Source organism: Danio aesculapii, chromosome 14 (genome assembly GCF_903798145.1).
Source record: "Danio aesculapii chromosome 14, fDanAes4.1, whole genome shotgun sequence".
NCBI classification, from domain to species: Eukaryota; Metazoa; Chordata; class Actinopteri; order Cypriniformes; family Danionidae; genus Danio; species Danio aesculapii.
In genome coordinates, this window is record NC_079448.1 from 37,064,625 (window position 1) to 37,136,713 (window position 72,089).

The 72,089-nt window shown below is 34.8% G+C and overlaps 2 protein-coding genes across 2 annotated transcripts in view; both read left to right on the top strand.

Annotated features, from left to right (window-relative positions):
- il12ba (interleukin 12Ba) overlaps positions 1-4,828 on the top strand; it is a 13,764-nt gene extending 8,936 nt beyond the window's left edge. Inside the window, exons 4-8 of the mRNA XM_056472387.1 lie at positions 487-589; positions 703-881; positions 2,644-2,813; positions 3,887-3,996; positions 4,675-4,828. Coding sequence (XP_056328362.1) covers positions 487-589; positions 703-881; positions 2,644-2,813; positions 3,887-3,996; positions 4,675-4,723 — 611 coding nt within the window. The 3' untranslated portion in view covers positions 4,724-4,828. The remainder of the gene's footprint in view (positions 1-486; positions 590-702; positions 882-2,643; positions 2,814-3,886; positions 3,997-4,674) is intronic.
- Positions 4,829-10,394: 5,566 nt separating this feature from the next.
- Positions 10,395-52,869, top strand: rnf145a (ring finger protein 145a). The gene is made up of 11 exons (XM_056472276.1): positions 10,395-10,647; positions 15,656-15,906; positions 30,334-30,442; positions 34,651-34,742; positions 40,183-40,418; positions 42,845-43,020; positions 43,289-43,429; positions 45,562-45,744; positions 46,769-46,916; positions 48,525-48,881; positions 52,156-52,869. The coding sequence occupies exons 2-11, from the start codon at positions 15,723-15,725 to the stop codon at positions 52,477-52,479; spliced, it is 1,950 nt and encodes a 649-aa protein (XP_056328251.1). The 5' UTR covers positions 10,395-10,647; positions 15,656-15,722; the 3' UTR covers positions 52,480-52,869.
- The last annotated feature ends 19,220 nt before the right edge of the window (positions 52,870-72,089 follow it).

The window sequence follows — 72,089 nt, forward strand, 5'->3', positions numbered from 1 at the left end:
ATTGAATATACTGGGGTAAAATAAATGCTCATATTATAAAGACATGGCGAAGAAAAATGTAATTTAATGCGGAGCTGCTTGTACAATCTGAGACCCACTTTTTATCGGATATCACTCAGCCAGTGGAGATCGCTGATTTTTAAAGAAAACAGACCTTAAACGCGCTGATTTCGCATTGGCATACAATTCACCGGAAACGATTAACCCAGGTTACTGGCAAATTAAAAGTCCTATTAGCATGCTTCGGCATATACCCCATTCATTACTGCATCAGTGTCACATAATCCTTAAGAAATCATATTAATTTGCTGAGGTTATGTTGATTATTTTTTTTACTATTATAAAGTACAATATTTTTATGAAATATTTTTAAACTTCAGCTAATTCTTGTTAGTTTCATTTGTTTTTCTTTACCTCAAATGTTTATATTGTAGTGTTAGAATTGTTTTTAATTTGTTAATTAATTTTTTAAAATTACCAACCAAGGTTACATCCACTGTGCAACAAATAATTATGGAGGATTGTTTCAATGTTCATGGTCGTGGGGTGAGAACAGACATGGCCATATTACTCACATTGAAGCTATACGGTACGTTTCCCAGACTTTCTCTGCAATCTTGCTCCTAATGGTGTGTAGAATTAAATACATAATAAATGAATGAATGAATGAATGAATGAATGAAAACTTGATTCTGTTTTTAGGCCTGATGGTGGAAGCAACATCAGCTGCAGTCTGGATCCTGGAGGAAAGAGCATCACCTGCTTAGACCAAGACTACTGTCCGTATGCAGAGGAGCTGGAGCGCATCAACCTCACTGTTTACTTCAGAAGCAGTTTTGTTGTAGAATCATATAATGCTAAGTTCTACATCATGGATATTGGTGAGCTCTTAAAAGCTTTAAAACACTAAAGTAGTACACTATAACCCGCATATTACTGTTGTAGTGTTTGAGACCGGTCTCAAGCAGTGGTGTAGTCCTAAACATCAATCAGCCTACATTTTTGATTGTCACATTCGTGCATGCTTGTTTTAAACCAAACTATTAGGAGTCTGTCTTCTGTTTTTGCTATTATATACTAGTAGTTACCCTTTCAAATAGCATATTGTTACGCGATTTATGAGTAGTCTTTGCCTCATCGTTTTTAGTGTTATTTATATAGTGTCGTTCTCTGTAGCGGTAGGCACGATTAAGACAAATGTGAAATACTGTTGTACAGGGGCGATTTTAGGATTTTCATTTTAGGGCGGATCAGGAACAGATCATTTTGGGGTAAACAAAAAAAAATGTATAGACATTTACACACATATACATTTTTAAGTAAGAATTTGAAATAATACACTGAAATTATGGAAGTTTATTCAGAAAAATAAGTGAGTATACCGAGGGTATATGCAATTATTGATCCTCAGAAGTGGTAATACCCAAACAGCTCATTGAAAAAAGTAAGCATACTGAGTATACTTGCGTATAGTAAGGACTACACCACTGGTCTCAAGACAAATTCTTTATGGTCTCGGTTTTGTGACAAACTCAACTCTAATTGGTGCCAGTTTTGTGTTGTCTTGAGTCTGCTTGGTCTCGGCAGTGTCTTGGTCTAGCATGGCTTGACTACAACACTATTAAAGTTCCTGTGAAATTAAAAGAATGTTTTTTTAGATGTTAGTATCAGAATGTTAGTCTTAATGATATCTATCTGCTAGTGTGCTACACAATAATGACAAAGTTTGCATTTATAAAATCCACCTACATGGATTAACGAATACCTCATACTTCAGTTTCTCATCAAATCTTGACCTATCAAATGCTCTCTAGTATCTGACATGTCCCACCTCTTCAAGATGCTTTTTATTTCATGCGCTTGAGCTCAACCACTCTCACTGGCAGAGCTGATGAAAACCAAATGTTGTTTTTTAAGTGGAGGAGCTGCTCCATGTCCCACCCCCTTTCATTTTTCAGTTGAGATTACATCTAATGATCATACATCTAATAAAAAATGTACATTTCAAAGCACTTCACAGGACCTTTAAGTAATCATATTCCTAGTTACTCCAGACCTCTTTTTCCATGTATAAGAGACTTAATCTTCCTTTTATATCCCATCTCTTTCCCTTGACGATCTCTGATAAACTAATCATAGTAGAGTACTGCTGAGAACATTATTTTCCTAATGTGGAATATATAGGTTCCCTAGTGATGGATTGCAGCTGGAAGGGTATCCTCTGCGTAAAACATATGCTGGATAAGTTGGCGGTTCATTCCGCTGTGGCGACCCCAGATTATTAAAAAGACTAAGCTGAAAAGAAAATGATTGAATGAATGAATGAATGAATGAATGAATGAAATATATAGTATAAGCTTAATGTGTAACTATGACAATTATGGGTGATTTTAAATAAAAGACGAATGGACAATATAATAGAAAAGATTACCCGAATTTGATTTAAGTAGTCATGAGACTTAACAGCAATTTCTTTTCTTTTACACTCGCTTTGAGCAATCATGTCATGTCGATTCTATGTCTATTTTCTGTCTTGGTTTTGGTCTTGTTCTTAATACTCACTGGTCTTAGCAGTGTCTTAATCTTAGTTGGTCTTGAATACAACACTAACTCATATGAATATGCATAAATGCTGTTTTTCAGTGAAACCTGACATGGTGGCTATTAGCAGGATCAATCATACATGCGTAGAAGTGGGATACCCAAACTCTTGGAACACACCATCATCTTACTTCCCTCTCATCTTCCAAGTGAAAGAGATTCGCTGTAGAAAACGCAAAAAATGTGACTGCTCCCAACCGAGCTCAATAGGGGTACTGTTAACTTAACGCATGTGCTTTATGTTCAGTTGAGGTTTACAATTGTATATGTTTTTGAAGAAGTCTCTTATTCTCACCATGGCTGCATTTATTTGACAAAAAAAAAATACTGTGAAAAATCATTTCTATTTAAAAAGAGCCTTTTTTATGCTACTTTTCCAGCATGTCAATTCTCAGACATTATATGACCCGACACATCAGTTCAGCGTGTTTATTGGTGAAAACTAGCTCTGACAGATGCCAACAGACACTGACAAGAATAACAAACTGATCTGACAAAACCCAATGAAGTGTTTGTGGGCATCTGTTGGTGCAGTGCAAACTGATCTCAAAACACACTGACAAGCAATTGAGACAGTAAAATCTGACTAATGTGTTCATATTATGATACAATCTTCACAGAAAAAAGCACATGCTCTTCACATGAGCATCACATGTTAAAATCACAAGTGAAAGATACATGAAATATGTTTTATGACCCCAAAACACAATTTTATTTTGGAAAAGAAGGTTAAGTTTTAACAACTTTATTAATCCCACCAGGTGAAATTAAATTAGGGCAGTGGCATCATGATACAATAAACACATGCAGAAACAAATTACTTACAGACAATATTTAAAAACACAATTGAGTCAATTGTTGGTCATTGGATCAACCACTAAAGCAATTTGCTCAAAACATTGATTCATTCAGGAACAAAATATGTCTTCGTCAATTCATTCAGTCATTTAATCACTGATTCATATTAAACAATTAATTTAGGAAACAAACATTTGACTGGCACACAAACCCAAACTGTGTACTTTTCTAGTAGGTACTTATTATGAATAATTACTTAATGACTACAAAAAAATGATGTTTTATATAGTATGAATATTTGTGGTGTGAATGTTATCTGGACATATTGTACTTTTGGACTCAACCATTCTCTTTATAAAATAGTTACTTAACTATCATTAAATAACAAAACATGACTATGTGATTACGTTGTTTAAATCACATCTAATTGAATATAATTTAATTGTGTGTGTGTGTGTGTCTGTGTTATATTGTTTTATTTTTTCAGACTTACCTCACACAAAGTCTCCAGCTGCCTGTGTCAAAAGGTAAAACAGTGTGTGTGAGAGTGAAGGATGAATTCTGCAATTCTTCTTGGAGCGAGTGGAGCCAGTACAAGTATGTATATTTAACAATTATTATATTTTAAGCAGCAAATTAATTTGCTTTGGCCTTGAATATACAGTTGAAGTCAGAATTATTAGCCCCCCTGTTTATTTTCTCCCCAGTTTTCTGTTTAATAGAGAGCAGATTTTTTCAATACATTTCTAAAACATAGTTTTAATAACTCATTTCTAATAACTGATTTATTTTGTCTTTGCCATGATGAAAGTAAATAATATTTAACTACATATTTTTTAAGAATATAATTTTTATATTTTTAAAGCTTCTATACAGCTTAAAGTGACATTTAAAGGCTTAACTAGGTTAATTAGGTTAACTAGGCAGTTTAGGGTAATTAGGCAAGTTATTGTCTAATGATAGTTTGTTCTCTAGACTATCGAAAAAAAATTAGCCTAAAGGGGCTAATAATTTTGTCCTTAAAATAATGTTTTAAAAAATTAAAACTGCTTTTATTCTAGCCGAAATAAAGCAAATAAGACTTTCTCCAGAAAAAAAAATATTATCAGACATACTGTGAAAATTTCTTTGCTCTGTTAAACATTATTTGGGAAATATTTAAAAAAAGAGAAAAAACTCAAAGTGGGGCTAATAATTCTGACTTCGACTGTACATATACATTGCTTTATTGATATTTTATCTCCACTAACAACTTTTTCTGTTTGTTCGTTTTAGATGCAAGAAAAATCGGAAGCAGAGGAAACCAAAGTTAAAAATGCTTTAATTTATCATGCAACATAATTGAAAACTGGATATAGTTTTTGGATAATTCTACCCATTAACACAGGCTTATTTTTACCACCCACTTTGTCATGCAGTATACTGTATAATAAAACACAAACACATATTATGTGTTTTTGTAACTTTAAATGGTTTTATCTATGCTTTGTTTAGTAGAATGAATAACACTATCATGCTCTTAAATTAATTATTTATTACAGTTGAATTGTTTTGCATGTATTTATTATGACTGCACTGTTTTCCGATGTCTGTACATGATTATATAACACATAAATCATTCAATTGCTCTTAATTCAGTATGTCTTGTTTGTACGTTTAGATTCAAGAAACGATTTCATGTCAAGTCTCATGCAGTGTGTGCTTTACTAAACAGGCATGGACATTGTTAGGGTCCTAATTATGTGCAAATGTCTTTTCTTTCATTGTAGATCACACGCAAGACTTATCAAGAGAGAAATTACTGTCACAGCTCAATGTGGAGCACAAGGAAGTGCTATTCCCTCCATTTCAACAGATTTCCAGGATCACAGCAAAATAACCACTTTAATCAATTGATCACTGATTGTGTGACAAACTAACCCTCTACCAAAGTCTGGAAAAAACACAAGTGTGAGTGAAACTTAACCACCATGAATTGCCTGACGTGAAAAACACAAGTGCTGGGTTTTTGGAAATGATACAATTTGTGATTCACGGCTAATTATTTGAGGAACTTACACAAACAGGCTTGCCATTCATTAGCTGATGTTGGTAATAAACAAAAAGAGTTTAACAAAATTAATAAATGAAAGGGAAATGCCATTAGATAGAGTCGTGAGTGCATCAATTGTGACTGGAAATAAACACCAAAATGGGTCTGAATGAGGAACAGAGCACAGATACTGTGACAATTAGTGCATTGTCGCTCTGTATTTGGATAAATATATTCTTCCCCTGTTTATCGACACTGTTAAACCCAATAAGTTAAGGTAACTTAAACCAATTGATGAAACTGATTGCAATAAACCATTTAAGTTAAAAAGCTAATCCTAATGAGTACTGTGAACTTAATCTATTTAAGTACATGACACAATTTGAGCAGTAAAACCCAGTAAATGAAGAGAACTCAAACCAACTGAGTACTGTAAAACTCAATAAAGGCAACTCAAACCCTTTGAGGAAACCGATTGCAACAAACCATTTGAGTTAAAAAAAAAACTAATCTATATGAGTACTGTGAACTTTCTCTATTTAAGTTGAAGTAATGAGATATTTAAGTTATTACGTAAGTCTTGATTGCACATTAATGATGAACAACTGCTGTTAACAAACAGAATTAATGAAAAGAAACAAAACTACAGCGACCTCAGTCACATCATTAAAAAATATATAATATATGTTTAATCTATTGAAATCTTAGCAGAGGACCATTAAACAACTCCACGAACAGTATCAACAGCTTCAAAACTCTTTTCAAGTGAGTAGAATTAATTTCCAGTAAATTTTGAGTTAACTACACACAATTCTTTAAAAAAATTTGATTGGGTTTTACAGTGCAGGGACATTTCTTAAAGGCACATTGAAACAATCCTATGGACATCCAATACGATTTTTTTTCCCATGTATGAAAAATATTAAAGACATTTTTAGCTGAAAATGGGGTCCTTGGTTATTTGTACAATACAAGTTAATGGCTAATGGCAAATGAGCAGGCAAAAATAAATAAATAAAAAACTCCAAGCAGGTATTATGCTTTTTCACTCTGGTTGTCATTGACTTACATGGTATGGATAATTAATATAATAATTCTGGACCACAATTCTAGCCAAAAATGTTCATTAAAGGAATCTATTTTACCCCTTTTTCAAGATTTTTTTGTCGCCTGTGCCTTTAATGCTAGTTCTCCCCGCCCACCTTTGTGGCTGATGTGATAAAATAAAGACGGCAAAATCACTGTAATTCAGTACAAACATGCATTGTTTTGAAAACGATTTAAATTTGTAAAACTCATTCTTGATCACATTTGATGATGATTGATGGTCACAGTGAGCTGAACAGGTCTTTTAATACCAGTTTCTTTGCACACGTCCTGTCTTGTCGGTATGATTATATGCAATACTATGGAGACAAGTTAATACGGAGCTGTTAATCAATTCGGTGGGCTGGTAAACCGCACTCCTATGTCACGTTGTGGTTAGCCTCAAAATGGGAAAGATTTGGATTTTAACTTTAGGAAGTTAAAACAAGAGACATGTTGTGTTTCTATCACTCCAATATGACTGTAGACACACTATGTCTACACACATTTCTGTCCAAACAGCTTACAAAAGATGATTTTCATCATAGGTGCCCTTTAAAGTCCTTCTGATATAATAAAAGTCAACCACTTGGATGGTCTGAGAGTCAGTAAATTAAAGTTAAATGTTAATTTTTGGTGAACTGTCCCTTTAAGGCCCATTTACACCAATAACTATAAAATAATCATAATAAAAAAAATGCACAAAGGCACGGGGGATCAATACAAATGGAATGCATTTTCATTTTTTCTCAGCAGATGAATGATAAAAAAATAACAGCCAACAATCAATTATTCTTGTATTTAAAGTGGCAGATGATAAAACATATAATAAACAGAATGTTATTATTTGCTCTCATGGATCTATCAATGTTCTTGATGTGCAATAGGCCTAGGTAGAACGTCTTTAGATGGCTAGGGTCCATGTTTTTTTTTTTTTTTTTCAGGGCAAGTGTGACATAAAAGTTTGATCCAAGAATCATTTCCTCAACATCATCATGAGAGACAGTGAAGAGGGTACAGATTGCTGACCTACTTCTGAAGTATAGAGACTAAAAGAGAATATTGGCTCACTCCCACTGGGACTTGTGCTCTCGCTGGCAGGCTGATAGAAACATCTACATACTCATAATTAAATGATCTACAGTCTATATGTAGGTAGCAGACACACTCCCTGAGCCTATAATTAAATATATTATCTTATAATGAAGTCACTGTCCACTAAAGTACATGGTAATTTTATGCAAATACACAGGTATGTCTGAAGAGAGATCGCTCCCTCAGAATATTAACAGTGTCTAGTGTTAAAATAATTTAAGGTATATGATTTATGTGATTATGGGTTTAATAGTCCAAGATGTTCTGGGTTAAATATTACCACAAAACAACTGCTCTGGGTTTTGTTTTTGGTTAACATGTGATCAGTTGTGTTTTATTACTGAATGGATATTTACTGTATTCATGGGAGATACATCATACTCCGTAAATGATGCTTGATCATATGTTTACACAGGAGGGAAGTTCAGCCCGGTGAAAAGCTGAGATGGCTGCGGCTTTACCACAAGAGGACTAGGGATTTGGAGATGATAATTCCCCACAAAGTGTGATTAAGGTCATCAGTTTTTAACCACATGCTTTTTTTTTTGCGACTGCATGTGAAAGCAGAAATAGAATTATGTCTCTTTAGATTGTGTCATTATGCACAAATTGGAAACACTCTTTCTTTAAATCCTTCACAACACACAAGTCAAACAAACAATCTTATGTTCAGATTGTTACAGAATTTTTTTTAATGGTATTCAATGTTTCTTTATTCTGTATAAAAAAGAAAAATGTTTCTAAAAGAAGTTTCTTTAAAAAAAAGTCAATTTAAGAATTCCTGAATATGTCAGTTGATCAAAATAAAATGTTATTTAACTCTTCTGAAGTTTTTATTTTATGAAAAATATATAAAAAATAAAAATAAATGCTATAAATGCTAAATAAATGTCAAAATGTTTGTTTTAAATCTGTAATTATAAATGTCTTTATAATATATATTCAATATATATATATTCAAAGAGACCCCCTTTGAAATTTAACCCCCCTTTATATATATATATATATATATATATATATATATATATATATATATATATATATATATATATATATATATATATATATATATATATATTTATATATTTATATGACAAAGGTCCAGAATTGGTCCCAAACATGAGCACATTTGTCCTATTTCGACTGCTATGCCATTATACACTAATAAATACTGATTATAACCCATCTGAGAAGGCTTTAAGACCAATAAAAAGGTTTGAAGCACCAAATGCAGCCCATATTAAAGTTACATTTTTAATACTAATTAGGCTATTGCTGTCATACATGAATTTTTCAATTTTACTTATTTAAAAGATAGGCTAGAAAAATCATGAAGCTATACATCATTATTATTTTCTTATTCAAATAGCCAAATTTTGAATCAGGGAGGTTGAATGTGCTGGCCAATTTGTTATTTGTCTAATAATTGACAATAGGCAACAGTTTCCTTTTTAAAACTTTAACAGATTCATATTTGGTTATTTATATTATAAATTTACCCATTAATTGATTTTATTAACATCTTCCCCTAAACCCCTGAATTGTACAGTGTCACAAAAATGATGCTATATTGATGTGCGTATCTGGAGCTGTATCCTGTCTAGACTTTAACCAAAAAAGGTGCTTAAAATATCGCTAAAATGTAGCATTTAAACTTCATATTTAATTAGAAATGAGGCTAATAACTGTAAAAATGTCTGCCTTTTGAGAAAAAAAGTAACCCCCCTTTCACCAGGCTGTCTACGTGCCTGATACATAAATCGATTTATAAATGGTAAACTGATAAATGATGACAAAACATGATTCATTTAAAGGGTTAATAAAAATGTAATTTTTTTTTGTTTATTACAATGTTTATTATATACAGTTAAAATCAGAATTATTAACCCCCTGAATTGTTAGCCCCCCTGTTTGTTTATTCCCCAATTTCTGTTTAACGGGAGAAGATTTTTTCAACACATTTCTAAACATAACAGTTTTAATAACTCATTTCTAATAAATAATTTATTTAATCTTTACCATGATGACAGTAAAAAATATTTTACTAGATATTTTTCAAGACACTTCTATACCGCTTAAAGTGACATTTAAAGGTTTAACTAGGTTAACTGGGTTAACTAGGCAGGATAACTGATTGCAACTATATATATAATTCTGATTGCAACTATATATATATATATATATATATATATATATATATATATATATATATATATATATATATATATATATATATATATATATATATATATATATATATATATATAGTTGCAATCAGAATTATTAAACCCCCTTTGAAATTTAACCCCCCTTTTTATATATATATATATATATATATATATATATATATATATATATATATATATATATATATATATATATATATATATATATATATATATATATATATATATATAACAATTTTGCATTATTATTAATTAAATTAATGAATCATAAAAATGTTAAATTATTTCATAAGATGCTTCTGGAAATTGTTATTACTTTTAATAATAAAGGTGTATTACAGTTTTAGCCCATAGAAATGTCAATGAAGCAAGAGTGGAAGAGAGATATTATCAAAGTGAAGAGCCACCATTACAGACACTAATAATTAAAATCCGTTATCGTTTCTCTATTATGCACAGCTCGTGATCTTCATTATAGCGCCCTTAATCTTTATCGCACAGTAGGCAACGTGAATGCTGAGTCGTCTGATGTGACTCTTATCATTTCACCTATATCCACCCCCTCTCCTCCTCTCTCGCTTTCAGTCTCTGTGCCCTCATGATGCCACGGCGCTCGCTAATCCGCTCTCCGCGGCGCACATGCTCAGTACCGATCACTGTGGCGATCTGTAATGGCTGCGGGATGATGTGATACGAGTCCCGGTGCCGCGCCGCGTCTCTTCGGTAGGAATGCCTTTTCCTTGAGACCGCCAACCACTCCGTTCATTCCTCCGTCAACATGGTTGGCATCCGACAGAAGAATAAACGTCGGACATCGTAGTCTCGAGCACGTGCGAGGGCGATATTCGTGTAAGTTGAATGTTTATTTTGTGTCTGTAAATTGCGGTTCATTGAGCGGGGGATCCGGACATGCGTGTGTCAGTGTTTGTTATCCGAGGTCACTACAGTTCAGAGCAGCATCTCTAGAGAGACAAGGCACGAATATAGACGCGTGCTGCATAGAGCTGCATTTATATATAACGTTAGCGTGTTTTGATTCCATTTCAGTGCATGTTGCGTTTTATTGCAAACGTTTAACACCGGTTATCACAACGTGCTAAACCAGCGTCACGTTGAGTATCATTAACGATAACCTTATACTTCTGTTTCTTACGTTGGTCGTTCCTATGTATATTAATATGAGTAAAACAGAAGTTATTCGTGTAGATGCGCTTATTTAGCACCGCAACAGGCTCACTGTGCGACCAGCCAGTCACACACAATGAATTTTCAATGAGCTCGGGGGTTACTACAGTTCATTTCGACAGTTCCTGCTGCCTCCAACACTAAAATGCATTATCAGATGTCGTGGTGTGGTGCGGGCGGTCAGAAATGCTTCCTAAAACGGTTAAACTTCTGTAAAAGGATACCTAAAACAGCAAGATGATAAAATGTAGATTTTAAAGCAACCGTTTTAATGGTTTTGAAATATGTCAGTATTCATAAAGTTATTAGACTGTCTGTGGTAACAGAAATGTGTTCTCCTTTACGAGGTAACCATAGCAACAGTAGGCCGCATGAGGGGTTTTCGTAAACTGTCTAAATAGTAAATGCTATATTTATGTCTTCATTGAATTCACAGTATTTATCACAGTATATTTGCATATAAAAAGTGTCAAAAAAATGTGTTTTGGCTGGTTTAAGCTGGAAGTTGCTTGTTTTAGCTGGTTTCCAAGCTTGGCTAAGCTGTTCAAACTGGTTTTCCATGCTTTCCATATTTTACACTTGGTAAAGCCAGCTAAGACCAGTTTAAGACCACATTTTAATTAATTTATTAATTTATTTACTTAAAATACATAAATACAGTGAATAAAATGTATTTCATTCCAAAAATTTCTAAAATGGACTGATGGTTGATTTCTGAAAATTGTTCTGTAAGGGAACGTGTCATTCATTTGGTTCTCAGATTTGTTTTCTTTATTAAAAACACAAATGTACAAACCCTGTTATTATCCTTGACTTCAGCCCAATGGGCTCTATGCACCGCTAGTGTTTTTTAGCCAACGGTAAACTTCCGGTGAAAGTTTGGAAAATGGAATTTAACGCAGTGCTTCTTGTCCAGTCTGAGACCCGCTTTATTTCAAATATCTATTAGGCAGTGCAGAATACTTATTTTTAAAGAAAACAGATCTTAAACATGCCGATTTTGTAATGAAAAGACAGTTTACCAGAAGCCGTCGGGCTGGCTGGCTGAAAATTAAAAGTCTGTGTGCATATACCCCTTTGAACCTACATCTTTAACAGTTTTATTATGCTAAAAACTGTTATTTGTCATTAAAAAAACTAACAGAAATAGCAAAGTTGTTATCATTCACATCAGTTGATTAAAAACATGAAATTATATATCAAGTCTACAAATATATAATACAAATAAATTTACAATTGTCCCCATGTTTCGGTCAGTCCTGTCATATTTGCATTAAATTGAACAAAATGCATGCAAAACACCTTTAACGCTATGAAAGGAAGTGACATCATCTGTCATTGAATTGTATGCTTTTATGCTTGTTTTAGTATGATTTTTTTGAGGAAGACAAGCTTAAAAGTCAGGCACTGTCACATTTTTTTTAGATTAGATTAGATTCAACTTTGTCATTCGACATGTACAAGTACAAGGCATTGAAACGCAGTAAGCGTTGTCTGGTATCCCGCTGTTTAGCCATGTTTCTGTGAAAATCATGACATTACAGTTCCATAATCTTTTGCTGTGGTTGATGCGCAGTCGAATCTCATCCATTTTGTTCACCAGTGACCGTACATTGGCGAGAAAGATGCTGGGTAAAGAGAGCCGGTGTGGTGTTAGCTTTAGCTTAGCTCTTAGCCCGCCGCGCTTCCCCCGTCTTTTATGTGCCTTATGAGAAAAAACTGTCATGAGGTTAAAAAAAAGTTCTTACTTTTTTCATAATTCTGAAAAAAGCTTAGAATTGCAACATTAAAAGGGATAGTTCACCCAAAAATGAAAATGTACTCACCTTTGAATGGTTCCAAACCTTTGAGAGATTGATGAGAATCTTTCATCTGTTGAACACAAAAGAAGATATTTTGAAGAAAACTAAAAACCTCATTCATTCATTCATTTTCTTTTCAGCTTAGTCCCTCTATTAATCAGGGGACGCCACAGCGGAATGAACTGCCAACTTATCCAGCACGTTTTACGCAGCGGATGCTCTTCCAGTTGGAACCCAACACAGGGAAACACCCATACACTCTAACATTCACACTCATACACTACGGCCAATTTAGCTTATTTAATTCATCCATAGCACATGTCTTTTTTGACTGTGAGGGAAACCGGAGCACCTGGAGGAAACCCATGCAAACACAGTGAAAACATGCAAACTCCACACAGAAATGCCAACTGACCCAGCCGAGGCTCGAACCAGCAACCTTCTTGCTGTGAGGCAATTGTGCTACCCACTGCGCCATCGTGACGCCCTCCAAAATCTGAAACTTCTGGTCAATAAAAGAAAGAAAGTCAACAAGCCAAATATGATGTCAGAATTTTCAGTTTTGGGTGAACTATCCCTTTAAACCCTTTTAAAGTATCTGAAAATATAAATTTAGAATTGAGAGAAACTCGCAGCATAAAAAGTCCTAATTGCGAGTTTCTCACATCTCCTGTGAAAATATCAGAATAGAGAGATTTATTATGAAAATTGTAAGACATTAACTCTAATTGTGAGGCTTGATCTCAAAATCGCAATTGCAGAAATGTATTTAGAACTGCAAGATGTGCATCTAATGCGAGACGTTCTTAAAATTGTAAGATACTGTGACGATCTTTTAACAAAATTATATGAAACAAATTAAAGGTGAAGAGCGCTTTCATTTTTTTCTTAAATGCTGCAAATCTATTGCAAAATAATATATTTCTGCCATAACCACTTTGCTATTTAAAAAACAAATAAATGAGCAATTCCAGCGTTATGGATGTGACATTTGCAGTAAAAACTCAAAACATAAATACACATAGAAAGTAAATGTTAGCATTATATTGAAGCATCTGTTTATATTTTCCAAAACAACTAACCACGGAGTTATGGGAGCAGAAAAATATCAATCTGTAAACATGTTTTGTACTTTAACTGAAGAAAATAAACATGCGTTATGTATGTGACCCAAAAGTCTGCGAGTTTACAGTATACAACATACTTTGTAGAAATTCTGTGAATTAAACTGCACAGCTTAAAATAAATCATGCTAATCAAAAGGATAAGAGTCCGCTCTCTATAGAACAAAAATGATTAATTTTATTTTATTTGACATTTTAGCATTTATGAGGGAAGATTGTTGTTATGGATGTGATGTCTCTCCGTTATGGTTGTGACAGATGTGAAATTGCCACTTGTGTGACTTTGGTAAATCAAGTACATAAGTTTGAATTTGAAAACATTGACAGAGACAATTTTGAGCATTTCTGAAGTACTGTAAAATACTTGTTTACACAAAAAAAACATAGAACGAGTTTCTGTGTTTTGGTAAAAACTATTTTTTTTTCATAGCAAGGTTGACATTTGCATGGAATTGCTCATATATATATATATGTATGTGTATATATATATATATATATATATATATATATATATATATATATATATATATATATATATATATATATATATATATATATATATATATATATATATATATATATATATATATATATTGAATAATACAAACTAAAGAAGACTCACTAATATAAACAAACTGAACTGTGACTGTGCTGGGATTTTACATTTAAAAAAATAAATATCAGCATATCTGTCTTCTGGCATAAGCTGAGGTCTTTGCACATTTTCAGTACAAAGTCCCCTGCTGATGAAGAAACTCTTTCACTCAGGACTGAGATGGCTGGTGTGCAGATGTAAGCCTTTCTTAAACCAGAGAGCAGTGTGTACTGAGGTGGTCAATAGGCCCTCTGATCCAGGGGACTGGCATACACTACTGATTATAAAATGACTAATTATAAAGTAGAATAAGGACAGGAGTTGAACATGATTATGAAGGTGAATAATTAATATTACTTGTTACTCCTGTGAAAATGTCAGAATGGAGAGATTTATTCTGAAAATTGTAAGACATTAACTCTAATTGTTGAGGCTTAATCTTAAAATCAATGGCAGAAATGTATTTAGAATTGCAAGGTGTGCATCTAATGCGAGACGTTCTTAGAATTGTGAGATACTTACTGTATAAGCTTGTAATTGTGAAAAAGACGTTATAATGGCAAGACATAAACTCAGAATTGTCGCAGTTACCCTTATTTATTTATTTAATTCTGTGGCAGAAGCAATCTTCCATACTGAAGTCCTGTAAAAGTTGCTGTACAAAAGAAGTTATAACAAGTGACTGCTTCTCCAGAAGTCTGTACACTGAGTGCAAAACAGATGCAATATATTTACTATTATGTAACCGTTTCCCTATATAGACAAGGCTGGTTCTTGCAGTTGTTATGGTAATTTTGACAATCAAGTTATTTGCAAAGCACATTACTTGCTGTGTTATGGTATATAATGATGTGTTTTAGATTGTTTTTAGCCTCTGTCTGTGCTTCATTGTGTGTGTGTGTTTGAAAAGCACGTTGCCCTGAGGAAACCAGTTATGTAATAACCTGTGTTTACTGTCTATATTAAACTTCACTGCACAATGTTGCCACATATTACATTTAGTCTGTCTAATTATAGCTTGTATACAAACTTTTTGTATTTGCTTCTGTTTTCGGTTGATTGAATACTTGCTTGTCTTGTGCTTAGAGCATCAGTTATTTTACTGATGGACAGTCATGAACCTGCCTCTATCTTTGTGTTTCTGATATCAGTGCAGTGCTGGTGTGAGATAGTGCCAGTGAATTGCCTGTGGTTGGCGGTAGTCAGGACTCAGGAGTGATGGCTGTGAAGGAGCGGGTGGAGGCGGTGCTGAATGTGGGCCTGCGGGTCCCCAGTATCATGTTGCTTGAGGTGCTGTACCGCTGGGATGTCAGCTCCTTTTTCCAGAAGATCCAGAGGAGCAGCCTCAACAACAACCCCCTCTTCCAGTACAAGTACCTGGCCCTCTACCTTCACTATGTGGGTAAGTGACAAATTGCTACTGTTATGTGATATTACAATAGTATATGAATGAGGAGTAGTTTTGCCATAAAATTACCATGTATTACCATCTCTGTCTGCACCATTTTTAAAAGAAATAAAAGGGTTTTTATCAGTGTTTATTTTTCGTTTGACATGATCATATGAGTGCAGAGTTTGGATTGTTTATGCACATTTTGCAATTTGTGTGAACACTTTTGTTATTATGATTGTAATATTCACTGGTCAGTTTGACCCACGATTGAACAGATTTCACTTAAAAGGATGTAATTTATAATCTAAGATTTTCAGCTATCTTCTGAATGATTTTTCATTTATGCAAAGCAGTGTGTCCTGCCTCAAGTGCAAACATTTTTGTCAGCAAGCATGGTAATTTTGCATTAAAAAAGTTAGAATTTTGTCTATATTAAGATATTTAGATTTTAAATATTAATTTTTTTGCAAAAGGTATAGGCCTGCACAACATATTGTTTCAGCATCAATATTGCAATGTGCAATTAGTCACATCACAGGACAAGCAATGTCATGTTGGGATTAATATAACATGACATTATCTAATTTAAACGGTGTCAAAGTAATTTTAATGTGTTTAAAGACATGTGACTTAGATTTTAGGCTAACTTTAAACCATTTGGGCACAATAAATTATAAAGTTTGCCATTTTAACAAAAAAAAGAATTGTGGTGAATTAATTATTCAATTAAATATGTATATGGTGTCAATTTACGTTTGATTATTGCATTTTGAACCTCAATGCTGTTAGATTTCCCCGAAAACCATGAAGCAATGTTTATTAAATTTTATATTAACCTTGGATAAAAATATCACAGTTTCATGGGATTGTGATTACTGCTCTAAAATATATTCTTTTTAAATGTCTGCGTAAAAAAGCAACAACTTTTCCCCCTTTAAACACAATATTTTTTATTTTAAGAAACATTTATAATATTTTGGAGCAGTAAACATGTCAGGCATGTCAGGTTTTCATTAGTTTCAAAAACACAAATTTCTTTTTTTCTGCTAGGGATACTGTTGTCCTAAAGCTGAAAAAAAAGTAAATAAAAAAAAAATCCTACACATACCTTAGGAAGGGTATAGCAGAAAATTTGGTGATTTTAAAACCTTGACTTTTCCAAACCACGGTATACCTTGAAAACGGTTATCATCTCATGCCTAATTGTTACTTTGTATATTTTTGTATAATTTAATGCACTCCAAATCCCAATTAATGTAAAACGATGAATTCTTTCTAAATGGAGAAATTCATAAAGATATTTCAAATCGACATATATATATATATATATATATATATATATATATCGAAGGAAAACAAAATATCACAATGTCAGTTTTTTTTTTCCAATATCGTGCAGCCCCATAAGGATATAGTAATGTTAAAGTTTACTGTTTTTTAATAAGATTTATTTATCCGATTTTTATGACAGTTAAACAAACAAGAGTAAAAAAAGAAAAGAAAAAAGGTTTACTGTTTTAAACCAATTAAAAAAATGTTTGTGTGTAAATTATTTTGAATTTGGGTTAATTTGGCCAGCAAACTTTAACTAAAACCCTGAATTCATACACAATGTAATGTTTAAAAATAAAGATTCTAGATTGCACAGCAAAGCAGTCAAATCTTAGTTTGCTTTAGTCTTTTGTGCAAGGAAATGATCTTAAATGCTATTAAATATATGGATGTTTTTCATAGATGCATTATTGTCAATAGAGAACCTCTGTTTTTGATAGTGTTCTAACTTGTTTCTTAACTTTTCTATACATCAAAATTTGCCACCTAGCAGAATGGTTAATCATAAAATGCGTAGTCCAGGGCTTTCAAGATTCTTATTAAGATTCTTAGCCATTAGAATAAGAATAAGTAGCAAGTTGTTCTAGAGGTCAGACAGGAGGCCTGTTTATAATATTACTCCAGATTGTCACTCATTTGAGTAATGGTGGCAGAGGCAGCGAGATGATTGAGTGGAGAATAGAAAAAAAGCTTAAAAGAGTTGGCAAAAAGCCTTGTATGCGAAAGAAAAATCCCCAGAAAATAAATAAATGCAACCTATATCTCAGTGTTTATTTAGCTGGTGGTCCTGCTGCCACAGGGCTCTCACAGCCCCTGTCCGAGTTTTAAAAAGACTCAGTGGAGCGCGGTTGGTCCTAACTAACATCCCAACAGACAGCACTCATAATATATTCACTGGCATCCGTCTATGTTGAAATTGTGAATTACTCCGCCACTTTCCATATTATCTGTGTTTGCTCTCCATTTGAATGCATTTATTTATTTATTTATTTGGCTTCAGCTCATTTGGCCTAGTTTGTAGAAGAATTTAGTACAATTCCAAGCCTCCCTCCATTTAACCCATGTTTAAGTGGTTTGTGAACTTTAATTAAAGCCACAGACTCCTGTAAAACTGGCTTTTGGAGCAGATGTTTGTGTTGTACCCGAAGGAACAAACCCTAATGACCCTGCATTTGTCTCATTGGTGTATGTGTGTGTGGTCATGCGCTTATGCCCATGCGGCTGTTATTTACCCTAGAGAGGATGCTTTTAAGGTTACATGGGGATGTTTGTATAAAAAGAAGGGCAGCATTGACTCTAGAATATAGAGCAGCACTCAATCAACTGATGAATACAAACAAAAAAACTGTGTGTCAATCTGTGTATTCAGTTTACTGGTAGAAAAATAATCAACATGGGCTCATTCTGAAAACGTAGCCCTATATACAATTCTGGAGATCACAAATTATGTAGCTAGAAGTACGTATGGCTGCATTTCATCTTTAAAATGAACGCTACATGGTGGTATGACTGCGGTGCTTTTTGCACTTACCAGCTGACGCTTCCCTTAGTATGGACTGCTTTCCCGCTGGCACTAGTTTGTCCAGTAGCTCACCATGTATGTCAGCAGACTTGAGACAAAGAGAGGAGTTGACCACGATGACAAGGTTCTAGTTTGTCGATGAATAGTTTCAGAAAGCGGGTAAGACAAAAACAGCAACAAAAATAAAAAAACAAGTAAATAACAAGGTGAGAATGTGGTAAAATCTAAAAAAGTGGTAAAAATCAGGCGAGGCCCTTTCTTTTCTCTGGATTGCTTTCTAAAACTCTCAGTTGGGTTTAGGGAAGTGGGTGGGCGGTGCAATCTGTGCTTTTTGAAAACACTATTGGTTGAGTTTAGGGGAGGAGGAGGGTGGGTCAGTCGATCAGTCAGTGAGTCAGTAAGTCAGTCGACAGTGGCCTCTGGTGTATTTACATGAGAAGAACAGGCGCAAATGGCACTCGTGAAAGAAATTTGAGATCTTGAAAAGTGTACACATCGGCCTCTGGTGGATTCGCGAAAGCAAAAACTGCAACAAAAAAAACGTAGCTCCTGGGATGTATTTGGCGCTCTCTAGAAATGTATATAGCGGTATGTTTTCAGAATGAGCCTGGGTTGAAACTAATTATTGCAATGAATACACAGTGAAATTGAAATGAATTGATATTTCACAGCTTATCCTTTTTATCACCGTCATACAGGTGGGCTGTTTTCAGTCCATATTTGATAAATGGTAACACTTTATTTTGTTACAATTCATAGTGTTAACACACCATTAACTAAGGCTATTAGCTCAATAAACTACTTATTAGCTGCTTATTAATAGTAAGTAAGGTGGAAGTAGAGTTTAGGTTTTGGGTAGGACTAGGGATGTAGAATAAAACTAAACTAAATAAAGGGCTAGTAATAAGCCAGTATTTAATAGCATGAATTGTGACATAACGTTTTACCAATAAAATAAACATTTATCTTGACAAACTATATATAATATCCCTAAATCATATTTAACTGTCAAGACTAAACTCAAAATGGTGTGACAATTAATTTATTCAAAATGCAATGCACTAAAACTAATTTGGTGTTTTCAGTTACTAGTAAATTTTGCAAACAAAAAAATGGCAAGTACTTGTTATTTGTAAAGATATTTGTGTGTGATATTGGTTTGCAACTTTTCTATTGCTTGTTGGTGTTAGAAATATTAAGTCCTTCAAGTTTTGGGATTTTTAAAACCATTCTGAAAATATACAGAGAAAAATATTGTGTTGTAAAACTATAAATATATTAGATATTGTTTTTAGAAACACTTTAGTCTAGGTCACAATTCGCAGTATTTACAAACCATTAATTAACACTTCTAGCTTAATAAACTACTAATTAGCTGTTTATTAGGGGTGTAACAGATCACAAATCTCACAGTTTGGATTGCATTATGGGTTTTTAATCAAGGATTGGACTATTTTTTTGAATCAGCCAAAAAGTAGAGGAGACAAAAGACAAATGTAATTTGCTTTCCATTTGTTACAAAAACAGTACTGCAAAACAATTTTGGTTTTAACAAACAGAACTTAGAACCTGTAATTTTATTAAATAAAATAAAGAAATAATAAGCTGAATAAAAATAAATTGTAAAATATTCAGTCCTGTGAAAATTTCACTGTTAGTACTACTGTTGCTGATAATGCTAAATGTAGAAATCTAACATTAGAATTTGTACAACCCATATTTATTTTTAGTGTCATTTTCAATTCAGTTATTCACTCATAAAACGTCATGTTGTACTGCTAGATGTATCATTTTTGAAGATTTATTTAGTGGCATATTTTTGATGGCTGGTTGTCGCCACCTATTCGTTAAATAATGCAACTGCTGCCTACAACTATCATTTTTGAGTGTCAAGTTAAATGCATATGATGGTGATTTTAATATTTACCATAAACATCAGTGGTTATATCTAAACTATAAACTGCTATCCCGCACTTCTGTGTTTTTTGACTGTTTGTAAACTGAAGATTGAATCTCTTTTTTTGATTTTTGCATTTTTCAAACACAGATTTGAATTCAGCGATTCAAAGGATAAATAGACATATGCAAATCACCATCATTTATAATTTATGTTGTGTGGTTATTGAGATCCTGATCTTTTAATGATCAATCATGCAGCTTACACTGAATGCATTAATGTAGGCTAAACATGTTGTGACAGAAAACACCTTTAATAACCTAAGAAACCCACCACATCCCGAATAACCTACCACAACTTCTTCCATCATCATTATATTTTACAGGAAAGCCTAAATGATTTTATACATCTGATTTGAATGATTGTTATAAATTTAGTAAAGTAAAAAAAAAAGTGTGTTCGAAACAGTGGGTTGTGATCCGTACGAAACACGCATCAACCGTGATCCGTTACACCCCTGTTTATTAATAGTTAGTAAAGTAGAAGTTGGCCTTAGGTTTTGAGTAGGATTAGGGATGCAGAATGAAATGAAATGAAATCATACTTTTATACCTACTAATGAACAGTTACTATCTTATAGGCAGGTAATAAGCTAAATTATGACCTAAACGAAAATGTTACCTTATTCATTCATGTAAAAAAGTTTTACTTTATTAAATATATTGAAACTAATTTAATTTTTCAAACTATTTTTACATTTTGAACCTTTTCTTTAACATTTTTACAAAACTTACTGGACACTAAGCACTACTGGACACTACAGCACTACTGGACAAAACTTAAAAACATTAAGATTTGCTACTTTTTTCTCACAAATGCAGCATTTTTTTTTTTAATTCAATAAACACAACACAACAAACCAATGTGATTCGTTTCCCATGTTAACGAAACAATAAGACTTTTATTTGTTTTCCTCTCAGTTGTTGCATTCACATAGAGCAGAAAACAATAGACTGAATTTTGCCATATCTGCAGTGCGGTATATTACTGCGTGGATGCTCTGACATTAGCTATTAGCTTGGAAGCAATGACTAGGTGTTGACATTTCAAATTTACCACTAGCAGAGCCCTTGCTGGTGTTCAGTTTAACAGTAGTTCAGCAGCTTCTGTTCTTGGCTGTAGCTTTGTTTTTTGCAGGTGTAGCTTGTCCAGTGTATATGGTGCGATGGTACCCTCAGGACCCCCTGCTGAATTGCGGGCTGAGTCCAAGAACAGCAGTTCCCACAGGTTGAAAAGTGCTGCTGTTAGGGGAAACTTTAATAGTCTTCTTTCATCTCAGGCTTGCTGGGTTCATAGCAGCGTTGAGCAAAAGCACCTGGCCCTGAGAAGCTCTGGTTTGCTTTTACTATAATGTAGCGGAAGGAATAGCTCTGCCTTGCCAGTGGAATAATGTGACACTGTAAGGCCATTAAAACTAATAGAGAGGACCATCTCAGACACTAGAAGTTGACATTTCTGCAGAACAGCTCTACTTTAACAGGCAATATCTATGTATTCTGGGGTTTAGCCCTTTATACTGAGGACATTTTGAGAGAATTGAGCCACCCAACCTTATATGTTTTACCCCTTGGTTTGAATGGTTTTCAGCACATTTGGGAGCACAATGGATCACTAGTCTCTCACACTGCTATACAGTGGTCTTGCTCCAGTCTTTTTCCAATCTCTTCCACAGTTCAGTGACTGTAATATAGGGATTGGAGATTAATCAAAATGAAATCACAAACGGAGTCATCTCACAGAAGGATTTATTTCAAACTTTTGAAAGAAGTTCTGAAGTCAGTTAGGAGTAAAAACATGTTATTGCAGTAATTTCAGGTGCAGAATTTAGCCGTTAAGTTACGCAAACTGCTGTCATTATCACAGAACGATTATCTTGATGTTATTATCATCCGATTCAATTGTTTTTGATTTTGAATGTGATTTTTGTGCAGCTTGTCCATGTACTGGCTGCTCCAACTAAGAACATGTGCTGGAGGTTTAATAAAACCGGCTTTACTGACCAAATGCTCATAGAGACATCACCTACGATTAATTAAAATGTTTACCTCCTCCCATCAGGAAAAGTCACCAACAATCAAGACTGCATGATTATTTGCTGTCATGGCTTTGCAATCAAAAAATGTCAGTTATATTGAAAGTCAAGGGGGCAAAAGCAGCAACTAATAATAATAATTAATAATAATTTCTTACAGTTATATAGCGATTTTTCTGGACACTCAAATCACTTTACACATATTTAGGGTGAATCTCCTCATCCACCAACATAACCGAAGGGTAGTACATTTGAACAATACACAAGGGGTGAACAAATATTGAATGAAAACAATCCCCAAACCATGTCACTTCCTCCTACACCTTTTACTGGCTTCTGTACACACTTTGGTTTCACAAGTTTCACAAGGATGTTTCACAAATAAACTTGTTTTCAACACAAAAATGACGCTTAGACAAGTAATCTGTCCATACAACAAGCTCCTCTGCAAAAAAATCTTTTGATTCTCTTAAACATAGAGTCTTGCTATGCTGAAAACGTTTGTTTATACTAAAATGGTCAGCAATTCCAACTGCAGTGTTGATTTGTCTTCCCGTTCATTTGTCTGGATTTTTGAGGGACTTTTATGCATTATTTCTGAAATCGCAGATCAAGAATGGCCAGCTAACTTTCCTATGGTAAAAGGCTCATCTTTTGGCTTTCACCTGGACAACTTGCTGTCAGTTGTTTTAGTCACTTTCTTGCAAAGTCAGTAAAAACAGGAAAGTTGGACTGCCAGTTATGGTTTATTCAATTAATAAACCGTCAGATATATTGTTTTTACGAGTTGAATGCACATGAAAGCCACCACAAAGTCATTATCACAATTGAGAAACTCAACATTTTTTTAACCCTAAGTTGAGTGCAGGTCAGTGAGAAACATGGTAGAATCCCTAGCTGTGTTTCCGTCAAAAGATGCAAATTAAACGAGAAAATGGAATATTGCATAAAACTTTTGCGATTATACAGGTAGCACCGTTTCCATTTAGTCAAAGAGAACAAATTCATCACTTCCTGATAAACTCAACCCAGGCTCATTCTGATTAAGTATTGCTATATACATTTCTGGAGAGAGCAAAATACGTCCCAGGAGCTACATTTTTTTGTAGTTTTTGTTTTCACAAATCCACCAGAGGCCACTGTGTATGCTTTTTTGGATCTCAAATTTCATTCACGCCTGCTGTTCTCACGTAAATCCACCAGAGGCAGCTGTTGACTGACTGAATGACTGACACACCCTCCTCCTTCCCTAAACCCAACCGATAGTCTTTTAAAAAGCACCGGTTGACCCGGCCACCCCCTTCCCTAAACCCAACCGCAGTGTTTAAAAAAGCAATCCAGAAAAAGAAAAGCCCTCGCCTGATTTTTACCACGGGAAAACCGGAGCAACTGAAGGAAACCCCCGCGAACGCAGGGAGAACATACAAACTGCACACAGAAACGCCAACTGACCCAGCCGAGGCTCGAACCAGCGACCGTCTTGCTGTGAGGCGACAACACTACCTACTGCCCCACTGCATCACCCACTCTACTATTTACTTGTTTATTTTATTTTATAGCTTTAGTTTTTGTCTTACCCGCTTTCTGGAACCATTCTTTGCCGAACTCCGCCATGTGTCTCAAGTCTGCTGACGTACACGTCGAACTACCAGACAAACAGGTAACAGGATGTTTTTCAGCAGCAGGAACTGGAAGACTAGTCAGAATAGAGGGAAAGATGAATGCAGCAATGTACAGAGACATCCTGAATGAAAACCTGCTTCAGAGCGCTCTTGACCTTAGACTGGGGCGACGGTTCATCTTCCAGCAGGACAATGACCCAAAGCACACCGCCAAAATATCAATGGAGTGGCTTTACAACAACTCAGTGAGTGTCCTTGAGTGGCCCAGCCACAGCCCAGACCTAAATCCTATTGAACATCTCTGGAGAGATCTGAAAATGGCTCTACACCGTCACTTCTCATCCTACCTGATAGAGCTTGAGAGGTACTGCAAAGAGGAATGGGCAAAAATTCCCAAAGACAGGTGTGCCAAGCTTGTGGCATCATATTCAAAAGACTTGAGGCTGTAATTGCTGCCAAAGGTGCATCAACAAAGTATTGAGCAAAGGCTGTGAATACTTATGTACATGTGATTTCTCAGGTTTTTTTATTTTTAATAAATTTGCAACAATTTCAAAAAATATTTTTTCACATTATCATTATGGGGGTATTGTGTGTAGAATTTGGAGGAAATAAATTAATTTAATCCATTTTGGAATAAGGCTGTAACATAAAAAATGAGTGAAGCACTACTTTCCAGATGTACTGTACCTCTTGCTACATAATACACAACCTTCAGAAATGTATATAGGGCTACGCTTTCAGAATGAGTCTATGTTGGATAAACTGGTGCCAAATGTCAAAAAGAAAAATGGAATTTGCTGGGCTAGGTTAAGTCACTGTGGAGCTTTTGTCCTTTTATAATAAATGAATTGCCCCTCAGAAGACAAAGACATGAATGTAAAAGTAATGAACTCTATTTTTATCCACATGTTGGAATTTATTCAGTAAATGGGTTTCCATTGTAGTTTATACAGTTTATTCTATTCTTGTTGCATAAAAAGTTGATCTTACTCAGTTTTTATGGGCATTTTCAAAGTTTTTGCGCATTTAGGCTTTTCCATTAAGCGTTTTTTATGCAATATTCCAAAATGTGCATGAAAAAGGTGGATGGAAACAAAGCTACTGATCTATAATAGAGAATATACCATATACAGTATTTTATATATAGATCAGTAGGTGGAATTCATGGATGGAAAGTCAACTCTTGTGGGTTGTCAGTTACAAAACACAACTGCAGCAAATTTTTGTTCTCAGTTTTCTAAAAGCAGAGTAAACAAACCCTGCCATATTTTCTTGTAATTTATCAAAAGTATGTACAACACACCACCTTGTGCTGACGAAAGTGACTTGAATGCAACTGACATCTTTATTACAACCTCTCAACTCGTAAAGTAGGAACAGCCCAGGATTACTTGAATGCAGAATTACATGTGTTTTGTCAGATAAAAATATTACCACCAGGTGCCAGATTAACACCAGTAACTGTCAGTTATCTGAACATATTCTGTGTTCTTTCTCTAATATTTCATTCTGTTCTTCAGAATATATTTAGCTTCTAAAATATGCTTAAAAATGTCTCTCTTAGTCCTGTCAGGATTACTTCAAATAGGACAAAGCAGGAAATTGTATTGTTCTCTCATTTTAGTCTTCTCTTATATATAACATAAATCAGAGTCAGTTTTGTCTGGCTGAATGCACTACAGAAGGTTAAATTGAGACACGGAGAACATCTACTGTCAGCAAGATCACAGGTACTTTCCGTCTTTACTGCCTGTAGATAATACAGGCTGTCTTTCAACATTTTATCCAGCCACAAACCTGGCCAAGTCCTCTGCTCTTTGACCTGGCAAGAGCTTCCTCATATTTCAGTACTAACTTTATTCCCAGGTAATTGCATTGGTTCAAGCTTTAGCGTGCCAGCAATACTACACATTAATCAATACTGGAATAAACTTTGTGCCTTCCAACTCTGCAGAATATTTCCACTGTGGCGTATTTCTACCACGTTCTAGACAGCAGCAGTGTGGCACATGGTTTGTTATTTGTGAATGGCAGAAGTCAACTGTGAAAGGATGAGTGCAGAACGTCAGATAAACAGTTATGCAACAGGAGGGATCAAGAGGGTTTGGCAATGCAGTAATGAGGGCTTAATCTGTGCATGGCAAAGGCTTTAATCTCCCGGTTCATCCTGTCTACTCACACACACTCCAGCTTGAGCCAGTCAATGTCTGTCCGAAAGCTAAATAATATACTACATTACTCTTGATCATTATAACGTATGATAGGGAATGGAATTACATGTAAATCTTTAAATATTGCACCATAAGAGGCTTTTTATTAGATAAATGTCTGATGGAAGGCTATTTTTTCCTCACACTGGATCCTCCACTTGAGGTTTCTTATTGATGGTCATACGATTAAAGCAAAATGGAGGTAAACTTGCGCTGTTTTATGCCATAAGTAGTAGGCATGGGACAAAACTGTTTTCAAGGTATACTGCAGTTTAAAAAAAAGTCAAGGTTTTAAAACCGTCAAAATTTTCTGCAATACCGTTCCTAAGGTATGTGTAAGATTTTTTTATTTAGTTTTATTTATTTCTTTCTTTTTTTAGAACAACAGTATCTCCAGCAAAAAAAAGATACCTAAAGATGCCGTTTTAAATTATAAAAAAATCTGTGTTTTTGAAACTAATGAAGACAGCAGATATCAGTCATTCATTTGAATAATTTAGCCTAGGGATGGGCGATATGGGCAAAAAATCATATCTCGGTATTTTAGGAGGAGTGACGGTATACGATATCTATCCGGTATTTTCCAATAAATGGTTACTTGAGAGTTAAAGCCTTTATTAAAACTTTATTAAAGTTTTTGAGCAAAATATAATTCAAACATTGGTTGCACAAAAAAAATAACAGATGTACAAAATCTTTGATAAATAAAACACAGTACAGGTTTTTCTCCTGCTTAACACTATACACGGCACTACTTTGCTGTTTTGTAAAAAACAAAGTAAACTGAACCATTGAAAACATAGCTACATTGTCTGAGCAAAAAAAATTATCACACTTAAATAGTAACACAACTACACTGAGTGTAAATGTGAAACACAGTATTTTGTCACAATTACAGTGTTGTCATAAGTAATCCTGTATACCACAGTTGTGTGATTTATAAACAACAATTAAATTAGCTGTATGTGTTTTTTTTTTAGTTACACATTTACATGTATGTATTGTGCAAAATTATTAAACAGTGCACATATCGAAGATATCTAAAGAGAAGTCTTTCACTCTATGTAAAACAATCCTACACTTTCTTTTTTGTTTTGTTTTGACTAAACTTGTTTTACTAAACTTTAAATAAGGAGATGAAAACGAGAAGAACGCAGAGATAAATGTGTTATAACGTAAATGTAAAGAAGAGACCGTCGTGTAATAAATACTGAATTTATAATCAGTGAATATGAGGTGGTTTCACTTTCGAAATGTGTGATAAATTCATCCCATTTTGACGTTTTTAATTCTTTTGAACACATTCAGGTGCTGCTGGTTTCTTTGACAAGGCTTCTATGTTCGTTCTTGCTGTCAATTGCGGAAAAAATTATTGATAAAAGGTTTCTGATAAACCGCTGTGACAGCTGCAGGCGCTGTGTGACATGCGTGTATGCGAGGAGGAATCGGATTTGTCCGGGGAGTCAGATTCCGATACAACACTGGCACTGCATGTTCCTCCATGTCGCGTCAGTGTTGGGTCGTTCTTGAACAATTCATTCATTTTGAAGAAATCTTTTGTATGACTCATTGAGTGAATCATTCATTTGCGCATGCACACACTTGTGCAAGTGGAGCTCACGTGCTACCTTGGAGTGGTCTGTTTCACGCTGAATGCACACGTGTGGCGTCAAACCATATCGATATGAAAGATATTGGATAATCCCGCATCGTGTTGGGGAATCGTATCGAAAAATCCCCAGAACTTGATATAACAAAGCATAATTTTTAGAGCAGTAATCACAATACCGTGAAAACCGTGATATTTTTATCCAAGGTTATCATACCATCAGAATCATCACATATACTGGCCCATGCCTAATAAGTTGTCACACCAAGCCTTTTGAAGCCTGAACCTGAACTTCAGGTTCATATACAGAAAATGGGGGAATTATTCCAAGAGTTTGAAAGTAGTTGTTTAGTTAAAATGTAAATGTTTTTTAACTGTCTGCCTAAAACCAAAGCCCAAAAACTATCCAGATCACCTACTATAGGCATATACTTTGATCTTGACTTGAAGTGTGCATTTGATGGACACTTTACTATGAGGTTTCAGTAAACAGATCTATATATCAACATTACTTTGTTTCATAGGCTCAAAATTTGTGTTTAGAAGATATAAAACTGCTGTAAACATGAAAAGCTTGTAGTTTGTCACTTCTGCCTAAATGGATCAACGGTTTTATTCCCATCACCTCACACTAGTTTCTCATCACATCATAATGGATCAAAAGCTCTCTAGTATCTGACGAGCCCCGCCCTCTTCAAGATGCTTCGCATTTGCTTTTCATTTAAAGGACTTGAGCTCAACCACTGTCACTGGCAGAACGGTGATAAAACAAAATGCTATTGGCTGTTTTTAAAAAAGGGGTGGTGCTACACTATGTCCCACCCTCTCTTCATGTTTCGGTTGAGATTACGTCAAACATCGAATAAAAATACATATTTCAAAGCACTTCCCGGAACCTTTAACATTAAAAAAAAACATATTACAACTTGAAATATACAGGCTCACTCACACAAATTACACGCAAACAATCAAACATAAACGCTTCCTTAGTGTGTACATAATTGTTTAGATGGAAGGCACTTTTTGGATAGGCTTGAAAACATCTTAAAATTTGAACATGCAATTAATTCAGTTAGAAGTGTGTTCCACAGACTTGTGGCTCTTTAAGAAAAAGAAGATTGACCAAATGAAGTTTTACGTCTAGGAACACTACACTCCCCTCTTTCTATCAACCGTGTCATTTTAGAGGTTTTCTCTTATGTAAACGCTAAAAATGTTCTTAAAGGTGGAGCAGCAGAATTATGAATGACTTTAAATACAAGGCAAATGTTACAATTCATTCATTCATTTACTTTTCGGCTTAGTCTCTTTATTAATACACGGGGAGAACATGCAAACTCCACACATACCGGCACCTGCCTACTCAGAAATATTACTGTCTATGGTCAAAGAGCTCTCGGATTTCATCTAAAATATCTGAATTTGTGTTTAGAAGATGAATGTAGGCCTTTGGGAATCTGACTGATGATTACAAAAGCTCTGCTTGCTAAATTGAACTTAAAATGGTGCTGATCTGATTGTGAGTAATAATAATAACATATATATAACAAATATGAGGGTGTCAGGGTGGCGCAGTGGGTAGCACGATCGCCTCACAGCAAGAAGGTTGCTGGTTCAAGCCTCGGCTGGGTTGGAATTTCTGTGTAAAGTTTGCATGTTCTCCGGATTAATAAAGAGACTAAGCCAAAAAGAGAATGAATGGATGAATGAATGACAGATATGGGCTATAGATAGACATGAATGTAAATGTATTAAAATGAAAAATAACCCTGGTAATTTCTATGACTGATAACTGCATGCTATTTTTTTATGCAATGTAGTGTTAATGTGTATATGATATAATATACAACTATTTCACAATGCTATTAAAAATAACTGTGTGTGTGTGTATAGCGTATGTTAGTATTCAGTTGTGAGCATGGCCAGAGCCTTTATAAGCAGGTGTGACTATTAATGAACTGGATATCCGGATTCAGTTTGTGTGCTCTAGCTGTGTGACTCTCTTTGACAGTCTGAGTGAATGGACTCTCACTGCCGGTCTGGGAGATATTGAGAGAGATGTGCCCTCTGAGACCCTTCTGTGTGCTTGACAGCATCCTCACATAGCGCTCCAACAGCAGTCTCATTCTTTCATTCCTCTCTCTTTCAGGCTACATTCTGAGTCTGGTTCTGCTCACTCTGCCCCGACAGCACCTGGTGCAGCTCTACCTGTACGTGCTCACTGCCTTGCTGCTGTTTGCCGGACACCAGATCTCCAGGTGAGACTTTAGAAGTTTAATAGAAGATACTGATTGAACAGCAGACACCATAACATGCCTGCTTGCAAGAAATGCTGTGTGTTTGTAAGGTTGGGGATGTTATAATCCAATTTGGAGGGAAATTTGAGTGGTGATAAAGGTCTATTGTTCATTGCCACTAGTTTAACAATGACTTTTGGTCAACAGAGCAATGTCATGAGACCAACTTGAACATTGTACAATATCCTCATAGTTAAAGGGTCATGAAACCCCTTTCTTTCAGTTCAAGTCTACCTCAAATTTTTTTTCAAAAAACGCTACGTGACTCATCAGTTGGCTCGCCCACACACACTAAAATAAATCAAACCTAAATGTGAGGAGACGCATGATTTTATATTTTACAAAGTTAAAATGCAACGAAGGCGGTTAATTCTGCTGTGCCGACCCCAGATAAATAAAGGGACTAAGCCGAACAGAAAATGATGAAAATGCAACGAAATAAACAGGAAGCATTTCAATGCCTTGCTACATATATACACTATAATATTTACAGTATAAATGAGGAGGACTTCTCTCCTCCTGAATCCATGGGGCTAAATGCAGACACAGTGGTAGCAGTAAAACAGGTCCCTTGCCATACCTATTCAAACAATTAGCCCCTCCGGTAATCTGGAATATTTTAAACATGGGCGAATACAGCAGCAAGCATAGGCATGTGTCTGAATAGTAATGGACTCAACTGATAAAAGACAAAGTCCACCATTCTCATACAGCTTTCCTGACAAAAATGCTGCACAAAAACAGCTTGGCTGTATCTGTAGCTCTGACAGCATCGCGGAGAAAACCATGCAATAAACCCTGTGGACGATGGAAACACACACACGACCCTTCATGAATGGCGTGCATTGCCGTGGTGTCACAGATGGCAGGTCCATCATTAAGCAACTGCAGTAATGAATAATTAAGGACCAGGGTCTTGTCATAGGATAGGAAATCTCTGTCTGTGAATAAAACGTCGCAGATTTTGATTCCACGCCAATAATGAATTTTAAACCCGGAAGATGACAAAAAGCTGAATAAAGCTCAAAATTATCCAGTTTTCCTCACAATAAAAGCTAAAAATTTCAAGGGTTTTTTGAACCTTAGTATTTCACCCTTATGCAAAGTCCTTAATTTTATAAATTTTTATGATCAGTTTTTTTATCTGATAATTCACTGAACAGTGATTAATGTGATATATTATATTATATTATATTATATTATATTATATTATATTATATTCAGTCATTAGGCAATTTCTCTTATATTAAATCATATAAATGATAAATGTTTAAAGATTTGGGGTCTGTAATTTAAACAGAAAAGGTTCTTATAAGCTGCATTTAAATACAGTAAAAACACAGCAACATTTTTTATTGTAAAATATTACAATTTTATTTAAATACTATCACTGATATAATTTAATATTACAATTTATTATTACATTATTGTTATGTGATGGCAAAGCCGAATTTTCAGCACAAATTGTCTTTAGTGTCACAGCACATTTTCTTATATTTTGATTTGGTGCATTTCTTATTATTAATTTTAAAATAGTTGCGTTGCTAAATACTTTTGTAGAAACTGTACTGCCTTATTCAGGAGTGTTTGATGAATGAAAGGTTTAAAAGAACAGAATGTATTCTTAAACTTCTCTTGTTCATCAGTAGTGCTGAAGTGTTCTTCCTAAAAAAAGTTATGTTTTGTATTATGTTAAATCATGCTGCTTCTATACAAGCCCCTTCAAATCAAATATTATATATTTTATTATATCTTAACTTATATTATGTTTTAATGTATACCTTATATTATATTATATTATAATTTACCTTCCATTTTGTCATTCTAAACCTGTAATGCTGTTTCTTTTCCATGACAAACACAAGTAGTTTTGTTCATTTACTACAATTTCAACAACAACAGTAAATACATTCTTTTTCACTTTATTATTATATAATTAAATTGTACTTATTTCAGACTGATATTGAACATTTAAACTATTTCTCCACCAAGCGATTTCTTTAAATGCTTTGAAGTTAGAAAGACGACTTTAGATCCAAGCAGACAGGCGCGTTGCTTTACTGGAGGTTCTGTTGCCATGCTTATGGGTCCGCGATTATAGTGTGGTGCTTCACGCTTGACAGGTGGCTGTTTAGTGTCAGATTAAGAGAGAGCTTTTAGCACATTTCTCAGCATAATGTGTGTCTGTAGAAAAAGCAGCGGTTGCTCAAATTAAGATCACCCAAGTGTGGCAAAGCCATTACCGCCAGCTCGTAACTTACCTGCTTCACACCATTCCCTCTCTGCCTCTAGACTTTCAGCACAGACAAGCTCAGTAAAGAATTTAAGAAAGCATTATAAATGTTTATTCAGGCATGTGTGTGTGTGTGTTATAAACTGGGTGATATTTTACCCTGAAAAGGTTAAGTTATATTCAAAGCCATTCTAATATTTAAAATGTCCACATATTATAAGATGGTGTATTCACATTTTAGTTAGTTTGTCTTTGGTAAATACAGTTGAAGTCAGAATTATTAAACCCCCTGAATTATTTGCCCCCCTGTTTATTTTTCCCCCCTAGTTTCTGTTTAACAGAGAGAATATTTTACCAACACATTTCTAAACATAATAGTTTTAATAACTCATTTCTAATAACTGATTTATTTTATCTTTGCCATGATGACAGTAAATAATATTTGACTAGATATTTTTCAAGACACTTCTGTACAGCTTTAAGTGACATTTAAAATCTTAACTTGGTTAATTAAGTTAACTAGGCAGGTTAGGGTAATTAGGCAAGTTATTGTATAACAATGGTTTGTTCTGTAGACTATTGAAAAAAAAAAGCTTAAAGGGGATAATAATATTGATGTAAAATGGTGTTTAAAAAATTAAAAACTGATTTTATTCTAGCCGAAATAAAACAATTAAAACTTTCTCCCGAAGAAGAAATATTATCAGACATTTGTCAGATTTTATTTTAGAGAGCAGGCGTGAGCTGTGTGCTCTTCATTTTTGTCTGATTCAGACAACTAACGCTGCTAACAGCCGCTCTGACTAAACTGTTTACGCAGCCAAAAGCACGCGCTTGTAGGGGAGTGACGTAAAGCCAATTCTTGAATCACAGCACTTTATGTTAGCGGACCAATCAGAGCCTCTTGGGGGCGGGCATTTCAGAGGAAACTAGGAAATATGACAGTCGTTTTCATGTTAGCTGATTAGCTGTATATTATCAAAGTAGGATATGTGAAAAAATAACGTGATTTTCTACAAATGCATCTTATAAACACAACCTAGCCTTAAAAATACACTCTGGACTACCCCTTTAAATAAAATTGAAGTCATAACAGAGCAAGGATTTTTTTCACATTATTAATAATTTTTTTTCTGGAGAAAGTCTTGTTTGTTTTATTTCAGCTAGAATAAATTTTTTATTTAAATATTTTAAACCCATTTTAAGGTCAATATTTTAAGCCTCTGTAAGCAATATAGTTTTTCGATTGTCTACAGAACTACCCACTGTTATACAATGACTTGCCTAATTACCCAAACTTGCCTAATTAACCTAGTTAAGCCTTTAAATGTCACTTCAAGCTGAATACTAGTATCTTGAAAAATATCTAGAAAAATATTATGACCTGTCATGATGGCAAAGATAAAAGAAATGAGTTATTAGAAATTAGTTTTTAAAAATATTATGTTTAGAAATGTGTTGAAAAAAAAATTCTTTCTGTTAAACTGAAATTGGGTAAAATATACAGGGGGCTAATATAATTCAGGAGGGCTAATAATTCTGACTATGTTATTGCCAAAGTTAGAAATCTACAGAAAGTTAGTTTACTTTAAAAAAAATTAGCTGAATTATAATTGCCGAAGCCCCTGCAGTAGTGCGGAGCCCGTAGGGGTTGCACACCCTATTTTAAATCTCCTTAGCTAAGGGTAAAGCATTATTTTCAACTTTGTGATTGTCAGTGGTGGTTGTTTTTGTGCTCAGTGGGACTCAGCTGAATGTTATATAAGCGAATGTTCTCTCAGGAATTGCAGTCTGATAAAAGCAGACGGACTGATGGTTCCAGCGCTCTGCTCTGTCTGATTCAGGCAGCGAGTATGGATCCTCCACAGGCCGTGATGACTCAGGGGGAATGTCACACTGCAAGAGGTTAGAATAAGGTCTCTGTTTTCTGTTTCAGGGACTATGTGCGCAGTGAGCTGGAGTCTGGCTACGAGGGCCCGCTGTACCTGGAGCCTCTCTCTATCAACCGTTTCACTACTGCGCTCCTCTGTAAGTGCAGGACATCACACTTTGTACAGTCAGCCTGAAATGCTGTTTATGACTTATTATTAATTTTGTTATATGAATGATTTCTGTGTATTTGAATGAAAACTGTTTGACTGGATTGTGAAAAGTGTTCGTTCACACCAGGTAGGAACCGGAATAACAGGTTATCAATTTTGAATGATAGAGGTTAATTCATAATGTTTTTAAAAATCCTGTTAGTTGATGATTATAATATATTAACCTTGTCTAAAGCATCTTATTAACTTATATAGTTATGATAGCAAAATGTAAAAACATGTTATATATAGGTAAAACACGTTACAGACATGCTAATTTATGTTAGCATATGTAAAAAATGTTAACATACACAGGCCCGTAGCCAGGGGGCGTTCGGGTGGTTCAGAAAACCCACCACTCACTGACAAAGGTCCAGAATTTGTCCCATGCATGAGGTCCTATTTTGACTGCTATGCCATAATACATAGTAAAAATAACACATTGAAAAAGGCTTTAAGGCCAAGTGGAATCCTCTGTTGGCTGTCGCTTCGGCGTGACTTCAGCTCATCAGTTTTGGCCAGTAACAAATATTTTCCAACATCCAACATCCAGCTTTACAGGAAAACATACAATCTGACGTAAGAGAAATCATCTTTCGCTACTGTATTTTTAAATAGAGAAAACATTTTACATGTTACTTTTATTCTAAATCTTGGACCTTATTCTTGAAACAACAAAATGACTATTGAAAAGGTGTGAAGCACCAAAAGTATACCATATTGCAATTGATTTGAATACTTTTTTTTTTTTACAAGATAAGTAGAAAAATTGTAAAGCTCTACATTATTATTATTATTTTTATGTTTTAATTATGGGCAGCAGTGGGTAGCGCTGTTGCCTTACAGCAAGAAAGTCGCTGGTTCGAGCCTTGGCTGGGTCAGTAGGCATTTCTGTGTGGAGTTTGCATGTTCTCCCCATGTTGGCGTGGGTGTCCTCCTTGTGCTCTGATTTCCCCCACAGTCCAACATGCCTTATAGGTGAATTGGGTAAGCTAAATTGTCCATAGCGTATGTGTGTATGAGTGTATGGGTGTTTGCCAGTGTTGGGTTGCAGCGGCATCCGCTGCGTAAAACATATGCTGGATAAGTTGTTGGTTTATTCCACTGTGGCAATTCCTGATTAATAAAGGGACTAAGCAAAAAGAAAATGAAGGAATAAATGTTTTAATTATTATTTTATTCAAATGTCCAAATTCTGACTGACGAAAGCTGAATGTGCTGGCCAATAAAATTATTTGCCTAATAAATGATAATAAGCTACATTTTTTAATTTAAAACTTTAACAGATTCCTATTTTTTTTCTAATTATATATGATGTGATTAATTTGTATTTAAAAATAAGTAATTTTTTACATTTTTTTATTTTAAATCTTTAGAAAATATTTTTGGAACACCAAAAAGTGTGGTAATGATGACCATGCGACAAGCTAATCCATCTAAAAATACTGCTTAAAATGTCACTAAGATGCAGTATTTAAGTCTCATAATTAAATAAAATCAGGCGTATAACTGCAAAAAGGTCAACTTTTTGAGAAATAAAAGAACTACCTCTTTCACCAGGCTGGCTACGGGCCTGATACTCACTTAAGCATTTTATACAGTTGAAGCCAGAATTTTTTTAAATATTTCCCAAATGATGTTTAACAGAGCAAGAAAATTTTCACAGTATGTTTGATAATATTTTTTCTTTTGGAGAAAGTCTTATTTGTTTTCTATTGGCTAGAATAAAAGCAGTTTTTAATTTTTAAAAAAACATTTTAAGGTTAAAATTATTAGCCCCTTTAAGCAATTTTTTTTTGATAAAAACTACAGATCAAACCATAATAAGACAATAACTTACATAATTACCCTAACCTGCCTAATTAACCTAATTAACCTAGTTAAGCCTCTAAATGTCACTTTAAGATGTATAGAAGTGTCTTGAAAAATATCTAGTCAAATATTATGTTCTGTCATCATGGCAAAGATTAAATAAATCAGTTATCAGAAATGAGTTATTAAAACTATTATGTTTAGAAATGTGTTGATAAAATTTTCTCTCTGTTACACAGAAATTGGGGGAAAAAATAAACAGGGGGGCTAATAATTCTGACTTTAACTGAATATAAAGGGGCTAATAATTTTGACCTTAAAATGGGTTTTGAAAAATTAAAAAGTGCTTTTATTCTAGCCAAAATAAAACAAACAAGACTTTCTCCAGAAGAAAAAATATTATCAGACATACTGTGAAAATCTTGCTATCTATATATATATATATATATATATATATATATATATATATATATATATATATATATATATATATATATATATATATATATATATATATAGTATTTCATGCTAACACATAAAAAACATGTTATCAACATTTGTTATCATTTACTAAAACATATTAGAGACCTTTAATGCAAAATACTAATTCATGCTAACAACAAGAATGAGCTAGAAATATATTAGCAACATCATTTATGTTTCCAGTTGTTATTATTGTTATTCTTTTTAAACCATGTTAAAAGAAAGCTAGCAAGTTTTTTATCACTAATTATATATTCTATATACTAATTAAATATTCACATTATGACTATGATGTTAAGTAAACCAGGTTCACATTTATAAACATGGCGCACACACAAAACGGGAATAGAAATGTACATACGTCACTTCTCATGGAAAAAGAGTAATCTTTGAAAAAACTAACTTGATGGGAGAATGTGCGCAACTGTAAGTAAACTCTAAGTAAACATATTTAACTTAAATATTGACTTAATTGAACCACTTAAAATCATAATTCAAGCCAAAATCATTAATAAATAAATGAATAAATAAATAAAAATGTATTCTGGTATATGTATACTTTTAGGAAGGTTTCTTCGCAAAATTTTATAAATGAGATCCCAGGTCATTTCTTATATCATGTTGTTTTTTTCCAAGACATAAAATGTCAGATTTGTTTTTATAAGTTTATCACAAGTCAACCTCTGTATATTAGTAATCCTGTCAGTCTCACTGTGACTCATTGTGGCTCTTTATTCAGTCTTTGCTCACTTGATATAATCCCTAGAGTCCCTTGCAGCCTATTCTTTCTTGAATCTCTGCTCACGTGGTGTCATTCTGGGGAGAGTTGGGTAGTTTTGCAAGTCTTGGGATGTGATGTCAGAGGTCAAGGCATTTCCCTGTCTTGTTCCCCTCTCACAAGCTGCCTGTCCTCAAACACACACTGCACAGAGACAGCCAGAGATGCAACTTTCATATTTTCTCCCTCTCATCACTTTTGCTATAAGTACCATCCATTGCCAGCTTAATGTCAAAACCTCTCCCGCTCACTTCCTTTTATTTAATTTTTTCCCTCACTCACAAACACTGTCTGCCTTTCCCCTCGCTCGTAATGTGTCATAGTCTCCCTTTTTGTCACTTTCTCATTTTATAACTTCCTCTGGCTTACTTGATTTCTCATCAACTGGATTTCTGAAGTGTTTCTCCCGTTTTCTAGGTTGTTCTTGTTACATTTACACTGTTGTTCAGTATGTAAATCTCAATATCAATAGTATGTCATAGTCATAATAATAATTTCTTAAGGAGCCCCAATGGGTTTTTAAATCTGAAAATGCACCTTGTTTAAAAATATCAATATCAATATGAACTACCAGATCTGGTAATACGTGAACAATCCTTTCCCTTTAGACACTAGCGGAGTGTGAAGGATCATGGGATTGATCATGATGCGAAGATTACTATCACTGAGAGATGGCCAGGCAAGCTGCTGTGGGGAATAAAGGGTTAAAGTTAATTTTCACAACTAGGCTTGGGCGGTATCCAAATTTCCTCCCTATTTTACCTGGGTATACGGTATTACCGTGCATAATAAATAAATAAATGATGTAAGGCTCAGACAGTGTCACCAAACTGTTGGCTTGTGCCTAAACCATTCGGAAACTGAATAGCGTATATGCGACCTTAGGTTCATGGGCACCTGTTTGCACACTGCACCACGCTCGCTCTTATTCACACACATACACATACACACACGCACACACACACATAGACAGCACCAAGCCAGCAACGCACAGCATCACGCTCTCTCTCTCATTCACACACATACACACACATAGACAGCACCAAACAAGCGACACACACACACACACATAGACAGCACCAAGCCAGCGACACACAGCATCACGCTCTCTCTCATAGAAAAGAATAAAATCATTATTTATGGATAAATTAGTTATTAATTGTTTGTTTGTAAGTGTATATGATATTAAATAATATAATGCACATTTCAAAGTCACAAAAAATATTTCAAAGAGAAGGTTTGGTTTTTATATTCATAAATATATAAAGTTATATAAATAAGCTAACATTAGTTAGTTAGTTAGTTAGTTAGTTAGTTAGTTAGTTAGTTACCTTATTTGTCCCCTTGGGGAAATTTCATTTGCAGCGTATAGTCACAGAAGACATCTGACATTTCACATTTGGCATATAAATAAATAAATAATTTAAAAACGCAAAGTACAATCATGGTACCCCTACTCTGAATAAATATCCAGTCTACTGGTCATCAACTGCTATGGAGAGAGGAGGAATTTAAACCTTTAATTGCTTGAGGTATAAATGATAATTTTGTCCTATTTCTTACACATCTGGGAACACAATATCGACGACCTGGTGGTAACAATTTGAAGGTGCATGATAAAGGATGTCTCTCATTATTGACAATCATGATAGCCTTATTTAATACTCTTTCTTTTTTTATATACTATCAATTCAGTTTTATTCCAAACTTACTGGCTGTTGTTACTACCTTCCTCAGTGGGCATCAGAAGCATATCCATACCAACAGATCACACAAAATGTTGCAGTACTTTTCGACTATAAAATTGTGCTTTATTTGGCTTTATAATTTTTTATTTACTTATAATAGTTTTTATTTACCTTGCATGGATGTAAAATTGTGCATTTGAGAGAGAAATAGGTTTTTTTTTGATTAAATGATTTTAAAATAGATTTTTGTACATTGTGTACAGACGGACAGGAGGATTCTTTATAGTACTTAATATTGTTAAATTTCTTTATGCATAATTATCAGTTTTCATCTTTTCATTTTATAATGATTCACCCTTGGATGTAGTTCTTTCTCTTGCATTCTGCTGGATCCTTCAGCCATACCTCAGAATTCTGTAGGGCCTAATTAACTCCAGCAAGAACAGATGCATTCATTACTGTCAATGAGTAGAGTAGGAACACATGGCTCAGATTCAGGTCTAGTGCGTTTCTTTACCCCACCATATTGCGGTTTGGTATTAATAGTATTCGGATTACCAAAATGCCTTTTATATCTGCCATTCCATTATAAATATGATATCTCGTTTGTCTGTGTGTTTGAATAGGCCAGCTGGTGGTGTGTACCTTATGCTCCTGTGTGATGCAGACCAAACGCATTTGGCTCTTCTCTGCGCACTTGCTCCCTCTGGTGGCCCGGCTGTGCCTAGTCCCACTGGAGACCATTGTTTTCGTCAATCGCTTTGCCATGATTTTCACAGGCTTGGAAGTCATCTACTTTTTGGCCTCCAATCTGCTGGTGCCATTTAATCTGGCCAAGACTGCATACAGAGAGCTTGCACAGGTTATAAACTCTTGCTGTAGTAATGTGCACTAGAGACAAACACTGCCTACTCCAAACACTCAAGAGGTTAATAATACACATTTTTATTTGGGCATTGCATTTTATTTGGGCAAATCATCTTGCCCTTCACTTTTCTTGATATTAAATATCTTTTGCGAAATCTCTTAAAGTATTTATGTAATTTTTTTTTTGTACAGGTTCTTTTACATTTTATTTATATATAGACATTTATGCACAGTATGACGTTACCACTCTTCTTGAAAGTACTTGAATTTTAGACACATGAGTTCATGGCCTGAAAAGTACTTAAAAACAGACATAGATCCTTGAAAGTGCTTGAATTAAAATTTTATGGTGTTATTTTATCAATTGTACTGTGCTGCTTTCAAAGACTGAATGAAAAAATAAAAACATTGTTAATTTAAAAATTCTTACATTTAAATCTCATAATGAACTATGATAAATAATGCATTTATCTAATACTTAATACTTTAGACCGCATTTGAATGTTACCAGCATTGAATTCATCTAATTGTATTTAGGGATGCACCGATCCCGATACTTGGATTGGATATCAGTTCGATACCGCATATTTTTGTTAGATCTGGTATTGGCCAGCTGTTACCGATCCAAATCCGATCTTGCACATGCGCTCTATTCTGTGTAATTTATAAGCCAACAAAAGCCATGAGTAGGCTATTATAAGGCACTAGAAAGTTGTCATGTAGGCCTACTATAATGCAAATGTTCTGAAGCTGTTTTATAGTTTAATCTTAAGTACAGATGAATATTCAAGTGCTTAAATTCATGTTGACTTCAGCGCTTCCCGCTGCTACGCCTTTTAATCCTTTTCCATTCATTCACATTTCAAATTGCGCGTTGAATTCATTCATGACAACACGAAAAACTTTCTCCAAAACTATTTGTTCTTGTTAGTTTAAATAATCAGTGGAGAAAAACCCATTAAATGGGTTCATTTTGACCTGCAACAAGGAGTTCATTACTGTTTTTAAATTATGTTGCACTGTGTATGTTAGACCAGCAGATCGCATTCGCAACTCTGGAGTAGAGAGGGTTATTACCTGCTCTTCACACACAAAGTAGGCTTACCTGAAATTTTATTAGAAAAGGCTTAATAATACATTGGACAGATCCTCAAAGCACTCATTTTTTCCCTTTGTGCTGCTGTTTTGGAAGCTGTGTCTCAGTGATGCTTCAAGCGCATCATTCACTGCGCTAATCCGTAATATTATTCTCACATTATTCTCACAATTAGTTTCTGTTCTCGCATCCTTCCAACTGAGTTTATTCTTCCAAGGGGAATACTTTAAGTGCTGTGAATAGTTTGTAAAACCTGGCTCATTGTGGTCAAAATAGTTGATTAAATTACTAAAAGTGAAACTTACAAGCGCAATATGGATTGTCATTAACAGAAAATTTGCCTAATATAGGCTACTCTGAAACTGTGAATGTTTCACTGTAATTTTATTTATAATAATATTTTTTTTAACCGACTATTTTGTGTTTTGAGCCTGAAGCATATAAGCAGACCCTGTTTTGAACTTCCCCTCAAATCCTCTTCTTTATTCTGTAGTTAACTGACCAACAAAAAATACATTAAAATAACCAACAAGTTATACCAAATGAAATTCATACCAAAAAGATCATTTTTCAGACAAAAATAGATGATCAATGAACACAACTTTGCGGGTAGATGATTTGCTTTGCTCCATGGAAAATAAGTGAATCAATGTCATAACGAATGCTTAATGTAGCCTAGTTTACAGCAAGCATCATGCTTTTAGTTAGATTGTGTCGTCTTTCATGTACAGTAGGCCTATAGGTCTGTTATTTATTACTAAAGAAGATATATTATTTGAGTTTATCACTGGAACTGTAGAAACTGTATTATGTTAACAAAAATCGGCACAGTATCGGGATCAGATCTGTGTCGGTCGATATTCAGAATTTTGGTATCGGGACTGGATCGGTTCCAGATAAATGATATCGGTGCATCCTTAACTGTATTAAAGTTCTTTGAAAATGACACATTCAAAATCTTATCATTATGACATGTTACTTTAAACATTAAGCGTAAATGAAATGTTAAGTACAGGAAAGACTTTCATGGTGTTATATATGCTGGGGGTGTGAATTACGAAGGTGCTCGATTTAAAATTATTAGTGATTTATGAAGTCCCTGAAAAAAATGTGGTGTCCTTGAAAGAGTGGGAACCCTGACAGTATATGTAGAGTTGTATAGTTCTTAGCTATGAACAGGTTTAATATAATATTTTTTTTCCTCTTCTCGTGTTAATTGTTGTATTTAATGAGTATGTAGCATTGTGGTGTTGTGAAATAGACAACTTTTTTCCTCAATCCTCCTTATTGTAGGATTTTCTCACTTTTTTCTCTAATGCTGTTAGGTGGTGGAGGTTTATGGGCTGCTGGCTCTGGGTATGTCTCTCTGGAATCAGCTGGTTTTGCCGGTGTTGTTCATGTGTTTCTGGCTGGTTCTGTTTGCTCTGCAAATCTACACATACTTCAGCACTCGAGACCAGCCTACGTCTAGAGAGAGGCTGCTCTTCCTTTTCCTCACCAGGTGAGTGCAAGTTTACTGATGTTTACTGTAAATCCATAAATAAGAAGCACTACCAGTGTTGGGTAAAAAGTAATATATTACAATCTTAATCTTAATACAAAACTCATTACACATACTTTCACATTACTTTCCTTAGTTACTTGAAAAAAGTGACTTGAGATTGTAATATAATACTTTTAACCAACACTGCTAACAGAGTTAGATATATGAGGTAAATGTTTGGTGTTATGAAGGTGTGCATCAACTTAACTGTGTGTTTGTTGTGCAGTATTGCAGAGTGCTGCTGTACTCCATACTCTCTGCTGGGTCTGGTCTTCACAGTGTCTTTTGTTGCATTGGGAGTGCTCACTCTTTGCAAGTTCTACCTGCAGGGTTACAGAGCTTTCATGAATGACAACACCATGCACAGGTAACATAAACCCACCTGCAGTTCAACAAAAATGTGAAGGACTTATGTTTCAGCTGCCTTTTTTACCACTTTATGGCCCATTTCCACTGAGTGGTACAGTACGGTACGGGTCACCTTTATCAGGATTGTGTTTCACTACCAAAAGGGTACCAATGGTACTCTTTTGGTGGGCGTGGTGTAAGACAGAAAGTTTTAGACAACGTTATTCTCGCTTGAGTAAAGCAAAGCTGTATGGGTCGTTCACATATCATATGAGAAGCTCTTCTCACAAAACAGAGGCTTTATACACATAAATACTTGTGTATAAATGTTCATTACTAACCTTTCTATGAACATGATTTGATTATAACTGCAGATCAATGATAGTCGAAATACTGTAACGTTTGCAATTATATAAAATAAATAAATGCAACATATATGAACACATACAGACCCTTACAGTCTCTGATATGTTACCAATTACAGAAAAAGTACACGCAACATACATTTAGTCCTTATTTGTCTTCAAAAATAACACGCAACATAAAGCCCAGTCAGTGCAAACCGCTCATCTGTATCTTTAATCTTAACCAGCATGTGTAACCTTTGTTATAAAGTAATTCCATCATTCAGAGTTTATAATAGCCCAAAAGGTGATGATAATAGTTAAACATGGCAGTTTGTTCATCTTTTAGGTTGCTTAAAGAATCATTTTCTCCTTTGTTTTTTCTGGCTTCTCCTTTGTTTGTTTGCACGTCACTCTTGTGCTTCTGCATTCCATTTCTGAGAGGATCAGATGTCAGAATTGCTTTAATAATCACATGCACATTATTATCATCAGCTCAAGAAGTTCGTTATTCCAAATATAGACGTGCGCGTGCACGTGAGTTCTTTGGAGAAAGTGAAACCGCTCGCGCTTTTAGACAGCCTTGTAAATCAAAAACAGCACACAGCATATTTTGTTCTTTTTGGATTTGTGGCTGTTCAAGACGATGACAAAGTTTGTTTGCGCTCGGGTCGACCATGGCTTGTTATTATATGTATATATTATTACGATGTAATGTCTTGGCTGTGTATTTAAAAATGGTGCTTCCTTTGTTTTCATTCTTCTGCTTGTTGTACGCGTTTCTCTGTAACGTTTCTCTGTAAACCAGTAGCGTTCAACTGCATGTCTAGCTCCGACTTTTAGTGTCCTTTTGTTGTGCTAGGTATCCTTTGCAAAGGGTACCCAAAAAGTGGTACAGTACGGTTTGCTTTTTGGTACCTTTTGACAGTGGAAACGCCCATAAAAGCGTATTGAACCCTACCGTACCACTCAGTGGAAACAGGCCATTAATAAAAGCATAGTTCACCCAAAAATGAAAATGCTGTTATCATTTTCTCACTCTAAACTTTTTCCAAACCTGTTTGAGTTTCTTTCTTCTGTTGAACTGAAAAGAAGATATTTTTTAAAGAATGCTGAAATATTGTAGCCATTTACTTTCAAAGTGTTTTTTTTTTCCTTCTATGGAAGGCTACTGGTTTTCAGCATTCATCAAAATAACTTATTTTGAGTTCAACAGAAAAGAGATACTAGATATTTGAAAAAATGTTGGAAACCAAATAGTTGATTTCCATAGCAATTCGTTTCCCCACAAATGTGGTGAATGGCTAGCATTAACTGTTTGGTTACCAGCATTCATCAAAATATCTTCTTTTGCATTCAACAGATTTGGAACAAGTTAAAAGGTGAGTGAGTGGTAAGTAAATTTTCATTTTTGAGCAAACCATCTCTTCAAATAAATAAAAGTTATGCTAATTAACAATTTTATTTATTTAGTAATCTATTTACAAATGAAAAGAAATGTCAATGCAACGCTACATTTATTTAATCATGGTTACTAAAGCTTACTAAAAATCATAATATTACAGTTATGCATTTTAATTTTCTATTCATGTGATGGCAAAGCTAAAAGCTGCCACTCTGTCCTCCAATGCATCTTCCCTTAAGTGAATCATCTTTTACGATAGCCCTTTAAAACAGGCCATATGTGATTAATTAAGGCACCTTTTTATCACTTAATTGATCAGTGAAATCACAGATGTCCATCATCTCCCTCTCTCTCTCTCTCTCTCTCTCTCTCTCTCTCTCTCTCTCTCTCTCTCTCTCTCAGAGGCATGACGGAGGGAATCACTCTTTTGATTCTGGCTGTTCAGACGGGACTCATTGAGTTGCAGGTCATCCACAGAGCCTTCCTCCTCAGCATCATCCTCTTCATTGTGGTGGCCTCCATTCTGCAGTCCATGCTGGAGATTGCTGATCCCATAGTGCTGGCACTGGGAGCCTCCAGAGACAAGTACATTAGGATCAGTAGCGCATAGTGTTGTCAACAGTATCAATATTTAGATATGTATCAATACTGGAATCTCTGATCAAGATCATTTTCTACAGTATGGATTGCTGTGAAGATATCTTAAAAACGAAAGAAAAATTAAGCACAGTCTGAAGTGAAAGCAAAGTCGAGTCGAGGAAGAAGCTTCTTAAAGTTATAACAACAGATATTAATCAACACAATAGATAATACAATACAATTGATATTAATCAACAACAATAGACAAAATCATTTTAGACATGCAGAAAGACTGTAAAGAATTGTGGACTAAAATTTTATGCTGGGGTGACTTGGTGGGTCAGTGGTTAGCCTCACAGCAAGAAGGTTGCTGGTTCGAGTACCGGCTGTGTCAGTTGGCGTTTCTGTGTGGAATTCGCATGCTCTCCTCATGTTCTCGTGGGTTTCGGGACATGTGGTATATGTGAATTGAATAAACTAAATTGGCCATAGTGTATGTGTGTGAATGAGTGTGTATGGATGTTACCCAGTACCTGGTTGCAGCTGGAAGGGTATCCGCTGTGTAAAACATATGCTGGAAAAGTTGTTGGTTCATTCTACTGTGGCAACACCTGATGAATAAAAAAAATAAATATTAAGCTGAAGGAAAATGAATGAATATTAGAATGCCACATTTTTATTTTATGTTTATTAAAATGTAATGTTATTCAGAGAAGTTTGGCAGGACAAGTAAAAAATCTGGACATCTTGCCTGCCTGGACCAATAGTTAAAATCATTTTCATTCATTAAATCAGTTAAAACATTGAGCAATGCTTGATGTTTTAACTCTGCTAATGATTTTAAACCTCAAAATTTTGTAATATTAATTAATGCTGTGGTTAATATTTCCTTGTGGAATCGAAAATGTTATTAATTATCAATATTTTTTTAAGTTAGAAATTCCAGTATCATGACAACACTAATATTGAATATATAAGTGAACATTGTAGGTCAGTGTTTTGATTCTTTTATAATCCTTTTTGTCAACAGGAGTTTGTGGAAGCACTTCCGTGCGGTCAGCCTGTGCTTGTTCTTGCTGGTGTTTCCGGCCTACATGTCCTACATGATCTGTCAGTTCTTCCACATGGACTTCTGGCTGTTGATCATCATCTCGTCCAGCATTCTGACCTCTCTACAGGTAAAGATCACACACACACACACACACGCACACAGCTGTGTATTTAGAATTAATGGAAAAATCTGATTGACAAACTGGAGCTTTTATGGCAATATAAGCAGTTTCAACGGTTGGCAATACACCATAATGAATATTATTATATACTTTTTTTCTAATTATGTTTTCTAGTATTTATTACATAGGTTTTTTTATAAGAACTTTTCCATTACTCTTAGATAATATTTTGTTTCCAGCCAACCCTATGTTTAGAAAACATACCTTTTGGAAATGGAATCTGGTTTATTCTCAGTATTTTTTTTGTTGTTGTTTTTTTTAACAAATTCAGTTATGAAAAAGCTACTTTTATTATATTTTATTGTATATTTTTGTAAATACATTCTTATTCCTATCATCATCATTAGTGTAATGATTTCAAATTATTACAATTTAAAATAAAATACAGTAATAATTACTGTTTAAAATGATGATAGTAATCATTCAATGTGTATTACTCCGCCGACATAGTGACAGCAGATCAATAAACTCACTACAGTATGAGAAATATTGCAGTTGTTGGATAACAATGTACTTTTCAGACTTTTTTACTCAATAATGTAGCTGTTTAGATTGCAACTATGCAGTTTATTTATAAGGATAGTGCCCATTTTAAATATTTATAATTTCGCCGACGATTAGCCTGTCATTGAGCAGACCAAAGACGGTTGACATTGTCCATCCACAAGATGGAGACCACATAATAATTTCTTCCACATAATAAAACTACAGCTGATCAAACCATTATTAAACAGGTTAGTGACTTTTTAAGGCGATCTTTTAAAGCTGTATTTATACCATAGTAATTGTAGTGTATCGAGTGTGAGATGGGATTCGCATATCAGGAATGTATGTATTTTGTGTTGGCCACTCGTTGTATAACCCTGAGTTTTTGGTTGGCCATCTGTTTGTTTCTAACGAGTTTTCTGTTTTCATTACTGCAGACTAGTTCAGTAAAAAGAAAGAAAGAAGAAATGCCTGCATGTGTTTAGTGTTTTTTCTTATCGCAAACACAACAGTAATCTGGTAGTGTTGGCACTGCTTTGGCTTTTTTGGGGTTAATTATTATGATCTCTTAATTGTAGCCGAGAAACACTGGGAAATGTGTCTAGACTGATGGCATTTCATGGCGTTCAGCCTTATATTCTTAAAATGTGAGCCAAAATCACCGGTTTTGTCATTACTTTAGATATTACGCTAGAGAATCATTCACATACTAGCTCTAAAGTGACATTGGTGAATTAGTTATGGCCTCTGCTGTTCTGACGGTCAGCTACAGATGTGAGTGGATGGCAGAAGAAAGTAATTCCTCCTACAAAAGGGTTTTGAGACTCTCCGTGTTTGATTTTTAAAATTTGAATATACACGATTATGCAGTCAAACTGTTGTATAAACGCAATATCACCCTCATAGCAGTGCTTTATGGCTGTATATTGTCACTGGTGGGACACTAAGGCACGCCTCCCACCACACCTTTCAACAGTGTCGATATACAGCCATATATTGCTCATATATAATACAAGTCGGCATAATATGAGAATCAACAGTTTTGCTTTTGAACTCTTTGAACTGCAGGTTCTGGGCACGCTGCTGATCTACGTGCTCTTTATGGTGGAGGAGCTGCGCAAGGCTCCGGTGGAGAACATGGACGATGTGATCTACTGGGTAAATGGCACCTACAGACTGCTGGAGTTCCTGGTGGCTCTGTGCGTGGTGGCATACGGCGTATCCGAGACTGTGTTTGGCGAGTGGACCGTCATGGGCTCCACCATCGTCCTCATCCACTCGTACTATAACGTGTGGCTGAGGGCTCAGCTGGGCTGGCAGAGCTTCTTACTCCGCAGAGACGCTGTCAACAAGATCAAGAGCCTGCCTACAGCTTCTCTCCAACAGCTCCAGCAACACAATGACATCTGCTCCATCTGCTACCAGGTGTGTTTGTGATGGATGTCCAGGTTCAGTCTGGAGCACGAGGCTGCCTGTGTTTTTCAGTAGTAGATTGATGGTGCGTTCGTTTTTTGGGTGCGTCACTGTTGTTCTTGCGATCCTTGAGGTATTAAACTTATGCGCATAATTTGTGCCACACCATTTGTACTGTGGACATAAATGATTTCTAATTTTGTGTTGCGTGCTGATGAAAGGCTTTTTCATGTTGGTGTTAATTTTGACAGTGCATTTAGATTTTTTGACTGAAATTGTGCTATTTTAGTAATATTATTTACAGTTGAAGTCTGGATAATTTTTTCCCCAATTTTCTGTTTAACACATTTTTAAACATAATGGTTTTAATAACTAATTTCTTATAACAGTTTTTTTTTTATCGTTGCCATGATGACAGTACATAATATTTTACTAGATATTTTTCAAGATACTAGTATTCAGCTTAAAGTGACATTTAAGGACTTAACTGGGTTAATTAGGTTAAGGTAATTAGTCAAATCATTGTATAATAATGGTTTGTTCTGTAAACTATCTAAAAAAATATATTAATATTAATCTTAAAATAGTTCAAAAAATAAATTAAAACTGCTTTTTATTCTAGCCTAAATTTTTTTTCTTCTCCAGAAGAAAAAATATTTAAGGAAATACTGTGAAACTTTCAGTACTCTAGTAAACATAATTTGGGAAATATTTGAAAAAAATATATATATATGCTCTAGATTTAGTTGACTAAAATCTTACAGTTTTAGTTAAATCGTAATTTGTTACTTAAGCATACAGTATATCTATGATTTCTAAGCTCATTGTATGATCCTGGAGAAATCAGTTGGTTATAACATTTTACTACATCTACTGTATATTTACTTTCTTACTTACATCTAGGTTTATATCGAAGTTGATATTTAGCCGCACCATCTTGGTGTTTCGTAACGTCTAATTTTTTACAATGTTGGTTGTTAGCCCAACGGTCAACACCAGGACATACGCACATACAGTTGAAGTCATAATTATTAGCCCCACTTTGGAATTGTTTTTCTTTTTTAAATATTTCCCAAATGATATTTAACAGAGCAAGTACATTTTCACAGTATCTCTGATAATATTTTTCATCTGGAGAAAGTCTTATTTGTTTTATTTGGGCTAAAATAAAAGCAGTTTTTAAATTTTTAAACACCACTTTAAGGTCAAAATTATTAGCCCCCTTAAGCCACGTATATTTTTTTAACGATAGCCTAAAGAACAAACCATCATTATACAATAACTTGCCTAATTACCCTAACTTGCCTAGTTAAACTAATTAACCTGTTTAAGCCTTTCAAGTTCACTTTAAATTGTATAGAAGTGTCTTGAAAAATATCTAGTCAAATATTATTTACTGCTCTCATGGCAAAGATAAAATAAATCAGTTATTAGACATAAGTTATTAAAATTATTATGTTTAGGAATATGTTAAAAAATATATTTCTACTAAACATAAATTGGAGAAAAAAAATAAACAGGGAGGCTAATAATTCCGGGGGGCTAATAATTCTAAAAATACAAAAAATTATAATAATAAAAAAAGTAGAATTGGGATTGGGCCATAATCATTACCTTGGGTATTATATCATCCTTCCGTCAAATTGCAAAAAACTAATTACCGCTTATGTAAGGTGTTTTAAAAAACAGTGTCTATGGACAGGACTAAATTTGACGATTTTCTCTCGTGTCATTATCAGGCTCCGTTTAAATAAATACGATTTAGTTTTAACACAGCATTTTTGAATGAAAAACGATCCACGCCCATACTGGCATTTCACCTAGCGTTTCTGAACAGATTTTCATCCACACTACACCGCTGAAAGTGCATATCATGTGACCACACACACTCTGGCATGCACTGCTGCGTATGCGGACGTCTGAGCTCCAGGCCTTCAGCGGGTGCTTTGAGCACATCTACCCATATGAGAGCTGTGCACGTAAGACAGTACATTAAAGATCTACCGCTGGATCTAATCTCACTATATTTGTTAAACGTGATATTTAATTAATCTTGTCTATATCTAACGACATATTCCCTGACTTTGGTCTTTTGAATCTATTACTTGTTCTCAGGTAAAGTGTTTTAGCTGAGCACAAAGATTAATTAATATATTAACTTATGTCACCATGTACACTGATTCTGCACATTTGACTGATGGCTTGCCTTTATTTCCTGTCTTGTATAAACTTATTGTCCGTTATACTTTTATAATGGCCATTATTAATTATTAAAACTGATATTCAGCAAAAGAGAGAGTATGTTTCGTATTTTCAATAAAAATGAACGGAGGCAGTAATGTTATAGGCTCCGTTTTGTTATAAGTATGCGTACAGTAAAGATGACGGTCATATAAATATGCAGCAACACGATGCCTCAACATTTTTGGTGTCTGTTAAGTTGCTAATATCAAAATGAAAAGTTCCTTATATCATGTTTTCATTTTACTGTTAAGAAAGTGAAACAACGTAGACAGTGAGATGTGAATGAGGTTACAAAGTACACTGTTCCCTTTGAAGATTTACCCAACGTGTCCTCGGGAGTTTGTTTTCTATATCATACTTGCAAAGTCTGAACTTACAAGGAAAGGATGCAAGACTGGACTCTGTGTAGGCTACTTAATATTGAGAAAAAAACCCTATTATATAGGCGAATGTCTGCAGCCACACCTCCGTTTTCAGATGTCTCCATTTTCCCCAATCCACACTGGCACAGAGCAGCAGCATATTGAAATGAGATGAAAACTCTGGTTCAGTGTGAACAGATGGCGTAACCGTAGCAAAACTTATGCATTTTAAAACTAAAATGTATTAGTGTAAACAGGACATTAGTCTTACACAATTCTTTTCCTTTTTCTGAAGGGCTTGATAACACTATGGTTGACTTTTTCTTTTATTATTTGAGCAAATTGGATTGTAAAATAAAATATTTGTAGAATTCTTTCATTCACTGTGCTTTAAGTTTACCCAACTATGATGAAGGCTACTGAGTAACCCAGAAATGTGAAAAGGGTCCATAATAGTAAATTATCACTATCACAAATAGTTTTTTGCTGTTAAAAATCTGTAAAATATATATACATTTTTCATGTCACACATGATAATATTGTGATGACTAATTTACTTTGTGTTCTACTAAATGTTTCAATTTATTATTGCGAAACTGATATATTTTACAGTCGACTGTTTAATAACAATAACAGGAAATTAATTGTCAATATTTTTTTTCTCTTGTTCCTGAATATAGGACATGACGTCAGCAGTGATCACTCCTTGCAGCCACCTCTTCCACGCCGGCTGTTTGAAGAAGTGGTTATACGTCCAGGAAACCTGTCCTCTGTGCCATAACCAGCTGAAAGGCTCATCGCAGCTGGGCTCTTCATCACAGGACGTCCCACCGCAAGACACCCCAGCTCAACCAGAAGAGCACCAGGATCCTTCAGAGCCCGCAGACTCAGAGTCAAACCTCCAGGATCTCCAGCAAGACGACAGCAGCAGTCGAGCCCCAGCATCAGAGCTCAGGGCTAGGCTAAAACAACAAACCGATCCTCCTGCCTGCTCCTCCTCCTAAACCAGCCAAAAGACGGTGTCTGATGGGGTTACCATCGACTGTGAATGCTCCTCCTTACGAAATACAATCAAAACCCCTGTCTCATAGTGTTGTCAAGTGTATCGATCTTTCGATACGTATCAATACTAAAATATTTCGATACGATAAAATATCACTTTCCCATAGTATTGATACCTGTCTGTCCCACTGAAGCTTAATTTTGTTCATTTATCCAGAGTTTTCAACAGATCATTTCACAGTTGATGCACATTTCTGGGTCCTATCAGTTTCAAGCTTCAAAGTATGCAAAACACAACACACTGAAAAACATATTCATTGAATTTACCAATCTTTTTGAAGGTAAGTAATTGCAAACAATTTATATAGGCAAAATTTAAACAAACAAATTATATTTAGTAATGTTCAACTTTATTTGCGTTTAAATTTAGCCCATATAATTTATTAAATTGTAAAAAAAAACTTTAAAAAAATTTTGTAAATCCAATAAAAAAAAATTTCAGTCTTTCAGCGCACGAATGCTGATTTCATTTGACAATTTTGTGCTTCAACGAATGGCTAAATATGTCAAAATGCCCTTCTTTAAAATGTAGTCAGCATGTCAATACTGGCTTTACTGAAGTGAAAGAATGAGAAATTTCATAAAGTAACAGTAATCTGGTGCTGTCATTAAAATTCGTCAACTACAAAAGGCAAAAAATTGGTTATTTGTTAATTACTGATCGTTTAAAAGTCAAAAATAGTGTTTTAAATTGATAGTTAGACTAGTGTAATGCTGACATTGAAATTAAGAATTGTCTAGAATCCTAAATTGCTTAATTTATTAATTCAAAACAATCAACATTGGCTCATTCTGATAATGTAGCCCTAAATACATTTCTGGAGATCGCGAATTATGCAGCCAGAAGAACGTATGGCTGCATTTCATCTTTAAACGAACGCTATAGGTGGTATGATGCCATTCCTTTTCTTGCTTTCCAGCTGACTGCTTTCCTCGTATGGATGGCTTTTTCGCTGTTACCAATTTGTCCAGTAGCTCAACATGTACGTCGGCGGACTTGAGACGCAGAGCGGTGTTGACTGCCACAACAGGGTTTGAGTCTGATGAAGAACGGTTCCAGAAAGCGGATAAAATAATAACAAAATCTATAAAATAAAATAAACAAGTAAATAACAGGGTGAGAATGTGGTAAAATCTGAAAACATGGTAAAAATCAGGCAAGGGCTTTTCTTTTTCTGGATTGCTTTATAAAACACTGCGATTGGGTTTAGGAAAAGGGGTGGGCGGGTCAATCTGCTTTTGAAAACACTATTGGTTGGGTTTAGGGAAGGGGGAGGGTGGGGGAATCATTCGGTTGGTCGGTCGGTCGGTCAGTCAGTCAGTCAGTCGACAACAGCCTCTGGTGGATTTACACGAGAACAGCAGGCGTGAATAGCACTTGCGAGAGAAATTTGAGATCTGAAAAAGCGTACACAGCGGCCTCTGGTAGATTCGTGAAAACAAAACCTGCAAAAAACGTAGCTCCTGGGACATATTTTGCTCTTTCCAGAAATGTATATAGTGGTACGTAATCTGAATGAGCCTGGGTTGAAAACAAGGAACACTTGCCAGTTAAAATGTTGGCAGGGCAAGTGAAAATCTGAACAACTGGCCTAACCAGTCATAAAATCCTTAACATTGAGTTATGCTTGAACTATTAACTCAGTAAAGACATACATTAATAATGTTATTTAAATTAACAATGTGGCAATATTCCTCAGTAAATAGTATCAAGTATTGTATCAAGTAAAGTATCGTATTGAAGTTCGAAATTCCAGTATCATGACAACATTAGCTTCAACACTCCCCCTCATCTAAACATCACAGAATCCAGATTATCAATCAGTTCATCCCTTCCACATCTGGATTAACCCGAACACCAGCTATTCCCCTTCCTTTACTATGAAAACTACAATCTCCAGCGAACCTGAATGTGATCACGTGACCCTTGAATATAGTGCTGTGATGCTCTGTAGGCATTAGCACATATCCACACTAGCACGCTCTCAGTATCCGATAGCAGTAGCCCGTCTCTTTTCTGTTCTGTTTGTTTTCTTGAGAGAAAATATATAAATATATATATATAAATATATGCCACTGCATTTGCACTAATGTAACATAAAGCAATGCTCCAAAGTTTGTCTTGTCTTATACCAAATATTTTGGTGTGTATGCATTGATTCAAGTTATATACAGCGTCCTCCACTAATATTGGCACACTTGGTAAAATAGAGCAAAGAAGGCTGGGAAAATGTCTTTTTGTTTAACTTTTTTTTTTTTTTGCACAAAAACTCAAGATTATTGAGTTTGCTTTTGCATAAAAGTAAAGACTTTTTTTCTTAAAATATTATCAAACAACTTGTATTGATGTAAGTAACATCTGACTGAGATGTCACTTACAGATTTTCTGACCAAAACTCAACTAACTTATTATTATTGGGGTTTTATTTTTTATTATTGGAGACCAACACACACATGCTCTTCCAGACTGATTCAAAATGCTGCCTGGAATTTCATAATTATCCCCATGGTGGTGAAATTGGGCATTTTCAATTTTAGTTTTTGCAATTTTCTAATAGACAAAAGTCACAGCGGTGGTTTTTAGCATTTGTGTTTGCTCATAGGTTAAATAGGAGGTGATGGTTGAGTCAATTTTTTAAACTAATTTCGAGAGGAGCACATGATATGATTGATCGCGGCTGGTCTCTCATCCATAATTAGCAATAATCCAATCAAATTGATCCAAACCTACTATAAATGGACATATTTCACCCTATTGCCTTAACTTAGATTTGGAAGAAAACTCCCTCTTCCACCCCATTTCCTCCTTTACTAGGGGGAGTTCTCGAGACCTACCTGATCTCGGACCTCCTTACATGCTAAAAGACCTGGCGGGAGCCCAATGCTCAATGGACCCTTTTCACAAGACTGTTATGAGGTGTTTAATGCTCATCATAATTTTAAATCCTGAAAGTTTTTAATATTTTGATTAAAAAAAGTATGAACATTTATATGCATTTATGAATGTGTTATATCATCTTTGCACCAAATTACAAAAAAACGAATTAGCGCTTTTGTGAGGTGTTTCTAATGCAGCATCTATGGGGTGGGATAGTAAATTTGACAATATTCTCTCCTCTGGCTGCCATTATCAGTCTCACACAATGTTTTTTCATTTTTCTGAAAATCTTGATAACACCATCGTGGAGTTTTTTTTTTATTATTATTATTTCAGCAAATAGGATTGTAAAAAAATAATTTGTTGTATTCTCCCATTCACTGCACTCTAAGTTTACCCAACTATGAAGCCTTCCGCTACTGAGAAACCCAGAAATGGGAAAAGGGTCTATTATCTCTGAGCTCAGTGTTCCCTCCTAGGACAGCATGCTAATAGCGTCAAACAATGTCTAAGTGTGAACTCTTGAAACTATATTCTTTTTCTAGTCACTGAGGCATATTAAAAAAAGTAAGATATCAATGTGAGTATACAGTGCTCAGCATATATAAGTACACCCCTCACAAATCTATCTTTTAAATTCATATTTTTAATAGGAAACTATGCAATATTATATTTGTGCATATACATTAGATTAGTCAGTACTGAAGCCAAATCTGGAGCTCATCTAACAAAATAACTTACAATAACGGTCCAAAAACCCAAATTTATATGTTATAAAAAAATATTAAATACAAATTTTAAAAAAAAGAGGAAAAATGTGGTTGAAATTTTGTAAGTTGTAATTTTTTTTTGCAATATTTTGCTTGAATTTAAATGTATTATCTGTTTTAGTTTGGTGACTAAAATATTATTTTAATAAATATATCTTTAATAAATCTGTTTTGTTTAAATGCACCAAAATACATTGCCTACATTCACTGAGAAATGGATAAAAATATTCATTTTCAAAGTGTGGTCGACTCAATTATGCTGAGCACTGTACACTTTAAAAAGCTATTGGTTTACTTGCAAAAAAATGAGTAAACCATTTGCTTTTAAAGCAATTACTGGACTTTACTTTTAAAAAGTGAGTAAACCCAATGCCTTAAAGTAAATGAACTGTGCTTAATTCTAAAAATTAAGTCAACTTAACAATTACTTCACTTACTATTTTTAAGTACTTGTCACTTTTAAGGCAATGGGTTTACTGACTTCTCATGACTACGCTGTCAAAAATATCCGTAAATTAGCAGTTTTCTATTATTTGTTATTAATGTTTTATTTTTATCTGTTTATTTATGCGTTTGAATTGCATTATGAGACCTTGAACGTTCTTCCAACAACTTTTAACCTTGAAAAGTTCGAAAAAGTGAACATTTTTAATAGTTTAAAGTGATATTTGGGGAGTTGGTTGGTACAAAAACCTTGTAATAAACTGCCTCTACATTTTTTATTATATTTACAGACATCTCTATATTATTTAATATCTATTATATTATTTCAAATCACTAATATGTCAATAAAAGTCACGTTGTTAAACGGTAGAGTTGAATTTTCAACATGAAAGGTTGACAGAGCAAAGATCAAGGTCTTATAATGCAATTCACAACCATAAATAAATAGAAAATCCAGAAACTGTTCATTTACAGATATTTTTTACAGTGTAATCGCCTTTAGGTTTACTATAGTATTAGTGTACTGTGTACTTTTAAAATATTCTGCTAAAATAAATCCAATAACTGACACACATAAATTTAACAATAAAAACGTTATAAACGTGCTGTTTATTAAGTCTAAACAAAAAACTAAAGGTTAAACAAAGACACTAAAGGTTAAAAAAGACACAGCTGCCTTTGCTCGTATTTCCAGAGGGTGTGGATATTAGTGAAGGGCTCTGAATGAACTATATACCCATGTACAATATACCTGTAAAGGAGTTTTGATATGCAGAAGTCCAGTGTTAAGCAGCACCGGCTGTAATGAAGTGGCCTCAGGCTCAAATGATCGCTGCGCCTCTTGTGGTGACAGAGGGAAGAGTCTCTGGCTGTGGATAAACACCGGTGTGGGGTTTACGAGAGTCTGTTTCATTATCAGTGTTTGGCATTTAGCGCATCTGTGAGCATGAATACATTCCAGGATGTAGGAGCACACTTTGCGAATGCCTTTTTTTATGTTAATGTTTAAGTTAATTTGTTAAATTTTGAACGGTGTTTGGGATATTTTTTTTTTAATCTGGAGAATTTTACTTTTATCTGAACTGGATTTTTTATTTTATTTTACAAAGCTGGTACAAATTTTGAATGAGAAAGGAGAGTATAATTGTGATAGCATTCTGAATTTATCCTCCTTTGCTTTTATACAGCATACACGTGGAATGATGTTCTGTGAAGGCTACATTTGTTTGAATTGCAGCTGAATTCAGTGAAATATGCCTGAAGTCTGAACGTGAACCTTGAATGTCAGAATAAATCCAAGCCTAATGTATGAAACACTTGTTCTGTCTTTCACTCCTACATGGTGACTTTATGGGCTGTAAACAGAATTACAGTTGTGTAGATTATTAATTTTTCATTTAGGAAACTTAATATCTCAACTCAATATCTCACGCCACTCAGAATACAGATGAAACATAAAAACGAGTAGCTCAAATTACTGTAATTGATTTATTTTCTCATGAATTGTAATTTACCAAGCAGTTTTAAAAATGTGCACATTTACTTCCCCTTGAGTACCTTTTAGTGCTGTATCTGTATTTTACTCCTCTATTTTCCTTCAAGCTGCAGTCACTACTTTATTTTTTTTTGTCTATGGGGATTGGCTAAAGTAGAAAAATCAGTCCTGTGATTCCTGTACAATCAAATCGCACATAGAAATTAAATCTCATCATACTGAACAACCTCAAAACATGGGTGCTTTATAAATGCAGCAAACCTTTTGGAAGCATTAAAAATGTCCAAGAAGATGTCCAAAATCTTTACATGCAATGACCCAGAGACTAGACCACATGTCACTGATGAGAAGAGGAAGGATGTCGACTGTATGATGACTGAAATCACCAAACAGCCTTAAACAATCATTAAATAGAACGAATGAAGGAAGGGAGGACCAAATGAATGAAGGAAGATTTCTGGACTGAACGAATGAATTAATGAATGAACAAAGGACCTAATGAAGGAAGGAACAAAATATGAATGAATGGACAAATAAACAAATGCACAAAAACAAAACAAAATATTAACTAATGAACGAATGAATGAGCAAACGAATAAAGGAACAAATGAATGAAGGAAGGATTCAAGAAAGGACTGAACAAACTAAGGAAAGAAGGAAGGAACGAATTAATAAATGAACAAAGGACCTAATGAAGGAAGGAACAAAATATGAACGAATGAATGAGCAAACAAATAAAGGGAGGAATGAAAGAATGAATGAAGAAAGGATTCAAGGAAGGACTGAACAAAGGAAAGAAGGAACGAACGAACAAATGAATGAATGAACAAATTAAGAAGGAAGGAACAAAATATGAATGAACAAAACAAATTATGAATAAGCAAAGGAATGAAGGGAGGAATGAATGAAAGGACCTAACGAAGGAAGGAACAAAAATATGAATAAACGAATGAATAAGCAAACAAATGAAGGGAGGAACAAATGAATACTGGAAGAAAAACAAATGAACGAAGGAAGGACAGATCAAACAATGAAAGAAAGGTTGGAAGAAGTGAACGGATATAGAAAGATCACTAAATGCACTGAATGTTACGTTTACACAAACCGCATGTAAACACATCAGCTTTTCACAGTGTAATACTCACTACTCACTACTCTTGAGTACTTTTAAAAGGGCTACTTTTTACTTATATTTTGAGTAATATTTACAACAGATACTTTTACTCTACTTGCACTTTTAGGTAAGTACTTTTTCTTGAGTATGATTTTTCAGTACTTTTTCCACCACTGTATATTCAGCCTGATCTCACGAGGAAACGTAAGTATTTTACGTTTTGTCAGTTTAGTGGCTAATTCGTACGAAAATGAAAGATTTTTAAAAGGAGGCGTGGCACCCAACCCCACCCCTAGCCTCCATAGATATATACATTAGATGTCGCCAACCCTGTTATTGTCTATTGGAAGGAATGCGTCAATAGAGCCGCCATTTTAGTACAGGGGTAGCGCTCCTTTGAAATGAATGCAGTACCAAGCTGCAGTGGAGGAATGTGGCTATCCAGAGTTTTCCCGGAGGTCAGTATGCAAGTTGTTTTTTAAATTACGAAACTTATAATTTTACATTACTTTTCTACATTGATCAATAAGTGATCACTCAGGCATTTTTGACAAAAAGCTTGTATTTGTGTGTATGGAAATGTACTATAAACCCTCCCTGTTAAATTGGATCTTATCTGTGTCCTGAAACACACCCCCTCTCCTGCTTTTACTTCTCATACTGACATATCTCCGTTATGAATGACTCCTTCACTAGCCGACAATAATACAAGTTTTCGGCACCACAGCATTTTGTTGTCATATTTCTTTTGCTTTGTTTGCTGATTTTTTTCAACAAAACTAGCATAAGCCGAGTGTTTAGTGCGAGCTTGGTGCTTTCTTTGTTTGCTCATTACTATACCTGTCAGCATCTTCACATAGTAACACTGTCTTGACTAGTGCGGTTAAATGGCACTTGTCCTGGGAGCCCTGTACAAATATGGCGGCGCTATTGTTGCATGCTCAGGGTCCGTATGCGATATCTAGTGTATATATCTACGTACATCCACGCGTCCTCGATATCAAGAACACATCCGGGAACTTTTACGCGTTTTCCGTTCTTGCGGTCTTAAGTTGTGGAACTGAACCAAACTTTGCTGAACTTTGAAAGTTGATGATGACGTTACACGAGAACACAAGGACGCAAGAAAAGTGAAGAACGTATATTTAGAAACAGCCTCATGCCCGTAGCCAGGGGGGGTTCGGGTGGTTCGAAGGAACCACCCCCCACGGCCAAAAGGTCCAGAATTTGTCCCTTTAATTATTTTATTTAATTTAATATTATATAATATATTTACTATATAACTAAAATCATATATTTATATTTAATATATATTGTAATAAAGTGTAATTTTAAATAACTATGTCCAGTAATTCGTATCCAATGGAGCCTCAAAGCCACAATAATGTGACGCAAGTCACGTGACATAACCCACTAAGTGGAAACGTTTGAATCTTTGATGCGACATCTATACTGAGTAATGCTGTGGGTCGAAAAGAGCAAGAGGGGCAGAAAAGGCAGGAAGTGGCGTCATGATCGCAAAATATTGAACATATGTTCAAAAAGAGTGTCAAACAGGGTAAGGCAAAAGTTACTTACTTCCTAACAGATGAAAATATACCCCTATCCATGAGGTTCTAGGCTAACTGGCCGCATTAGACGGGACGTCCTGTATAATCCCGTCACGTCTGTGTTTTTAAGGCTGTTTGGTCACTTCATTCGTTTTATTCTAATCGGATATAAATCCGATCACTCAAACCAATTCAGGAGTTGATCTGGGATGCATTCCAGATGAAATTGGACAGGTATAATCATTCATAAATTAATATTGACTTTCACAAATTAATTTTGACTTTTGCATGCTAAAAGTACTTGAGTAAGAGACATTTTACTTGATTTGGGTCATTAAAATAACTCTGACTACCAATATTATGATATAGGTAGCCTATACCTGCTGTAGTCAACCTAAAACCTACAGTAGTTTGACATAAAACCAGATCAATACAAAAAAATGATTTTTGAATAACAGTAAGTTCATGACATGTTATATATATATATATATATATATATATATATATATATATATATATATATATATATATATATATATATATATATATATATATATTCTGCTGGTTTCAAACATAGAGAATAAAAATAAATACAGTTATGTAACAACCATAACATTACCATTATGTGTTAGGACATGTTTGATTAACTTTTTATTACCTACACCAAATGTCGACTAATGAAGGTACATTTATAACAACTATTTATTTGTTAGACTACTTTATTGGCTAACCATATTGTATACAAATGCATTCAACAGACTTATATGACAGTGTATTGCTGTAGAGGACCAATAAAACACGAGTGTTTAGAAAGAAAATTTTTTTTTTTGACCTGCAAACTTATCTAAACAAGATAAACTTTCAGAAAACAGCACAGAAACATTATAATGCGCACACTCATGAATATAACCCGCGGTTGTCTTCAACGGTTGTCTTCAGTAGTCCTTCTTTGCTCAACAACTCTGCTGAAAAACAAAGCAAAATATTACAACAATCAGACATACAGTTAAAACATTACAGTTACCATGGTTTCTATTTAAACTATAGTAAACTAAAGTTTGAAACTATAGTTTAAAATAGATGATGAGTGGGCCTCGCTGCTCCCACCCACCATAACCCTCGCAGCGGGGTCCCACTACCGGCCTCCCGTGTTTCCCTGAGAGTCTTCAGGGCTTGTATTGCTCTCTGCCTAGGGTTCACAAGCCGCCTCGCCCCAGGGAGGATTGTTACAGTTCTTACTGTAGTATTTCTCACACACCTTACGTGAGATCTGCTTCCTGAGGCAGCCGAGGGCAGCGATTGAGGCATGTTGCTGACAGGCACGTGGGAACGGTGGGCAGGGAGGACTAGCCTTAAAGGCCCAGTGCAAAAAAACAGCAACAACCTTTTCCCAGCTATAATACAGACACTTCAATCAGCTATAATAAATAATCTGATGCGTGTTTTGAGCTGAAACTTTACAGACACATTCTGGGGACACAAAAGACTTATATTAAATATGAAAAAAGGGGTAACCTATATGCCCTTTAACTTTTCTTTATTGCAATTTTTTTATAAAATATTCTTAGTACATCAAAAGTGTGGTTATGATGACATCTGACTAGTTAATCCAGCAAAAAAAAAAAGTACTGCTTAAAATGTCACTAAAGTTAAATAGTTAAATATAGTTAAATAGAAACTGAGGCGTATAACTGCAAAAAGGTCCACTTTTTGAAAAAAGAACCACCCCTCTCCCCAGGCTGGCTACGGACCTGGCCTGTGTGTTTAAGTAAGTAAAGTCAGCTAGTTGTAACAGTTCCAAGTTACAACTTCACGTGTTTAAGTAAAGTCAACTTGTTGCTTTTAAGACAATGGGTTTGCTCACTTTTTAAGTAAAGTTAGGCCTACTCTTTACAGTGTGTACATTCATTCATTTTCTTTTCGGCTTAGTCCCTTTATTAATCAGGGGTCGCCACAGCGGAATGAACCACCAACTTATGCAGCATATGTTTTACACAGAGGATGCCCTTCCAGCTGCAACCCATCACTGGGAAACACCCATACACTATCATTCACATACATATACCACAGACAATTTAGCTTGCTATTGATATTGATTACTTACTGTTTGTCTGTCTCAGCATGAAAATAATTATTCACTTATCAGTACCTCTGTCTTTAAATCAAGACCCTGATGTCAGAAGTCATCTCTTGTTTTATCTAGACAGCCACATTTATTCTAAAGATATTTAAATATGCATTTATTTTTGTCTCATTGGTTCATTTTATGTATTTATAAATTTAAAATACATTTTGTAAAAAGAAAATCTGCCTATTCTGAATTGATCCCTGCATGCTTTTAAACACTTTACCAATAAAATAACTTTGAGGAAACAGTGAAAATGTACAAGCAGAAAAAAATGACCAGCAAACCTTTAGATAGATGTAAATGATCCTTTCTTTCTTTCTTTCTGTTTTTTGTTTTGTAGGTGGGGGGTGCAAACTTTTGACTTAACTTTGCAGCTGAATTCAATAAAATATGGCTGAATGTCAGAATAACTCCAAACATATGAAACATTTGTCTTGGCTTTCTCTCTGTGTTGTTCTGAAGTCTAACAAGACCTGCAGGACTCTTAAACCCACCTGTGATGAACTAACCAGACCCACACCTGAACACTGAGGTAATGTCAGACTGCTGAAAACATCACATCTTACTTTACAGTCATCATTGACATAACTGTTGTTTTTACATGCCTTGCTTGCTCGACTGGTTTTAAACTTTAATGTATTTCTTTGTTCTGCTGAACTCTAAGCAAGATATTATGAAGATATAGGAAACCAGCAACCACTGACATCCTTAGTATTTTTTTTTTTTGTTCCTACTATGGAAGTCAATGGCTTGTGCTTTCCAACATTCTTCAGTGCATCTTCTTTTGTGATCAACAGAAGAAAGAAACATGTAGATGATGAGTAAATAACAGCATTAAATTATTACTATTATTAAAATGTCTCGCCTTACAGCAAGAAGGTCACTAGTTTGAGTCCCGGCTGGACCAGTTGGCATTTCTGTGTGGAGTTTGCATGTTCTCCCTGTGTTCACGTGGGCTTCCTCTAGGTGATCTGGTTTCCACCAACAGTCTAAATACATACGGTACAGGTGAATTAAATAAACTAAATTGGCTATAGTGTGTGAATGAGTGCATGGGTGTTTCCCAGTAGTGGGTTACAGCTGGAAGGGCATCCGCTGCGTAAAACATATGCTGGAGTAGTTGGTGGTTCATTCCGCTGTGGTGACCTTTGAAATAGAGACTAAGCTGAAGAAAAATGAATAAATGAATGAAGATTTCAGTACTGTTTGTAAACTCTGTTATAAAAGTAGCAAGAGTTTGTAGTAATACAGTTTATAATAAAAACTTTGGCTTTTAACTAAAAATCAAACTTACTTAATGCACAAATCCCTAATGAAATCAAGAGTAAAAAACCATTTAATGACCCCCTGTGTGATCAGTGACTGTTGACTTTTACTGAGAAAAAGTACTGCAGTTTATTACCAGGTTTGTGTATCTTAACTTACTAAATTAATCCAGACAATATATCACATCAAACTATTAAACATTCAAAAGCTTTACAACATCAAACGTCTTTTGAAGCAAAGATTAAGGTTCCATAATGTAATTCAAAAGCCTAAATAAATGGAAATAAAACATACATTAATCATAAAATATGAAATACTGCAAATTTTTCAATAACCAAAGTCATACCAGATGAATTTGTTGAATTGTCAAAGCATTAATAATGTAGTTATGGACTTGTGTCTACTCAATTGAAACTATGGTCTGCAGTATGAATGCAACTTTATGAATATTAATGTCTTTTTATATATGTAATTGGGCGGCGCAGTGGTGCAGTGGGTAGCGCTGTTGCCTCACAGCAAGAGGATCGCTGGTTTCGAGCCTCTGCTGGGTCAGTTGGCATTTCTGTGTGGAGTTTGCATGTTCTCCCCGTGTTCGTTTGGGTTTCCTCTACATGCTCCTGTTTCCCCTACAAAGACGTGCGCTGTAGGTGAATTGGGTAAGCTTAATTGTCCATGGTGTATGTGTGTAAATGCAAGAGTGTATGGGTGTTTCCCAGTGATGAGTTGCAGCTTAAAGGGCGCAAAACATATGCTGGATAAGTGACTAAGCCGAAAAGAAAATGAAAGTTATTTTTAAACCACATTGGCCTTGTTCCCCTGTGTCACGGTCACACAAGGAAGACAAAGATGGTTATATCTTTAAGGGTATTTATTAGTGCAATGCAACAGATGCAGAGAGATGAAGCAGGTAAGTGGTGTAGCGGAGGGAGAGCGATCTCACACACAGTTCATATGGCAAGTATCAGATCTTCAGTTATACACCATTAGAGCTTAGTCACTTCCCTTAAGCAGTTGTGTTTGCATCCACAGGAGAAGGAGGACATCCACGGAAGAGTACGAGAGGAAGAGGGAGAGTTGATGAGGAGAACGATCTGACGTCAATTTCAGCCGGTAAGTGATTGAAGGAGGTGAGTATATATAGTGCATGGTGATTGCAGGTGCAGGTGCAGGTAATCAATAATCGGGTGATTGTTCACGGGTGAGTGGTGCATGGTGAGGGAGAGCGGTAATTGGAGCAGCAGGAACGAGCCGAAGGTGTGATACACTGACAGGGATTAGACTAAATCTGTGGTCACACTGGACTTTTCTCCCCATAGACTTCCATTCATATGCACCCGAATGCGTCAGACCGGAAACGCAAGTTCGTGCGGCAAGTTTCGCATTTCGCTGCATTGCAAAGTTCAAGCTCGGTGAACTCTGACCCACGAAATCACATCACTTGACTGTGTGAGACCAATTGAGAATCAAAACATGACCTCTCTGGACAGAAATTTTAAATATGGGCCAATCGCTCGCTGTTTTAAATGTCTAACCATCTTGTTTAATCTCGCCCCTTTTCACAGCGCTGTACGACAGAATTTTGCAAACTCAAACTCTAATGTGACTGCAGCTTAAGCCACAATTAGGTCGTCTTAAATCTCAATTAGGAGAGTGAAGTCATTTTTATAAATGTGCCTTACACTGTGAAACCAAAAAAGTTAAGGTAACTCAAATCGTTTGAGGAATCAGATTTCAACAAACCATTTAAGTTCAAAAACTAATCCTAACGAGTACTGTGAACTTAATCCATTTGAGTAAACGAAGCAATTTGAGCACAGTAAAACCCAGTAAATGAAGAAAACTCAAATCAACTGAGTACTGTAAAACCCAATAAGTTAAGTCACCTCAAACCATTTGAGGAAACCGATTGCTACAGTACAAACCATTTGAGCTAAAACCTAATCTATATGAGTATTGTGAACTTACTTCATTTAAGTTGAAGACATGAGGTATTAAATGAACTCATTACCTTCAACACCGAGTTCAAAACTCTTTTCAAATGAGTGGAATTAACTTTTAGTAAATTTTGAGTCAACTACACTCATTTTTTATAAGGTTGACTGCTGGGTTTTACAGTGTAGGAAAAGAAATTACAAGTGTCCATCTTTACACAAAACACAAGCAGTGATATATTTTAAGATCACTCAGTGCAAGTTGAAACAGCTTGGATTTACATACAGCAATTACTATTCTGGGACTATGTTCATGACTTTTCTGTGAAAACCGAGGTTAATGTTGTAAAATTAATGTTATTTATATATATATATATATATATATATATATATATATATATATATATATATATATATATATATATATATATATATATATATATATATATATATATATATATATATATATATATCGTTTTATTTATCAAAAATGTATCAGTTTAGATCTTTATAAATAAAAGGAATGGCATATTACAATATAAATGTCTAGTAAAATATTTTGATTAAATAATACTGGATATGATGAGAATACTTACATTATACATTGAAATACTCTATTGGAATAGCCTATAATGGCAGCACGGTGGCCTAGTGGTTAACATTGTTGCCTCACTGCAAGAAGGTCACTGGTTTGAGTCTGCATTTGTGTGTGGAGTTTGCATGTTCTCCCTATGTGGGCATGGGTTTCCTCCGGGTGCTCTGGTTTCTGACACACAGTCCAAAGACATGCACTATAGGTGGATTAGGTAAACAAAATTGCCAGTAGTGTATGAGTGTGTGAATGAGTGAGTGTATGAGTGTTTCTCAGTACTGGGTTGTGGCTCGAAGGACATCCGCTGCGTAAAACACATGCCAGAATAGTTGATTCATTGATGGGTTGATTCAGTCGATTCAGTCATTCCGCTGTGGCGACCCCTGATAAATAAGGGACTAAGCCGAAAGAATGAATGAATGAATAGTCTATAACATTTTCTGATGACATGACAAGGAGTGAGAAAATAATTAAAATAAAGTAAAATATGACCAGTTGAAAAAAGCTAAAGGGTATAATAGATACCTGCAGTTCTAGAATCAGCTGTGTGAGGTGTCTGGTTGGGGCAGATGAGAGCGTTTATCCACTTTTCCTGTGTGAACACTTCAACTCCCTTTAGCGTGAGGGACAGGAAGAGAGAATGGAGGAAACATTAGCAAATCAAAGACGGCCAGCCTTTAACCCTCTCCATCCTTCTGATCAAAGTTAACATTGAACTCCGACCTCTGTGTAAAAAAAAAGGAGAAAAAAGTTACATGTGCAACGCAGGAACAAAGCTCTCGGTCATTTTGGAAAGGCCACATATTCCCTGGGTACTTTTTCTCACGGAACCAGAATATAAATTATGTTGTCTTCATGAGTCCTAGTGTGTGTGTGTTTGTGTGTCTGTGTGTGCGCCAGGTTAAGGTCAAGGGTCACTTAAGAGTATCATATTTTTTCTCTGCTAACCCAAATCTTGATAAAAGTTGTGTTGACACTGTGTGCATGTAGCTCTACATTTACTTTAAAAAGTACTTGAACAACTTTGGTAAGTCTGGTGTTGAAATTCTGCAACTTAAAAAGGGCAATATATGCACACAGATTTAATTTCTGCCAGCCAGCCTCAGCGCTTCCGGTGAACTGTCTTTCCATTATATAATTTCCTGATGTCTTTAAAAATCAGTGATCTTCACTGCCTGATAGATATACGATATAAAGTGCGTCTCAGACCGGACAGGAAGCACTGCATTCAATTCCATTTCCCCTGCCATGTCTTTATAATATGACAGTTTATTTTACCCCAGTATTTTTAATGGAGTTTTTGCGCTAGTCTACTGATCCTGACGGTGCTAGTGGTTACACAGCCTTTCAACTTCCTCAAACAACTAAATAAATGCTTAAGTCTATGTAACTGATTGTATTTGAATTACATTACAACATCGATGCTGCAAAGAAACCTCATAAAATTGAAAATAGTCACATTAAGCTTTTACCGGAAGTTTATCATTGGCTGAAAAACACTAGCTCTGCATAGAGCCCATTACCATAAAATAAATGTAATAATATTATGGAAACTTATACAATAATAGTGAATGGAAGTTAAGGCTGTCATCACCACTTTCACTGAGACAAATATGAATGACACTGAGACAGATATTTATTCCATTGGTACTTTACCAGCAGGTCACAGCACAATATCTTACACAACTTTATTTTTTAAGAACAAGAATGAATTGTGTTTGATTTAAAGTTTTTCTGTGGAAAAACATAATGACTATTTATGAAACATTTATGATACATTTTTATCATGATTTAGAGGACACCAACTAAAATGTCATTCAGTGTAGCAATATATATTCATTCATTCATTTTCCTTCGGCTTACCTTCCATACACACTCATTCACACACATGCACTAAGGCCAATTTACTTCATTCAATTCACCTATAGCGCATATCTTTGGACTGTGGGGGAAAATAAAAATAAATAAAAAAGTGTCCAACATATTTAGATGAAGAAACATTTATGACATATTAAAAGACTCCTCTATGTTTTACTTATTTACTTATGTTTCATTTTAATCAACTTAAATGTTTTTTTATGTAGCATGACTGCTGATTGTTTGATTACATTCTGATATGTAAAGATCTGAGATGTAAAGATAAGTTTGCTGTTTCATTTTGCAGCATTTTCATATGCAGTATTTCATTTTGACACATTATTCAAAAAGTTTTTTGAAACACTAGAATCACAAACTTCTGACCAGCTTGTAGACAACCTTGGTGAATGGAGTCGTTATTTTTTCTCAAAAAGTTGACCTTTTTGCAGTTATACACCTCATTTTCTATTAAATTATTAGATTTAAACGCCAGTCTATTTTTAGCTGGATTAGCTTGTGGGATGGTCATTATAGCCGCACTTTTTGATGAACCAAAACATTTCCTAAAGATTTAGAATAAAGAAATGTGAAATTTACTCAAATTTCATATATCGTTAGAAAAAAAAGGAATCTGTTAAAGTTTTAAATTAAAAACTATAGCCATAAATGACTGTTGTCATTTATTAGGCAAATAACAACCTGCCCAGCACATTCAACTTTACTCAGTCAGAATTTGGCCATTTGAATACATAATAATAATAATAATGTAGAGCTTCGTGACCTCTTTTGTAAGAAAGTACATTTGTATTTGCAAATTCATGCATAAAAATAGCCAAATTAGTATTCAAATTAATTTAATATGGTCCACTTTTAGTAATTCAAAGCTTTTTATTGGTAATTTTTGGTTTCAAGAATAAGGTCCAAGATTTAGAATAAAAGTTACTTGATTAATATGTTCTCTATTTAACAACAGTACATTAGGTGAGTAGTGAAAGATGATGTCGCTTATGTCAGATTGTATGTTTTCTTGCTCAGCTGGATGTTGGACTCATGAAAAAGAATTGTTAGGATTGGTCAGAACTGATTAGCTGAAGTCATGGCAGCCAATAGAGGATTGCACTTGATCTTAAAACCTTTATCAATGTTTTTTTTTTTTCACAATTTATTATGGCATAGCAGTCAAAAATATAGGATAAATGAGCTCATGTATGGGACAAATTCTGGGCCTTTGTCAGTGAGGCGTGGGTCTTTCAAACCACCCGAATTCCCCCTGGTTACAGGCCTCTCTAAAATGATTTCATTTTAAATAATTGTTTTTAAGGTTCTTTTTGTACACTGCTCCTAGTTTCTGTACGGATCATTTAAAAAGTTTTAAAAACAGGTGATGTTTCCGTGTGTGGCCACTAGATGGCAATGTTGCGCTAGCAACCATTATTTTCACTCCTGTGTCCGATTCTCTGAGGAGTCCGAAACTCCTCATGCGATTTGTTTTCTAATCCACATAAAAAAACAGACTCTGTTTGAGGTTATAGTATGTACAAAATATGCACGCTTTTTAGTTTGTCATAATCACCCCCAACTGAGACTCTTATTTGTAAATTAGTCTATTTTAACGTCAAGCTGAGTTAGATCACAAATAATAATCCCTTGTTATTTAATATAGCTTATAGTGCATTTATGAAGAAATTATCAAAACGGTGCGTTCTTGGCACTAAATAAATAAATAATAATAAATAAATAAATAAATAAATAAATAAATAAATAAATAAATAAATAAAATTTACATTCTACTGCATCAAAATTTAAATGAGCTTTTTTATATACAAATATTACATGCTGGTCTGATCGCTTAAACAGACAAAAGTAGCCTGCTGATTAAATTATCTCACGTGACAAAAACTTTGTTTTACATTATGATTTATTTTATGGCTATTCGATTCAATTAAATGGTTAGTGCTCATCAACGACAGTGTGATTTATGTGGACATCTGTTTTACAGATCAAATCGAATTTGTCGCTGTCAGCAATGGGATTAGTTATATAATATAAAGGTTAATTTGAGCTTTTTTATATGATTATCTTAAATATGGACACATGTTAAACAGGATTGCGCATTGATTTTTTTTTCTCGCACATGGGACATTTAAGTGACGCACAGAATATATTTTAGTTATGCTAAATAACATGTCTGTTTCTTATTTGGACACAAATTCGCCGTTTCCATTGAAGCTCGTTGTGTAGTTTCTGCCACTTTTAACTGCTGTGTGGAATATAAATACCGGGACTCAAAGGGGAGCAGAATTCCCCTCTGCCTGAACAGCTCTGCATAGGACGGACTCAGACCTCCTCTGTCCTCCGTGGAGGAAATTATTTTATCTCTGGTGCAATATCCATATCCGGAGCACGGAGCATTTTATTCTAAAATAAAATAAAGCTTTAATTACAGCTGTATTTCAAATATTAAAAACATATTTTGTGTGAGAAAAAATATAAAGTGCTGCTATTTACACTATTTTTGCGCTTATATTATATTTTGTATAGTCGTTCTATATTGTTTTTGACAAAGCATGCTGTTTAAACATTAGGTCTGATCCCGTTTTGTTTGATGCGTTAGTGTCGCTGCAGATGTTATAGCCCACACGGATTATAATATCTGCATTCTGCTCCTTTCTCTGTACTAATATAAAAAGTATGCATTTTAAAATGCATTAAATAATTTTGTCAATAGGGATTTTATAGGTTATTTTTAATTGATATAACTGGTTATTTATAACAGAAATAATAATATTAATGAAACCTCAATTTTGGTGCAATGCACTAAGACGTCTCTTTGGAAATGTTTATGACACTAATTATAAATTTAGTCACATTGGTTGTTAAACATATCTCTCGGGTTTATGTCTCTCATACGCACATTTAATGAAACGCATTATTTCAGTGACAGGTGATCTCTGTTTACTTCATGATGCTAATTAATTTTTTTTAATGACAATAATGTCTTAAACAGAGCAGAATGTCACCACGGTTTGGTCGCGGCTATAGCCTACCAGCTTACAAAACTTATCAATTCATTTATTTTACTTGAATATAAACTCTCAAGAACAGACATCGCGCTCGTCTAGCAGGTAACCATAGCAACAGTGGTCTGTTTGACAAGTCATTATTGGTATTTTATGAAATAAAAACATTGCCATAGCTATCATATTCTCATTAAGTAATTATGCAATGTTTTAAGGACTTTTGGAAAAGCTGATGAATCTGCCAGGAGCGCCAAACCTCAACGCAACGCGCGCGGCGAAATTTCCCTCAGAAATGTTTTTATAAAACATCCAACTCTTGAGAGAGTTGCTGAACAACCCTAACACTAGCTCATCCCTATTTAAACAAACCTATACTGTGCTGTTTCTTAAACAAACTTACAATATTAAAAGACAACTCTGCGTTCATGCGAACCACATCAGCTTGGCTCGACTCGCGCGGCGCGCTCCGGACGGCAGTTCCCCGCGTGACATTTAACGCGCGCATAA

Coding starts and splice junctions, on each gene's coding strand:
- rnf145a (XM_056472276.1), top strand. CDS start 15,723: ATGGCTGTGAAGGAGCGGGTGGAGGCGGTGCTGAATGTGGGCCTGCGG. Junction 45,745..46,768: donor CTGGGAGCCTCCAGAGACAA/GTACATTAGGAT, acceptor TTTTGTCAACAG/GAGTTTGTGGAAGCACTTCC. Junction 46,917..48,524: donor GCATTCTGACCTCTCTACAG/GTAAAGATCACA, acceptor TTTGAACTGCAG/GTTCTGGGCACGCTGCTGAT.